Source organism: Zingiber officinale, chromosome 3A (assembly GCF_018446385.1).
Source record: "Zingiber officinale cultivar Zhangliang chromosome 3A, Zo_v1.1, whole genome shotgun sequence".
Classification (NCBI taxonomy): Eukaryota; Viridiplantae; Streptophyta; class Magnoliopsida; order Zingiberales; family Zingiberaceae; genus Zingiber; species Zingiber officinale.
Genome location: NC_055990.1, coordinates 98,666,169 through 98,738,257, shown reverse-complemented (window position 1 = coordinate 98,738,257; position 72,089 = coordinate 98,666,169). Strand labels below are relative to the sequence as shown.

The 72,089-nt window shown below is 40.6% G+C and overlaps 2 protein-coding genes and 2 long non-coding RNA genes across 4 annotated transcripts; 2 read left to right on the top strand and 2 right to left on the bottom strand.

Moving 5' to 3' along the window:
• The first annotated feature begins 24,028 nt into the window (after positions 1 to 24,028).
• LOC122053907 lies at positions 24,029 to 24,934 on the top strand. Its single transcript, XR_006132442.1, has 3 exons — positions 24,029 to 24,248; positions 24,324 to 24,423; positions 24,884 to 24,934. It is a non-coding gene; the product is annotated as an uncharacterized LOC122053907 (long non-coding RNA).
• A 4,158-nt stretch (positions 24,935 to 29,092) lies between these two features.
• LOC122050533 lies at positions 29,093 to 31,873 on the top strand (the record flags this gene model as incomplete). Its single annotated transcript, XM_042611427.1, has 2 exons — positions 29,093 to 29,128; positions 31,415 to 31,873. Coding segments are annotated over exons 1-2 (495 nt in total), but the record flags the coding sequence as incomplete, so codon positions are not given.
• Positions 31,874 to 35,799: 3,926 nt separating this feature from the next.
• On the bottom strand, positions 35,800 to 36,315 carry LOC122050532 (uncharacterized mitochondrial protein AtMg00860-like). Its single transcript, XM_042611426.1, has one exon. It carries the CDS (start codon positions 36,313 to 36,315, stop codon positions 35,800 to 35,802), a length of 516 nt encoding a protein of 171 aa, XP_042467360.1.
• A 3,063-nt stretch (positions 36,316 to 39,378) lies between these two features.
• LOC122053906 lies at positions 39,379 to 42,042 on the bottom strand. Its single transcript, XR_006132441.1, has 3 exons — positions 41,676 to 42,042; positions 41,510 to 41,593; positions 39,379 to 39,574 (listed from the first exon to the last, which is right to left on the bottom strand). It is a non-coding gene; the product is annotated as an uncharacterized LOC122053906 (long non-coding RNA).
• Between the last annotated feature and the right edge of the window lie 30,047 nt (positions 42,043 to 72,089).

The following is a 72,089-nucleotide window of genomic DNA, read 5'->3' as shown; positions in this document are numbered from 1 at the left end:
AATAATTAAATAATGTTAAACTTAAAACTTAAATTAAGTTAAAAATTAAACTTTAAACTTACAATTTAAACTTAAAAAACTTAAATTTAAAATTAAAATTAAAATTTAAGTTAAACTTAAACTAAACCCAAATTAAAATTAAAATTAAAATTAATTCTAAGCCTATGTTACTTAAATGTAATTTAATAACTTGAAATTAAAAACTTATTTAATTTACTAAATTCCTAATCTTATTTTTTTTAAAAAATTAATATATTAATTAATCTACTAATTTATTCAACTTCGAATTAATAATGACTACAAACTTAATTAATCCTACTTAAATTAATTTTAAAATAAAAAATGAAATAAATATTACAACTAAGATTATCATTAAATTAATTCAATCAATTAATTTAATATTTAAGCTATTTTAAACAAATAATTATTAAATTAGTAACAAATTATTTTAATACACTTAAATCTAAAATTAATTATCTTTTAGACTAGTTGTTTAATAAATGACTAATTATACCAAGTATATAGAGATAATTATGTAGGAAAATATTACTAACCCTAAATCCCCTAGAACACTTAGGTACCCAAACCCAGTGTTTACTTCAGGGGGAGTGTTGACTTCAGGGTGAGTGTTAACTTCAGGGGGAGTGTTGACGTCAGGGGAGGTGTTCTTGAGAATTATGTTTGTAAAATATTTTGAAAAATTATTTTTGTAAAAATATTTGAAAAATCTATAAATACGAAAATATTTTGAATAACCTTCTCACACTTTATTTGTCAAAAATTTTTTCATTTTGAAAACTATTTTACAAATTTATTTTATATATAAAAAAAACACTCTATGCTTTTCAAAAATCATTATGACTTAACATAGTTTGAAAAATTATTTTGTTACTTAGTAAACGTTTTAAAACTTAAGTTGACAAGGTCTTCTTAAAAGGTTTTGGTGCACAATCACTTTCAAATTTTTTGAAAACTCACCTTTAAACTTTATGTTCTTTTAATTTGGATCAACCCCCTTGACACATAAGAAGTTTTACTTGTGGTTAACAAGAAGTCATAAGAATGTGCCAAGTTAAGGGAGAGCCCTGATTGAAAGACTAAAAGTACTCTTTAAAAATTACTTTTGCAAATCTTTGAAACTAAGTTTGAAAATTTATTTTCGTAATCTTTTACAAAATCTCTCTTTACTTTACAATTTTTTGTGAAAACACATTGAAAAATATTTTAAAAAAAAATATATACTTAAACTTTCAAAAGTTATTAAATATGTTAAAATATACGTTGAAAGGTGTTTTTACAAACACTTCGAAAAGTTTTTTTTCTCACATTGTTGGTGCAAAACCTAATAGAAACTAACCTTAAATTCATATTCTTTTGATGTGTGCCAAAAGGGGAGAGTGATATCTTAAGTTAGAAAAATCTTAAGTTAGAAAACTTAAAACATTCCTAACCTCTCTCAAAGTTTTTCGAATTTCTCAAATCTTGAGAATTAACCCTTAAATGACCCAAGTCTAACTTAAGAAAATTGTCAAATATCAAAAAGGGGGAGATTTTTGGTGAAATCGACCTCTAGGGTTTCGATGTTTGACAATATGACCAAGGGTTGACCCAAACAGAACTTGATGTTTGGGAGAGAGAAGTATAGTCAGGACTAGATGACTAGCAAAGGTAAGTCCTAACCAAAGGTTAGGCAAAGTGGAAGTCTCGGTGAGTGAAGGCGGCCCTAGTGAGTGAAGATAGGTGGTGGAATTCCCGGTGAGTGAAGCAGGGCCCTAGTGAGTGAAGCTAGGTGGTGAAAGTCCCGATGAGTGAAGTCAGACCCTAGTGAGTGAAGCTAGGTAGAGGAAGTCTTGGTGAGTGAAGCCAGGTCCTAGTGAGTGAAGCTAGATAGAGGAAGTCATGGTGAGTGAAGCTAGGCAATAGAAGTCCAAGTGAGTGAAGCTAGGCAACCCTAGGGGGTAACCCTAGGTTATACTTGAATTCTGTTAACACTATTTTTATCTATTGTGCTAACTTACTGTTGCAAGGAAGTTCAGTTAGGTTGATGGGCTGACCAGGTAGCTGACACAAAGTCCAAACGAGTCGACGGACTGACCGGACGTTTGGCGGGTAAGTTGAGGTAAGTCACTGAAGGGGAGTGACTATGAGGGCGCATTCCCGGGAAGGGAACTTAGGCGCCGATTTAACTCAGAATCATTTCGAAACTCTAAGTTGAGATCTTGACTAGATTCCGATCTCGGTGAGACAGAATCTAATTACTACACTATTCCTTTTTATGACTATGCTGTGCTAATACTTTGTTTTGCTGGGTAGTTTGCATTTTACCTCGGACTAACATTTTTATGCAGATAGCTGGTAAAGTGGAGGTCCGGGTGCCCGGAAGGGATCCGGGTGTCACGCCCCCAAAGGAGTCTCTGCCAGACAAAAATCCGGCAACACCTACCCTGTACCGGTGACAATATGAAGCATCACTACAAACAAAATACATCAGCCACATGCGGCTGGAATATATATGTATACAACCACGCAGTTATAATCACAGCTCACTCGGCTGGAATGAAACAATCACAACCACGCAGTTATATATAAAGCAGCCCACACAGCTGCACTAGAAACACAGCAGAAAAATGAAGGAAAGCCCACACAAACCAAATAAATGCAATGCATGCCGGCACGGCTTAAACACAAATACAACACCAAAATCACAAGATAGCCACATGGCTACACATAAATACAATGCCAAAAATAATAAAAAGATATACAAAAGAAAACAAGCACGGTCTTCGGATGTGACGTAGGACCCGGTAGATAGGATACTCCGAGCGACACCAACCATCTATAAGCTACCTAAAAACATAAATGTATACATGCGGTGGTGAGTATAGGTAACTCAGGGGGTAATAGACAAGATAGTGCATGGTCCATAAATAAATATGGAGATCACAAGTATACAGTCTCAGTAGGGAATAAAGAAATATGATCATACTATCATAATCAATGCACCTAAACATAGCAGACATAAAAACCTGACATATAAACTGTACAAACCACAACTAACAAAATGACAGATACATACCCAATCTGGAATCGACACATGGTACAATGATCAGTAAACTCACCGGATCTGCAACAGATATACCTGTGACACCCGTGCAATATAAATACGACTGCATATACATGTAAAATAAATGACATGTATGCAGTATGACAACCATATGCAACAATCATATATCAAACAAGTGCAACAACGATAATCACATGCAACTAGTATCTACTAGGCATGTATGCAAATATAACCCCCAGATGCACCGCGCATCATATGCAAAAGTGCATGCATGCTCCATGGTCACCCCGCCACCTCTCTAGATACCACGACCCCTGTATGGTCGAGAGGCTTGGGTCTGTGACGACTGTACTACCCTCCAGCCCACTATATAGTGGTCGAGGCGGACAGTCCGCTAGTAGCTATCTAGCTACATAGCATCAGGGTCCCTGACTGCTCACAATGCCGGATCTCACAAAACCTCATGACCGGGTGGCACGACAGGACTAGCAGCAACTGCTCCAGCTACCACTACCCATGAGTAGCAGAGTATACGGTGCTATGTGCTATTCCCAAACCAACTGATGACTCTCTCAACCACAAGGGAGATAATGGTCATCAGATGCAATGAATGATGAACATGATTATATATATATATATATATATAATCATCATCCATGCAACAACCCCTAACCTCATAAATACCTCCAACATGAGTATAATCGTCATGATACCTCCACGTATCCCACCAAACATATATACACACTACACATGTATAATCAACGAAAGATCTCTAATAATCCCACCAGACACATGTACACAAAATATAAGTACAATCAACATGTATCCTCCAGTAAAAACACAACAGACATGTGTATATACCCCAAACATACAATCAACACAACTCCTCCAACAATACATGACCAATACGTATGTACACACCACATGTAAATGCACGGTCAACAAGATGACTCCTATAACACATACCCACCTATGTACAGTCCACATCACATACTCAATCAGCATGGGAATACCAACAACCCGACAATCCCTACAAGACATACTCTACACGTGTAATCACAACAGAGTAGATATCAAGAGTGGAGACTGTATAAGAATTAAATAGATCATCACAAGGGTCAAGCATAAGTATCATGCAGGAAAAACAGCAACCAATCATGATATAAGATAAAGCAGCCTAATTCATCCAATAATAACCATGCACTAAGTACAAGAAAATCTACATAGAGGCCAAGGAAGAAATACCCGCCTTTATCTGTCGACCGCATCAGATAAATCAATCCCACTTCGAGACACTCGTCCCGAATCCAAGTCCTGCGAATCACACGATATATATATAATGTTTAGCTAATCACATAGAAAGTAATTAACTAAGCAACTCCCCCCACTTAATTAGAGTAACTCTAATCAAATATGGTTATTGATTAATCCCCAAATAATCCTTAACCACCATATCTGATAACCCAACCAACAATCAATCCAATAATCCAAAGAATGATCACATAACAATCTATATCAACCAATCACCATATCCACAAATTCCAACCCAATACAAACCCCAATCAATCCAACACATTCCAATAACGATCATGTTTAACTCCACCTAATGATCCAAATCCAATACGATAATAACTCCATCCTTAATCCAACTCCTTCTAAAACCAAACATAATCCACAATCCTTCACTTCGATCCAAACAACCACAGATCACAAAGTCTCCAATATAATATGATACAAATCTTGATTTATCCATCCACAACACAAATGATATCAACTTACAATAACCTATCAACTAAATCATCAAACCATAATCAACCACAAACTCCAACAATCCTCAATCAACTCAATCATTTCCTAGTCTAATTCACATCCCAATTAATTCTTTAATCTAATTCATTACATAATGTAATCAATTTATAACACAACTTACCCAAATCCAAAGTGGCAGCCAGTGAAACATGACCCGATGGATTCACTGTCAAAACAAGATCGCCAGAATTATAGTTCACCGGCGAACAGTACTGACCGAAGCTACAATGACCAACCAAGCATCAACTCTCCATATTCCAATACCAAAATACAAATCAGATTGCTACAAAATCTGATATGAATCATACCTTACCCCGATTTAGTGCCAATAGATTCGATTCATGTGGAGAACCCACCTCTGACAACTAGGTAGCAACCTGTGTCACAGGTGGAATGGAAAATGTAGGCGCTCCTCCTCTTCAAATCCGCAAAGAACAATGTTCTGATGATCATCCTTCTCTCCAAGACCCCTGTCCGATCGAGTGCCCTAGATCACCCATCGATAATGATGTCGTTGAGCCGAGCATCGCACAGGACAAGATCAAGATCGTGAGGTATGGCAGGTGAGCAATATTAGGACACGAATTAAATGTGAGACAGAGAGATTGACCTCACCGCTATCGGCATCGAGCTCGGTGGTCGCCAACGTAAAATCAGAGCTAGGGCTCGGATTCTCCCGCTTCTGGCCAAAGATATGCTCGCACCAGGGCAACGATCTGGGAAGAAGAATGAGGCTAGGGCTACATCGGCGATGGGTGGCGCTCAACGGCGTCGGGCGGCGTGGCATGGTCGGGAGAGATCGGCGTCAGCGACATCGAGCAGAGACGTGAGGGAAGGAAGGAGAGACGCACGAGTAGACAAGGAGAAGAGAGACTCAACCGCCGGCGTCGACCAGTAGCCGGCGATCGCGAGCTCAGCGTCGGTGAGGCGGAAAATCGCCGGAGAAGGGGGGTTTCGGGCAGAGAAGTTGACGAGGGAGGAAAATGAATCGGGGAAAAGAAAATAAAGAGATGGGATTTAAACTTAGGTTAGACTAATTAAAGTCTAAGTCCATTTCCAAATTAACTCCCACTTAAATGGTGTTCCAAACATGCCTTCACTGTACCCCGAATCCATCCTCTCTAAACAAGTCATACGGACTCCATTTAAATCTCAAAAAATTTCTAAAAATTCTTGAAAAATCCAATAAGATTTTTCGTCCAATAACATTTATTATTTAATTTTGCGGTATCTTACATTCTCCCCCACTAATAAAAAATTTGGTCCCCAAATTTACTGGTCAACTCAGGGATCCTTATCCAAGGGTAACATCTAAATCACATACTCATATACCACTCACTCCAAGTATAATAACCAAACAGCATCCTCATGTACTACTCCACCCAAGTATCATAAACATATCTCCAAATATGACAAACCACCTCCAAGTGAATAGCGACGACTCTGTGAGCTATGAACTCACCCTACTCCCGCTACTCCCACTCTACAATCTACCCAACTACGAAAAAATCAACTACCTCTGAAAACCAAAATCCACTACCAACAGATCAGCCAACATCAGTATAGGGCACTCAAACTATCCATCAGTCAAAGGGTGAACACCTATACTAAAGTAAATCTCCTAATCCAAAATCTGCTGTAACCGCAATCAAAACCATGAGGTGGAATCACTGATCTCCATCCAATACAACACTCAGAGATATACCATAAGGTCCGGTAATCTCTCTACAGTATAATCCTGCTACTCAATCCAAAAGAATATGTCCTACAAATCCATAGAAAAAGAAAAGTCGTCAACCAATACAATGATTACCCAAACCAAAATATCCTCTCCAAGTCCTGGATAATCCCATAACAAAATTCATCATAACATGCTCCCAACTCCACTCCAAAATACGAGTCTACTGAAACAATCCTAGACACACTAGACATCAAGCTACAAAATTCGCGATGTCTTTCTTAATGTCATTCCACCAATAGGAATGCTTCAAATCTCTATACAATATATATCATCCGAATGTATCATAAATCCAACTCGAGGTGTTTCCTGCAGTAACTTCTCCCGGATAAGAAGTGACGCGAAAACATACATAATCTTCCATAGAAATCAAAGAATCTCATTCCCATTCCATGCTCATTCGGTATACTGGCATGAGACTGCTCCGCCCATGCTACATCGGAACTGCACCAAACCTCGGGTGTGATACATCTGTGTAGAGTACAAATCCGTCTACACCAGAAAGCATAACTAAGACAGTGCAGTTAACAACTTTTCGTCCAACTCCCTAAAACTGATCTCATAAGCATCCATCCAGGAAAGTTTTATTCCCTTCCTAGACAGTCCAGTCAACAGCATAATGCTGAATAAAACCCTCAACTAATCTCCGATAATATCCAACCAAACCAAAGGAAACTGAGAGTCTCGTGTATAGACTTTGACTACTCCGAACTGGAATAACCTCCAACTCCTGCGGGTCCACTAATATCCCTCTACTAAAGACAACGCATCCCAGATATCTCATAAAAGACAATCACAATACGCACGACTGAACTTTGCATATAGATGTCCCCGTCGAAACATCTCTAGAATTATGCAAAGCTAGTGTACGTGATCCACTTCGGATAGAAAATAGATCACAACATCGTCAATGGAGACAATGAAAACTGATCTAAACACCCTAATAATACCAAATACATCGAGTCCATGAAAACATAACGTCTAGGGTACTGTAAGCCTAAACGATAAAACCATAGACTGATAATATCCGTACAACAGGCACACCCAACCATAAGATCGCTGACAAATCTGTGATCTGATCATGCACTACAAATCAACAAAACCATGCATATCACTGACAGACCACACTCCATGTCACTATCAACGTCAAACACCAAATAATAGATCATCAAATCAAATATCCACTAATAGATCGTCAAAAGACAACCTATCACCACACCTGATCTCCCAATATCCACCAATCTCCAATCATCCTCAACATCAATCAATCATACCAGACAGTCTCATAAACAAAGATAGAGTCAAAGGAAAACATCCAACCCTCAACACCTACTGCCAACAAACTAAATGTATCCAGAAAGTCTGCCAAATCTCATCATCTCATCCTTTCTGATAATCGAATATCCACAGTAAAGAGATGTCAATCCAAAGTCAAAGGGTCACATAATCTCCTGACTAAGAGTCTACCTATCAAGAGAGTATCTCCACCACTCTCATAATCATCCTATAAATATCCCTCGACAAATATTGATAAAAGGTCAAACCCTCTAATCTGAGACATAGCCTACAAGATATGGTAAAATGATCATGTGCTCAAGGTCTTGAGTTACTTAATAGAGACAATGTTAGCTGAGTTGTCTACTCATTGTCTTGTACCCCATTTTACTATGATCACTCCATCTGAGGTTCAGTAACCTCCAGTATCGAGCAATGCACACAAGGTAGAGGAATGCTACAACTAAATAGCTGATCAAACTATCTGTCAATCAACGCTCTACTCCTCGAAGATCATCATCTGAAATTATACCTAGTTACGGTCGGACTTCCTAGGTATTACTCAACTAACACCACTTCCTCCGCACCATTGCGGGGTATAAATCACTAAGTGCATCATGGATATCTAATCATATCCAATAGTCCCATGAGTCAGGATCTCCCATGGAACAATGATAGGCGAGTCTACTAGTCATCGCCTTATAAACCACCATGCTACCGAAAGAGGTAAAGAACTACTCTCTCTCCAAAATACCTCAAGGAAATCACTAAGTGATGACCTGATCTCCAAAAACATTCTCTGCTTCTTCCTTCACGTGGTACCGGGTCACGTAAAGGTTAAGTAGCTAATTTCAATCTCTCACGTCAGTACAAATCATGTATCTGAATGTACTCTCTAAGTTATACCCTAGTAACGGTTGTATCTCAAAGTGTTAAGCAAATAACTTTACACTTTTCCACACCGTGCGGTATCCTATCTGAATGTACCTTCTAAGTCCTCCAACCAAGTATAGACAACCCAGGGTCAAAATCTCCCTAAAATAGGATACATCAATCCTCTATAGACTGACTAAGACGACAATGGTATACAGCTAAATCAGTCCTTTCCATGACAGTACAAGTCATGTACTCAATTATGTCTCCTAAAATATCTAATCAAGCATGAGTAGCCCAAGGATCAGAATCTCTAAAATAGAGTATGACGGTACCCCAAATGATCGAACTGCTAAATAAATCGGTAGTCAACTAACTGATCTAATAAGGGTAAATCAATCCTCGTCAAACGAAACTAAGGTAAAAATCGATCCACCACTAACCAAGTCAACGAGGGTAATCTACTAACCTAACAAACAGGAGTAAATCAATACTCTACTAATCAAAACAATCAAAGTACAAAACCAACTATGATATATCAAACCCCCCTGCCCAAGTCAAACAGGTAAATCAATCCCAAAACTAAACAAACCAATAAGAGTACACCAATACTCTACTAACTATGTCATTATGAGTATACAGATACCCTCCACTACCCAGCTAATAATAACAGACAATGATATGTGACTCTAAATCTCAACCAACTAGTAGTAGCAATAACTAAAACAACTGGTAGTATGATATGAAGAATCCCTTGAGACTGTAATCCTTGATCTCCATTAGGTCAACCGTGATCAGTGATTGACCCAACACATGCAATGCATGCTACAAACAAATAGGCATGTACTAACCAGAGAGTACTAACACATGTCATAACTAACTATCATGGGCAACAATACATACACCAACAGAAATGTATGATAACAATATGCAAACATGCCTCCTATAGCCTGGAGATGTCCTGCTGCTACCTGGTCCCAAAACCCGAAAAGTCACATCAAGAAAATCGAATCACAAAATCCAAAACACGAATAACAGGCATCGTACCTGCTCTGATACGACTAAATTGTCACGCCCCCAAAGGAGTCTCTGCCAGACAAAAATCCGGCAGCAACTCCCCCCACTAAGTTGAGATCTTGACTAGATTCCGGTCTCGGTGAGACGGAATCTAATTACTATAGCTACACTATTCCTTTTTATGACTATGCTGTACTAATACTTTGTTTTGCTGGGTAGTTTGCATTTTACCTCGGACTAACACTGTTATGCAGATAGCTGGTAAAGTGGAGGTCCGGGTGCCCGGAAGGGATCCGGGTGCCCGAAACGGGTCCGGGCGCCCGGAATGTAAAACTTATCCCCAATGAGCTTCGCCACATGGAGCACCCTGGTTGGCTAGGCTACGTCACATTCAAGGCGCCTCGAAGGGATTCGGGCACCCCGAACCTCCTATATAAGGAGGGTGAAGGTGTTAGAGTGTAAACTAAAAGCCTAGCATTTTTGTAAACTTTTATTTTGAAATAAAGAATCACATTGGTCAAATGTCTACATTTATATGCTAAGTGTAGTTGTTCAATTAATTTATATTGTAGATAACATGGTGTGTGATGTCACACATAGAAGATCATGTTATCAGTTCCTTATAAATTATAAATAGTAGCTCACGACTAAGATGAATAGGAACAAATCATTGGAATAGTCATAGTGTAATTTGGTATTAGTTTATCTTGACTATAAAATTACACTAGTACACTCTGAGTGTATTCAGCAGGACTATTTAAGGTAAGTTCTTTTTATACTGACTGCATAAAAGAACAAGACCTTTGTTATTATGGAAGTATGTGCTCTTAATCATGATATAATAACAAGCACACATGCTCAATATTCATTTCTCTAATTTATCAAAGGGTGTGATTTAGTTTGATAAATCAATAGACCCGATAAGTTGGGAAATGATATTATTTATATTGTGTGTTGTTGATTATAGAATGAAACTATGTCTTAGTAATCTAGGTTGATAATGTCCCCAAGTGGAGCTCATAAGGATTGTCATGTAAACCCTGCAGGTGGACTTAGTCCGACATGATAATAAGGTTGAGTGGTACTACTCTTGGAGCTAGATATTAATTAAGTGAGTTGTCAGTAACTCATTTAATTAGTGGCCATTCGATACCTTAAACACAAGGAGTCTAACACACTCATGATAAGAAGGAGCCCATATAGTAATATGGGATTAGTGCGGTAGTTTAATAATAATTCTTTAGTGGTATGAGTTATTATTGATGAACTCGAGTTGGGTGTTCAGGGCGAACACGGGAAGCTCAAGTTCATCGGAAGACCAAAACCAATTCCTCCTCTCGGTCCCTATTGTAGCCTCTTAGTTATAAAGTCTTATACCCACCTAAACCCACCTTCTTACCCATCCCAAGGTGGCCTGCCAAGCCAAGCTTGGAGCCCAAGCAAGGGCTGGCCAAGATAAGGCTTGGATGGGTTGAAGTGTGGTCGACCTAGCTTGAACCCAAGCTTAGGTGGCCGACCACAATAAAATTAAAAGGATTGTATTTTTTAAAATCTTTCCTTATTTAGAAGCCATGATTTAAAAGAGAGTTTAAAAATTAAATCTTTCCTTTTATAGTTTTTACAAAAGATTAAGAGAAAGGTTTGATATCTTTCTTTATTTGTAGATTGAAAGGAAGATTTTAATTTTGGAGAAAACTTTCCTTATTGTAATCATCCACATGTTTTAATAGAGAAATTTTAATTTATAAATGTTTCCTTTTATAACCAACCATGAAGGAAATTTTTAAAGAGAAATTTTAATTTTAAAAATTTCCGGAAACAAATTAGGAAGTTTTAATTTTGTGTTTAAAACTTTCCTTGTTTGGAGGAGTTGTAGGGGTCGACCACATTAATAAATAAAAGGAATTTTTAATTAAATTTTCCTTTCATTGGTAAGGAAATTAAGGAAGTTTTAATTAAAACTTTCCTTATTTGCCAAGACCAAGGAATATAAAAAAGAGGGTAGAGGTGCCTTACCTCACAACAATATATCTTCTATTATTCCTCTCTTCCTTGGTGGTGGTCGGCCCTCTCTTCCTCTTCCTCTCCTATTCTTCTTCCTTATATGGCCGGCGGCATCTTCATCTCAAGGAGCTTGGTGGTGGCCGAATCTTGTTAGAGGAAGAAGGAGAGATAGGAGGCTTTGTTTCTTAGCATCCCTTGGAGCTTGGTTGGTGGTCGAAAGTTCTTCATCTCTTGAAGATTGGTGGTGGCCGAAACTTGCTTGGAGAAGAAGGAAGCTTGGGTGGATTCTCATCTCGGTAGATCGTCGCCCACACGACGTCCGAGATAAGAAAAGGAATACGATAAAAGATCGCGAGGTCTATAAGCTATAAAAGGTATAACTAGTTATTAGTTTCCGCATCATAACTAGTTCATCTTTTTGTTTAGATCTTGAAATACCAAACACAAGAGGCTAACATTTCTAGATTTCATATTTATGATTCGAATATGTGTTTATTTTGTTTTTTCGATCTTGTGATTCAATTGTTCTTATTGGTTAAACCTAGGGTTACTATAAGGAAATTAAATATTGAATTTCGTTGAAAGGCTTTGTCTAGGAAGTGGTGGATGATCCCATAACCAAGAAGGCCTAGTGCCTCGCCATGTTTAATCTGGAAGCCGATCTCTGAAATAAATATTTAATCAAATTTGTAACATAGGTGAATTTGGATTAATAATGTTAAGCATCGTTTGCGATCAAGTCTAAACTTCTAAGAACAGATAAATTGAATTTGGAATCAATAATGTTAAGTTCTGTTTGCGATTCCAAATTTAATTTCTAAAGAACACAATAGGTTATTAGGAAAGATTCAGGACTTGTACAAAATTTTTGTACAGGGGAACCGGTATGATATTCCGAGTAGCAACCAACACAAGGCTGGAGCAAATTAACTAACAACGACAAGATCTCTCATCACGTGCTCTGTTGTGCTCCTGTGACTCCATGATCGACAAAGTGTTGTTTTCCGTTTCCTTCTTTTCATTGTCGGTATTTGTTTTTCTATTAGCATTCTTGTAATTCAATTTTGTAATCAATATTTCGAATTACTAGTGGATTGTCCAATGAAAGCAGTCGACGAGTGCGGGCCTTGGAGTAGGAGTCGTCGAAGGCTCCGAACCAAGTAAAAAAAACTTGTGTTAACATTGCTATTTTTTTATTCCGCTGTGTACTAAAGTTTTTAATCGATATTCACCCCCCCCCCCTCCTCTATTGAATTCATGATCCAACACCTTGTAGTCTTTGGTGACGCTGAACCATTGGTCAAAGTCGTTCTCCAGGTATACCTCCATCTACTTCTTCCAGTACAGGAAGTCGTCACCGTTGAAGAGAGGAGGACAGATAGTGTTGTATCTCTCATTTTTGGTCATGAATCTTGCACACAAATAGAAAAAGAGAAGACCATCCCAACAGTGGGTCTTGGATTAGTAGTGCGGGAGAAAAATTAAAATATTAAGACTGAACTGGTGCTGCACCAATTCAGAGCAGTTTGTAACGAAAAAAAATTATCTAAAGAGGAAATTGTACCAATTTGGATTATATCGAAAAAGCTCAAAACAAACAAAAAAATAGAAAAGAAAAAGAAGAAAAAAAATATCACCTCCTTTTGCATGATTGGTGGTTGCACCAATTCAGAGCGGTACCGGCTTTTATACCACTTGTAAAAGAACGCTTGGGGGGGATAGCGATCGCGAAAATCGATAGCAAATTAATTGAAGTACGCAGCGGAAGAAAAATGAACCAATGCTAACCAACCGAGTTTTACTTAGTTTGGAGCATTCGACGACTCCTACTCCAAGGCTCGCACTCATCGAATGCTTCCGTTGGCCAATCCACTAATAGTTCGCAAAAGATTACAGGAGTTAAGTACAAGAACTGAAAAAGTTACCAACAACAATAATAAAATTTAAAAGTCTTGGTTGCCAGCTGTTGGTGGAGTGTAGCAGTGTTGCAGGAGCCTTTTCGGAGCATCGAGCAAGAAGAAAACTTGTCACAGCTGTTGTATCAAAGCTTCGAGTCGAAGGTCTTTATATAGGTCCATTCTGGACACCTGGAAACCCTCCGGGTGCCTGGACCACGTGGCTCGGCCAATCGATGCGCTCCATGTCAGCTTGTGGATGAAGTTTTGGGTCCAGACGCCTGAACCGACTCCGAGCGCCCGGACTACCTTGGCGCCTGTGACCAGCCTGGGCGAGCATGGTCCAGGAGCTCGGACCGGCTCTAGGCGCCTGGACTCCGGGCGCCCAGACCCCTTTTTTCAGCAACTTTCCCCTGTAATCACTCGACTTGTCTCTGACTCACCAAGTCTTCCCACCAGTTGTCAGGTCCGCTGACCCAACTGGACTTCGGCTAGTTGTCAGGTACCGCGGACCCAACTGGACTTCCCGCTAGATATCGGGCACCGCAGACTTATCTGGACTTCACACTAGCTATCGGACCCTGCAGATCTATCTGGATTTCAGCCTGGTGTCAGGTTCTTCAGACCAATCAACTCATGCACATTTGGTAGAAACGTTAGACAAAAAATTCATCTAACTTTAATGTATTTATCATACATCAAAATCAGACTGTTAGTGCAACCTGCATTAACACTATATCCCTCTTGAAATGCCAGCTTGATGCTTCGGTTGATGGTGAGTTCTTTTGAGGTGATCCGGACTTTGATATCACTTGTTGAAATCTTTGTGTCTGGCTAGGAGGGGGGGGGGGGTGAATAACTTTTCATCCTACAACTTTGTCAGCAGAAACATAAACAATGGAAAAGTTAGAATGAAAAAAAGGAAATGTAATGCTAACTTCTTTATTTACTTGGTGTCCACCTCCTAGAGATGAATAATCGAAAGATCCATACCGATGAGCACACTTCCATATGAACTTCTCTTTCTCTAGTCAAACACGAAAGTGGAGAAATCTTTATAAGATGATCTCTTCCTCTTATAAGATGAAGGATGAACTTAGAAGGAAGAGATTGAGAGTGTGGAAACTTTGAGATTACTTAAAGAGTTTTTTTTTTTCCGAAGGAACAAAAAGAAAAATCATACTAGAAGGGGGGCTAAACCTGCCCTTCAAATATAGCTTATTTACAAAGACTCCAACTTCTTTACAATAATCTCTAAAGTAATGCAAACCAACTTTGTAGTCTTTACAAACCCAAAATTAACAAATCTTGCTCACCCAACAGATTTGAAATACTCACAAAACAAGAGGCAATATCAGTGTAAACACAAATGAAATCCCATATGAATTCTGCAAACCAAAATGGCCCATGTCCCAACAAGCATCAGCTCTAAAATTAAGAGAACTCATCCCATACAGCGCATTACACTAAGTTACTGAGTCCATTAGCCAGCACCCAAACTTATTCAATGAGATCAAAAGCTTCTGATAAGAAACATCAATAGCACAACAATACAATCCAGCAACCACTAAGAATTCCACAGCTTCATAAACTTTGAAAACAACTTTTTTGCAGCCTAAAACAACCTGTGTTATCACAGACCTTCTACCAAAATCCCAGAACTAAAAAACAGCAGCCAAACTTTTCCAACACTCCCTGCACTGCCGGATCCAAGCAACCACAAAAGCATATCACCATCATCATACATACAGAAATTCGAACACCACAGACGCTTGTATACATCAAAGGAAATTCTCTTGCAATCTCAAAGAAACCCATATAAACCTGTAAGCATTCCAGCTTTACAAGCACTAAAAAAACACCTACTCCATTTCCAACATCTATCCGTATTTAACTTAAAGGTTCCACACCTCGATTTTTTCCAACTCACCACCGAAATTGTATTCACCAATTTTGGCCTCACCAAAATCCCTAAATTGCAAGCCATAGCACTATAACCTTTCCAATGCCTTCGTTTAATAAATCCCGCAGCCATTCCAGTAATGAGATAATGGGTAACATTCCAAATAATCTTCTTTGCAATTGGCTTTAAACCACGATGCTTTGCATCATTTCTTGCACATCATAAAAATCATATAATCAAGAATGGAATAGCTTTCTTAACATGACCCCCATGAGACCACACCCGGCCAACCCTCCATCTTTCAAAAACAAGGAATCTATCAACTCCAAACAATTGAGCAAAATAACCCCACACTTATAATGCAATAGCTCCATGATAGAACAAATGATCCCAAGACTCCATAAATCACAGCAATAGCATTTAGAAGCTAAGTAAACTCCTCTCCTCTACAACACTTCATCCACAAGTAATCATTTCCTTAAAAAACACCAAACAAAACCAAAATATTTGGAAAAATAAGCTTACTCCAGATTGCACTCCATACATCAACCTTCTGCCCAAGACCATCATGTTGTTGACCATTCCAAACACACTGCCAAGCCGACTTCATAGAAAACCTACCATCCAAAGATGGCTTCCATACAATACAATCCACCACATTTTCTGCCTAGTCAGAAGACCCCTCCACAACAAGCAAAGAACCAACAATTTCACCAAAAATATGATCCGGTAAAAACTTTTGTAACTTATTCACATTCCATCCCACATTACAAATAAAATCTGCAACTCTAACATCCGGATTTCCAAAAATTGCAAAAGAAAGATAAAGAGGATCACAGTTCAACCAATTATCGTATCAAAAACTAATTTCACCATTTCCAAGAATCCAGCCTATATTACTTTCACCATAACTCTGTATCTTCAAAAGACGACACCAACATGAGGAAGCATTACTTTTTAGAGAAACTACACTTGGAGAGACACCATCACAATCTAGTGTAGCCATATAAACTGCCCAAAATGACTTTTGCTCCCTGAACCGAAACCAAAATTTCAAAGTAAATGCCATTGCAACATCTGAAAGTCTTCATATCCTCAATCCACCTTCCATTCTTGGTTTACAAACATCAACCCAACTAATCCAATGTAGTTTCTTATTAGTACTCAAGCAACCCCAAAAAAAGTTAGCAAAAATCATCTTTAATTGATGAAGGATAGATAAAGAAGGGAGTAAAACCTGCATTAAATAAAGAGGCATAGAACTTAGAACACTTTGAATAAGCATAAGTCGACCTCCATGAGAAAGCCTAGAAAGATTCCACCCAATCATCCTTGCCCTCACTTTCTCTAACAGAGGCTAAAAAATAAATTGACTTTTGTACCAGAAAATATTGGCACACCCAAATACATGATCGAAGTCGCCCCTTCCCAAAAACCTGTAATACTCATAATTTGACCCCTTCTAATAGTAGAAATTGTTTTTGTAGGATAGAAAGAACTTTTAGCAACATTTATAGCTTGCTCTGAAGAAACCATGTATAAATCCAAAAAATTTCAAATCCTTTTAACACAATTAATCGAAGCATTCATCAAAATCATAACATCATCCGCATAATCTAAATGAGAAATTCTCATAGCACATCCAGATTCAAAAAAAAACATTTAAGGATATTTAAAAAATAATCCATCCAGCCCTCTTGATAGAAATTCTGCAGCTATAATAAAAAATAGAGGAGATATAGGATCACCTTGCCTTAAACCCCTTTTTGAGTGGAAAACCCCAGATAACTGTCCATTAATTCTCACTAAAAACTAGCAATCACTAATACATCGTCTTATGATATCAATAACCTTTTCAGAAAAATCAAAAGCAGCCATAACTTTAAACAAAAAAACTCCATTGAATTCTATCATATGCCTTAGCCATATCCAATTTCTAAATTAAGTTCCCTCCTCTAGTGTGATAGTTCAACTTATGAATGAATTCTTGTGTTAACAAAATATTATCAAAAATTGATCTTCCTGCTAAAATCCACTCTGTGACTGAGATCAACTGTTTGCCAATAGTTTAGATACAATTTTATTAGAAACATTACATAAACTGATTGGCTTAAACTCCTTCCAACCCTGCACATTATCAACTTTAGAAATTAGCACAATTGTAGTCACTGCCATACCTTTAGGGAGAGAACCCCTTGAAAAAAAAAATTCTAAAATGGCATGATACAAATCCTTCTTAATAATATCCCAGCATGCCACATAAAAAGCTACAGAAAAATCATCTGGACCAGCTGCACTATCTTCACACATCTCCCATACCACTTGTAACTCCTCAATAGATGGTGAAGCTGACAAAGACTGATAATCCTCCAAAGTCACTAAATATGGTATGCTATCTATACTTACAGAATTACACTCAAAGTCCTCCCCTGTCAATAGATCTTTAAAAGACTGAGCTCTAGAAGCCTGAATAAGGTTATTACCCTCCAAGCTAACCCCTTCATCCCAAATTCTAAATATCCAGCTTGCCATCCTCCTTTTCCATACCACATTATGGAAAAATTTAGTATTCCTTTCACATTCCCCAATCCATTTCGCAGCCACTTTTTGTTTCTAAAACATTTCTTCCATATCCAACGTACGAAATAAAGAATCTTGACATTTAGCCACATAAATTTTATTCTCCAACATAGGAGAATGATCAAAAGCCTTTTCTGCCAACTCAAAAACCTCTTTAGCCTTCTTAACAGTCTCAAAAATATTACCAAAAACCTCTGCATTCCACCATTTCAAATGTGCCTTTATCCTATTAAGTTTAAATTGAAATTTCTGAAGTCTAAAACAAGAACACGACAACATCCAATTCAATCATACTATAAGAGAAAAATTATGATGTTTAATCCATATTTTCTAGAATCTAAATGAAGCCCTTGGCATAATAAAGCTAGGGAAAGAAATATGCAAAGGACAATGATCCGATGCCACCCTACTCAAATGTTCCACCCGTACCATATAATTTTGATCTCCCCAAGATGAAGATACCAGAATCCTATCCAAACGCTTCCATACTTTTCCATTTGTTCATGTGAATTTATCTCCTACAAAGCCAGCATCTAGAAGTCCAACCAATATTATAAAATTATTAAATTCATATGTGGCACCAGGCTTAGCAAAAGACCCTGCCGAATGCTCAATTATACCAGAAATTACATTAAATTCTCCTACTAACAAAAAATCATCCATATCCTATTTAACAACCAATAAATCTTCCCATAATATCATTCTTTCAATTCTATCACATTTCGCATATACCACAATTACCAAAATAGAAATAAGAAACATAGGAGAACAAATTTTAAGATGCAAGAATTGAGTATGATCCACTAACACATTACAAACTATAGTATAATCTTACAAGAACCAAATCTTACCCAAACAATTGGAAATGGCACCATCATAACCCAACCTCCTAGTAATAAAATTAACATCAAGAGGAATGAAAGGCTCCAAGATCCCCAAAAATTAATATGATGCAATTTCTTCAAATAAAGTAATCTCTTAAGAGAAGCATTATTCCCTATGGCCTTTATATTCGATATTAAGCTTGATATTTATGTCACGCCCCCGGGGAAGTCCCTCTCGAAAAATTTCGGCAGCACCTCCACTGTACCGGTGACAATCTGAACCTCACATACATGCAAAATACATCAGCCACATGCGGCTGGGATATATATACATGAAAATAACCACAACCACGCAGTTGAATATGTAGCCCACACGGCTATATCAAAAGCACAGCGAAAAAATGAATATGAAACCCACAAATGCGAAAGTCCACAAAACACACCACAAGTATAAGTCCATAATACACGTATCAAGACATAGCATATCTAACAACATCAAATCCACGAAACATGAAATACTACTAGTAAGAAACTAACAACCGATAAGAATCTTCGGATGTAACATGGGAAGAGGGGCCGGCTGGCAGCATACTCCAAGTAACTCCATGTCACCTACCTACTACCTGAAAACATAGCAGAATAGACAGGGTGGTGAGTACAAAGAACTCAGCGGGTAAGAATAGAATAAAGCATGGTAGGTACAACAACATAAGAATCAAGGAGTACAGTCTCCATAATAAGAATAGAATCATGCTATCGAAATATAACACATCTAGCCACAAATTGATACAACAACTATACATAAACATACCTGACGCAATAGATGCACATGCTCGACTAAAATCAAGACCGTGATACCAAAGTCAGGAAACTCACCAGAATAGCAACAAATCTACTCAAGACACCTGTGCAAATATAAATGCAACCGCATATACATGTAAAATAGATGACATGTATGCAGTATGACACCCAAATGCAACATACAAGGCACAAACAAATGCAACAGCACACAATCACATGCAACTAATATCTACTAAGCATGTATGCAAAAATATCTCCCCAGATGCACTGCGCATCATATGCAAAAGTGCATGCATGCTCCATGGTCACCCCAGCCGTCTCTCTAGACACCACGACCCCTGTATGGCCGAGAGGTTTGGGTTCGTAACAAACCGTACTAGCCTCCAGTACAAGCACCGCTATAGGGGGCCGAAGCGGACGGTCAGCTAAGTAGTTATATAACTACATAGCTAAGGGTCCCTGACCACTCACAACTCAAGCCCTCTGACTACTGTACCATCAAGACCCACTACTCCAGAGTGGTCGAGGCTGACAGAGTATAATCACCGAACGGCTGAGCAAGCGCGACAGGACTGGCTCCACTCCTAGCTACCACTCTCCAAAAGTGGCCGAATGGGCAGCTATAAACAATTGACGACCCTTTCACCACAAGGGAGACAATAGTCGTCAGTATGCAATGAATGATGACATGATGTGAATAGTCACAATATAAATACCATCATCTATCATGTACCCCAACACCCCCAATAACCACCACAAACGTATATACATACTCCAACCTACAACAGGATCAACCCCCTATGCAACTCCAATAACACATACTCGTCACGTGTACACTCAAAATCAATATGCATGATAAACACGCTAAACGTACAAACCAGACAACTCTATGATACAAACTCTACATATGCACAGAGTTCCGATATCAACGGAGAGACTGTATTGAGGTAAACAAGATCATATCAAAGCTCAAATAGAAAGTGACAAGCAGGAATAAAATAAATATACAGATTTAAGGTAATGCAACCTAAGCATTCGAACATAACCATGCTTTATAGTTCAAAGAACTACATAGAAGATAAGAAAGAAATACCCACCTCGATATATCCCGTATCAACAGAACCACCCCACGTCACGCTGCTCGTATAGATCAAGGTCTTGTGTCACACATACAATTCATGTAATATGTATATATATATATATATATATATATATATATATATATATATATATATATATATATATATATATATATATATATATATATATTACACATAAATGAATCACCTACCAATAATTAATTAACTCCAAAAGAACCGCTAACCATAGGTACAACTCCCTTCTTTTAACAAAACCATATTAAATTTTCATTCTAACCCAAACCATCCGATGTCTAAATTCCCATTAGATACTCAATGTTACAATCTTCCATTACCCAATCCCATAAAACTTTCAGAAATTAACCAGAACACTGTCTGCCATTTGCTGTTAAATTCTAGATCAAGCTAATTCACAGAAATTCTAGTGCAACAACACACCAAAACTTCTAACACCTAAAACAACTCAATTCTTATTGCTTCTGTCATTGATCCGAATTCAATCAATACCCAGGACTCATTGGATAACAGCTACTACAGCTAATAATCGGCCAAAAGAAAAGAACAAGAACTACACAGTGCACCAATTCCAACGGGATCAAGAAGGGAAATAGCAAGAACTAGAAGATCTATTCCCCACTACAAACTAATATATAAAAAATTACTCTCATTACCTCTTCACCTTTCAATCGCCGGAGACGATCACAGATACGAGGAAAAGATCGATCCAACATAGCTATGGTGGCCAGAATCAAGACACCGATCTCTGCTTCCAGAGAAACCATCCGGATCAACACTATAAAGAGAAATCAAAAGCTCGAAGTCACGACCAAAATCAACCGCTTACCTCCAAGACCCCCGGCTAGGGTACGATCTGTTCTTGCCGACGAACAGGGGAAGGAGATCGGGGAGGGATAACGATCGTGACCTCACACAATCGGTCGACGCTGGCCAGATCCAACGCCGGCTCCCTCAATTCCCTTCCGACAGCAAGCGAAACCGCAAGCTCGGAGACCCACCGCTACTGTTCGCCGAAACCAGGAAGGAGAGAAATATCGGGGAGAAGGAGAGTTCGTCGGTAGCTAACCCCTTCTTCACCACCCTCCGGGATCTGCTCCTCACCGGCGACACCGAGAACACAAAGGGGAGAATCGTCGATCGTCGAGGCAGGCATTGGAGTCGGGGATTTCACGCGAGAGAGAAAGAGGAAGAGAGAGTCGGGTCGGGTTTTAGGGTTCGGGTGAGGAATTAAACCTATTAATAAGTAACTTAGGGTTAGGGTTAGGGGAAATAAACCTTAAGGACCTCCTCAATTAAACTCTCACACGCATATTTCTAAACAGACCCCCACTCCAATCCCCGCAAAACTAGTCATACGACCTCCGTAAAAATCCAGAAAAATTTCTAAAATTTCCTAAATTTTCATAAGGTTATTTCACAATAACCCTAAAAATAAATTCGCATATCTTACATTCTCCCCCACTAATAAAAATTTGATCCCCAAATTTACCACTACCAACTAAAAGCAAGAAGTAGTAGATAAACTTATTCTAATTACTGAAATAAACTTTACTCACCTTCAGTAAACAGGTGCGGGTAACTAGCTCGCATCTTATCTTCCAACTCCCAAGTGGCTTCTTCATTGAATGGTGTCGCCATCCGACCTTGACCAGCCGAGTTGTCTTGTTCCGCAACTGGCGCTCCTTGCGGTCCAAAATCTGAACTGGAATCTCCTCATAAGATATATCTGGCTGTAGCACAATTGATACACCTGTGAGAATATGCGAAGGGTGCGATACGTATTTCCTCAGCATAGATACATGGAAAACATCATGCACCCCGGAAAGTGATGGTGGTATTGCTAGCCGATATGCTACCGCACCTATCCTCTCGAGAATCTGGAAGGGTCCAATATAGCGAGGTGCCAACTTACCCTCCAATCCAAACCTTTTTACTCCTTTCATAGGGGATACCCGTAAGAATACATGATCACCAACATCAAACTCTAACGGTCTCCGTCTACGATCCGTATAACTCTTCTGCCGATCCTGAGCCTCTGACAACCTGCGCCTGATAGTACGAATCATCTCTGCATCATGCTAAAGGGTCTGTGGCCCCAAAATCTAGGATTCGCCAATTTCTACCCATAAGGTGAGAGATCTACAGGTTCTGCCATACAAAGCCTCATAAGGTGCCATCTGTATCTCTGAATGATAACTATTGTTGTAGGCGAACTCGACTAGGTGTAAATGATCCTCCCAACTACCTCCAAAGTCTATGATACAAGAGCTCAGTAGGTCCTCCAACGTCTGTATGGTGCGCTCTGACTGACCATCCGACTGGGGGTGGAAAGCGGTACTGAAACGTAACTCTGTACCCATAGCCTGCTGTAAACTCTGCCAGAATCGTGAAGTAAACCGCGGATCTCTATCCAAAATAATACTGAGAGGTACACCGTGAAGCCTGATAATCTCTCTACAATACAACTTCGCTAGTCGATCCAATGACTCCATCCTACGTATCGGTAGAAAATGAGCATATTTGGTTAACCGATCAACGATTACCCAAATCGTATCATGTGCTCACCGGGTCCTGGGCAGTCCCACGACTATAAAATACCGAAAATAGGAGAATATGAATAAGAGAATTTTTCGGAATTTTTAGGAATTTTTCGGGAATTTTTCGGAGCTCGTATGGACGAGTTAACGGAGATAAAAATGGGACCTGGAAAAGCCTGTTTAGGCTACCCCATTTAAGCGAGGAAAAGATTATATTTATATATCCTTTTCCTTTTATTTTCTTTATTTATTTTTGTTTTCTTTTGTCGCCGTTTCTTCCCTTGCCGAGCCATCCCGACGCCGCCTTCCTTCTTCCTCCTTGCCCTAACCGCCGGCGGCGGTTACTTCTCCTCAAGCGTACAACCCCTCGGCTACTTCCTCTTCTTGTGTTCTCCTACCCGAGCCGAAGCCCTCCTCTGCCCTAGCCTTGCCGTGGAGTTCCCAGCGTCGTCGCCTGTGACTTAACATCGCCGGGTGTTGCTCCTCAGCCCTCGCGTCGGCCTTCCCTCCCCTTTCCGAGGCAGCGCTGGCCACGGGAAACCTAGTGCCGGCTAAAGCTTTCCCTGCCTTGTGTCTTTGATCATCAACTACACTCCTCCAGTGGATCCTTCTCAGCCGAGCCTTACTCTCGATTAGTTGGAATTGGCCGAGCAGTGCTTTACACAGGGTCTCCTTGCTGCCACATTTGAGAGATCAGCGGCTCTATTGTGGATCCAAGCATCACTGGTTGGGGATGATCCCCAGCTTCGGCACCAAGTTCCAACAACAAGATCTATGGTTGTGAGTTGGCAGGAAGATATTTAGATTTAGGTAAGTTGTGGTTTGATTCATATGTATCAATTTAATTCAGATTTGGTTGGTGACATGGTTGGTTTGGATACTTAGGTTGTAAGGGGAATTGCTGATTAGGGTACTTGTGTGGAGGATTGCGGCTCTACCTAGCTCCGACCAACATTTCCAGCGTCAACAGTGGCTTGGTAGTGAGGTAAGGAGTAGAGAATTTGTATCTTAGCTGTAGATTCTATGTTGTTTGAACTATTGTGATGATAGATTTGATTTGGGTATGAGGTAATTAATTTGTACTTGTGTATTTCCTGACTAACGATCCATACTCTAGGTTAACTAGAGGTATTTGGTTTGGAACGACAGCAGGTGTCTTCGGCAGTGACTCAACAGCCGAATATACATATTTGGGTGGATCTAGGTTTTTATGTGGACAAGTTAATTGATGATCAATTAAGGTTAATCGATAATTAGGGTTTCCTAATTGAATTAAGAGTCTGATTTAGTTATTTGATACAGGTTGAGTAACTAAATTATTTGTGTTTAATTAGGTAGGTTAATGATTATGACTTAGGGTTTTGTCCTAAGTTGTGTTGGGAATTTTATTTAGCAATTCATTTGAATTTTTAGCTAAATAAAATATCTGTGTATTGGTATTTCAGGACTTTGACGCGAGACGAGCATCTCGACGTCGTATTCGGACCAGATTGGACCTTTCTATTTTTTGGAGGCGGGTACTTTTGACTTATGTCATTTGATATGCTTAGTAATTAAATTAACATGTTGCATTAATTGTGTTTCTTATCTGTTTCGGTTAATCACTACCCAAATCTTACATGCTTGATTGATTGATTGGTTTTGCATCTCGGGTATATTTTACCTGTTTATACATGCTTATAGGGGTAGTGATATGCCATGCTTGACCATGTTCAGGACCTAGGTTTTATACCTTCTGTATACCTTTGGATTGTTTTGGATTCGTTGACCTATGATGCATTTTTATATATATGTGGATTAGGTCAGGATATTCTTGTGGTTAGTGCCATGCACCATTTGCATGATTGCATGCTGAGCGATAGTCCGCTCCATTATTGTTGAGCACATCGCCAGTTACATGGATCTGCACACACCACCACTCATGGGTTAGTGGTCGATTCAGGCTGAGTGTGTTGCAAGGCACCGTTGGTCCGCTCATGGGTAGTGTGACACAACGTGTTATCCGGCAGGGATTCCTCCCCGTCTTTGAGTACCGGGAGTTGAGAGCATTGCGCTCCCCCATCTATGATTTGGGGTAGGAGGATAGGTGTACTCCGACAGCATCCCGTCCACTCGGTCACTCATCAGGAGTAGTGACGACAGAGTGCACGGTTGTCACAACCCTACCCACTCGGCCTCACTTTTGTATGAGATGATCATGGCGTCGGGGTGACCAGGACGCATCATTGGCATCATATGCATGATGCATTTATTGCTTGTGTTTGTGTATGCTGCATATTGTTTGGATACCTATGTTTGACATGCATACAGGATTTCCTTATCCCTCGGACTGTTTGACCTTATACTCAGGACCTGGTTAGTACAGTATTCTCCTGTTTATTTCAGATGCATTCTTATCTTTCTTATCAGGAGACTGTACGCATGATTAGTGCTAGGTGTTGTTTCTTTACTTTGCATATCAACTGTACCTGCTGAGTGTTGGACTCACCCCGCCTCCATTGTTGATATTTTCAGGTTGATGCTGTCAGGAGGGAGTTCGAGTCGCTAGTCCTCACTGCACGTAGTGCTAGTCCTGCAGACCTCCAGGATATGTTTGGTTTTCTTTGGTTTCTTTCTGTTCTAGACTGTTTGAACTCGTTACGTTCTGAATTTATTTGCTTATGGACATGATATAGATTTTATTATATCGATGGATTTGGATTTGGTTTTTATTCTACTACATGCCTGCCTGGTTGGCAGAAGAGGTGAGTTCGTCGGTTTTGAGCTTTACGAGTGTAGTTGAGTAGGGTGGTTTTTGAGTCAGAGTATTATTACTGCGTGGTTGTGTCAGCCAGAGGCTGAATATATATATAAACTGCGTGGTGATTGATTTTTATTATTGTTATGATTCCAGCCGCCTGTGGCTGAGTATTTAGTGCTTGTAGAAAATTTTGATTGTCCGCCGTACAGGGGAGATGCTGCCGAAATTTTCTCGGACAGGGACTCCTCTGGGGCGTGACAATTTAGTGGTATCAGAGCACAGTTTTACGATCTTTTGTTTCGTATTTTGGATTTTCGGGATTTATCTGATACCAATTTATTTGGTATCAGAGCGGGTTATGATACCTGCTTTTGGTGTTCTGGAGATTTATCGGATACCGGTTGTTGGTATTCAGGATATTTGGGTTAGCCAGGTTTGCGAGTCAAACTGGGCATTTTCGGATTTCGATATGGTTATGTTTCGGATTTCCGTTTCGGATTTATTTGGATTTTCGGCGATGTTTCTCGTTCGGAATTTTGAGGTCAAATTGGGGACTGGACAGCGACGGAACATCTCCAGACGGCAAATAGGTATGTTGTTATTTTATGTTGGTTATATTGGTATTGATATCTGTAATTTAATTTAACAGATATGAGACGATCTACTCGTATTGCTGCGAGACGTGGTGCTGGACGACCACGTGCGAGGACCACGGGATCTCTGGATATGCCAGAGATGCCCACTGTTAGTGAGTCTGTCAGTCAGGGACAGACTCAGGATGCAGCGGGAGCATCGGACTCTCAAATCCCGATAGCTCCTGTAGAGATACATACTTTGGCCACACCGACGGTATCCACGCCTACCCTGTTTACAGTACCATCAGGGGTACCATTGGTGTACCCGACAGCTGCTCCAGCGCAGCCTACGGCGTATTCAGTGCCACCACCACTTGGATCTACAGTGTATCCTATACCAGTGCACAGTACCCCAGCTGCACCAGCAGCAGCTGCTCCACATCCGGTACCTTTTCCTACCGTACCTCCAGTTGCCACCACTTTTGTTTCGCAGACAGTACCACCGACGGCTTATGCTCCGGTATATACAGCAGCACCGGGAGTTCCTCCTTCGATTTATTCCGCGGTACCACCTGTAGTATCAGCTCCAGTGTTTCCGCCAGTTCCTGCAGCCGTCCCGACACAGCTCACTGATATTGTCGCTGCACGAGCTAGGATTCCAGCACTGGCTGAGTCGATGAAGACTCGTTTCACTCTTTTCCGCGGAGATCTCGATCCGAGTATGGCTCTGTCATGGATAGAGACTATGGAGCAGACTTTCTTCTATATGGCTTGCTCTGAGTGGGAGAAAGCAGAGCTAGCTGCTTACCATTTACGGGATGAAGCTAATGTCTGGTGGGTTACTCAGCGTTCTATTATTGGTGAGCGCAACGTCACATGGACCAGGTTCAGAGAGGCTTTTGAGAGCCGTTTCTTTCCACTGTCCTATCAGATGTCTCGCCGACAGGATTTTATGAGTCTGAGGCAGAATAATCGCTCAGTGACCGAGTATAATACTGAATTCCTCCGGTTGGCTCAGTTTTGTCCAGAGTTAGTTGCGGAGGACAGAACTCGCATGATGCAGTTTATACAGGGATTGGATGGTTATCTGCATGTACAGCTTGCCGAATTAGGGATTACATCTTACTCTGATGCATTGAATCGAGCTTTGATGATAGAGTTAGCTCGGCAGACAACATATCCGGACAAGAAAAGGAAGCATACGGGTCAGACATCAGGGCAGGTCCAGCAGACTCAGGCGACAGGACAGCCTCAGAGTAGTCACAAACAGTCAGGTCAGAGTTCTTCTGGGGTGTCTCGTAGGCCTCAGAAATCAGGGCGGTCTTCTTCAGGACGTTCCCGGTTTTCTCAGCAGAACCGGCAACCACCTTCCGGTGATAGTCATTGTTTCAGATGTGGATCCAGAGATCACCTCACCCCAGCTTGCTCTCTGGGACAGTCAGTTTGCTTTTATTGCAAACTGCCGAGGCACCAGAGCCGAGATTGTCTCAAGGCTCAGCCTGCATTCGGAGGTGGTCAAGGGGACAGTCTAGTCGATCGGGGGCATATCGAGGAGGCGAGCCCAATCTTCACACGTCGGCGAGGCGGCCCCTCGCAAGACATTTGGCATGCTTGGCAGAGTACTCCATGCTCAGAGCACCCCAGTTTTGCTCAGGACCTTATTATCCGACTCGAGCGATGTCGGACTCGGTCCAGCCCGGTACCTGTGCTCAGTCACCATCCTCTCGCCTTATCGCACATAGTCCAGGCGCCCTCGATGGCGAGCCCGCCTGGCAGTAGCCGGCAGCATTACCACCTCCTCCTCCGCCAGAGACTGGTCGTGTTCATGCTATTACCAGAGAGGATGCTCAGCGAGCCGACGGATCCGTTTTCCGCGGTACGATTTCCATTTATGCATTTACTGCTGATATTTTGATTGATACTGGTAGTTCGTACTCTTTTATATCTCGTACTTTTATGCGGGAGATTGGTAGATTACCTACTGTTAGGTTGCGGCGATTGACTGTCTCCCTACCGTCCGGTGATACTTTAGACGTCACCCAGGAGATCAGAGGTTGCCCATTAGACTTTGGCAACATGATACTTACGGTAGATCTTCTAGTATTGGAGATGGTCGAGTTTGATGTCATTCTTGGCATGGATTGGCTGTCAGTATATCATGCTACCGTTGATTGCCAGACGAGGGTGGTCACCTTCCAGCCTCCGAACCAACCCTCGTGGAGTTTCACTGGCATCAGAGACGACGGCATCTCGATTATTTCGGCGATTCGGCAGGTCATCTCACGGTGTCATGGTTTCTGTTGTCGTTGATCGATCACGAGGATGAGTAGTTCGCAGCCATGACTCTCAAGCGTTCTGTTGTCAGAATACCGGATGTATTTCGGAGGAGCTGCCAGTTTACCTCCCGGAAGGCGGTGGAGTTGCTATTGAGTGATTCCGGAACCGCGCCGGCATCGAAAGCTCCGTATCGTATGGCACTAAAAGAGTTGAACGAGCTGAAGGTTCAACTCCAGGAGCTTTTAGACAGGGGATTTATTTGCCCTAGTGTTTCACCATGGGGTTCTCCAGTTCTGTTTGTCAAGAAAAAGGATAGTACTATGAGGTTATGTATTGACTACAGGCAGCTGAATGCAGTGACCGTCAGAAATAAATATCCATTACCACGGATTGAGGATTTGTTTGATCAGCTCAGAGGTACATCAGTGTATTCTAAGATTGATCTGCGATCCGGATATCATCAGCTGAGAGTCAGAGACTCAGATATTCAGAAGACAGCTTTCCGTACCAGATACGGTCATTATGAGTTTTTGGTAATGCCATTTGGGCTTACCAATGCTCCAGCGGTGTTTATGGACTTGATGAACCGCATCTTTCTGGAGTATCTGGATCAGTTTGTTATCGTTTTCATTGATGACATATTGGTCTACTCTCGTTCCGAGGAGGAGCATGCACAGCATCTTCGCACAGTCTTGGAGATTCTTCGACGACATCAGCTGTACGCGAAGTTCAGCAAGTGTGCATTCTGGTTATCCTCGGTTGGTTTTCCGGGACACGTGGTTTCTAGCGGTATTTGATTGATCCTCGGAAGATTGATCACCGGTTGGGGCGGTACCAAGTCGAGAGATCCAGATTTTTGGGATTGGCGGATATTACCGACGCGTTTTGTCGAGGGCTTCTCGCGTATTGCTATGCCATGACACGTAGGAAAGGCGTGAAGTTCATATGGTCCGAGGATTGTGAGAGCTGGAGCGGAGATTAGTGTCGGCTCCAGTTTGGTTTTACCTTCAGAGAGGATGGATTTGTACTTTACACCGACGCGTCTCTACGAGGTTTGGGCGCACGGCAGAGTAGTCTCTTATGCTTCTCGTCGGTGAAGGAGCATGAGAAGAATTACCATCCATGACACAGGAGTTAGCTGCCATCATCTTTGCTCTGAAGCTATGGCGACATCATTTATTCGGTATCACATTTGAGATTCTCACCGATCATAAGAGTCTCAAATATATTTTCACTCGGAAGGAGCTTAATCTCCGACGGAGGAGATGGATGGAGTTCTGAAGGACTACGATTGTACCATTAGCTACCACCGGGAAAGCTAATGTGGTTGCGATGCACTCAGGGAAGTCCAGAGGGACTTTAGCTTGCCACCGGACTTGATCCGAGACTTGATTCGAGTTTCTGAGTTAGATCTTGAGGCGGGACCCGTGAGGCGGGTATTCAAGTTACCATGGTTGCTCGATCGTCGATCGGAGACGAGGATCCGAGAGGCCAGTGGTGATCGGCATTTGCGGTTTATTAGCGATCGAGATAGCTTAAGCGGTGACCGAGGTTTACGAGACGAGGAGGTTATTATATTCTTCCGAGGCGGATTATGCGTACCTCGGTCTCATCCGGTCTTACGGGAGCTACTTCAGAGGCACACCGTTCTCGATTTGCGATTCATCCAGGTGGAACCCGTATGTATCGAGACTTGAGAGCGTTCCTATTGGTGGAGCGGTATGAAGAAAGACATCGCGGTTCGTAGCTAGATGTCTTGTTTGTCGGCAGGTGAAGGCTGAACACGAGAGACCTGCAGCGGATTCCTATTCACGAGTGGAAGTGGGATCACATTACCATGGACTTTGTGGTAGGGTTGCGAGGACACGGCGAGGCCATGACGCGATTTGGGTAATCGTTGATCGATTAACCAAATCGGCGCACTTCTTAGCGATTCGGAGGACCGATTCCCTGGATCGATTGGCGGATCTGTATTAGAGATTATCAGACTACATGGTGTTCCATTGAGTATCATTTGGATAGAGATCCACGGTTCACGTCTCGTTTACGTAGTCTGCGCAGCCTTGGGCACACTCCATTTCGATCTGACTTTCCATCCACGGATAGATGGGCGATCAGAGCGGACCATTCAGACTTTAGAGAACTGCTGAGGTCATGTGTTATGGATTTGGAGGCGGTTGGGAGGACCATCTCGTTAGTAGAGTTTGCCTACAACAACGACTTCCATTCGGCTATCCGGATGGCACCGTTTGAGGCGTTGTATGGTAGACCTTCGGACACCCATCCTTTGGGATGAGGTTGGAGACTCGATTGTTGGGACCTCATAGAGTTCAGCGGGATGCGAGTTGGTCCGTACTATCGGACGGAGGATGTCAGAGGCGCAGGATCGCCAGAAGAGTTATGCTGATCGGAGACGCAAACCACTAGAGTTCTCTGTTGGCGACCATGTATTTCTACGAGTTTCACCCACAAAAGGGGTGAAGAGATTTGGCCTCAGAGGTAAGCTAGCTCCGCGGTACATTGGTCCCTTCGAGATCTTGGAGAGGATCGGAGCAGTAGCTTACCGACTGGCACTACCACCGTCCCTGTCAGGCGTGCATGATGTATTTCATGTATCCATGCTGAGGAGATATGTACCCGATCCGACGCATGTGCTGGCAAATATCCCAGTTCCAGTTCAGCCTGACATTACCTATGAGGAGGTTCCGGTACGGATTCTCGACCGGAAGGAGCGTCAGTTGCGGAACAAGACCATCCGGCTGGTTAAAGTCAGATGGCAGCATCATTCGGACGAGGAGGCTACTTGGGAGCTCGAGGACACTATCCGAGCTCGATATCCCCATCTTTTCACTTGAGGTATGTGATTTATTTACCGTTCAGCATTTATACTCTATATCTGTTGTTAGTATGTGCTGATGGTAGATAACGAAATTTGGGGACCAAATTTTTATTAGTGGGGGAGAATGTAAAATACCGAAAATAGGCGAATATGAATAAGGGAATTTTTTGGAATTTTTAGGAATTTTTCGGGAATTTTTCGGAGCTCGTATGGACGAGTTAACGGGGATAAAAATGGGACCTGGAAAAGCCTGTTTAGGCTACCCCATTTAAGCGAGGAAAAGATTATATTTATATATCCTTTTCCTTTTATTTTCTTTATTTATTTTCGTTTTCTTTTGTCGCCGTTTCTTCCCTTGCCGAGCCATCCCGACGCCGCCTTCCTTCTTCCTCCTTGCCCTAACCGCCGGCGGCGGTTACTTCTCCTCAAGCGTACAACCCCTCAGCTACTTCCTCTTCTTGTGTTCTCCTACCCGAGCCGAAGCCCTCCTCTGCCCTAGCCTTGCCGTGGAGTTCCCAGCGCCGTCGCCTGTGACTTAACATCGCCGGGTGTTGCTCCTCAGCCCTCGCGTCGGCCTTCCCTCTCCTTTTCGAGGCAGCGCCGGCCACGGGAAACCTAGTGCCGGCTAAAGCTTTCCCTGCCTTGTGTCTTTGATCATCAACTACACTCCTCCAGTGGATCCTTCTCAGCCGAGCCTTACTCTCGATTAGTTGGAATTGGCCGAGCAGTGCTTTACACAGGGTCTCCTTGCTGCCACATTTGAGAGATCAGCGGCTCTATTGTGGATCCAAGCATCACTGGTTGGGGATGATCCCCAGCTTCGGCACCAAGTTCCAACAACAAGATCTATGGTTGTGAGTTGGCAGGAAGATATTTAGATTTAGGTAAGTTGTGGTTTGATTCATATGTATCAATTTAATTCAGATTTGGTTGGTGACATCGTTGGTTTGGATACTTAGGTTGTAAGGGGAATTGCTGATTAGGGTACTTGTGTGGAGGATTGCGGCTCTACCTAGCTCCGACCAACATTTCCAGCGTCAACAGTGGCTTGGTAGTGAGGTAAGGAGTAGAGAATTTGTATCTTTGCTGTAGATTCTATGTTGTTTGAACTATTGTGATGATAGATTTGATTTGGGTATGAGGTAATTAATTTGTACTTGTGTATTTCCTGACTAACGATCCATACTCTAGGTTAACTAGAGGTATTTGGTTTGGAACGACAGCAGGTGTCTTCGGCAGTGACTCAACAGCCGAATATACATATTTGGGTGGATCTAGGTTTTTATGTGGACAAGTTAATTGATGATCAATTAAGGTTAATCGATAATTAGGGTTTCCTAATTGAATTAAGAGTCTGATTTAGTTATTTGATACAGGTTGAGTAACTAAATTATTTGTGTTTAATTAGGTAGGTTAATGATTATGACTTAGGGTTTTGTCCTAAGTTGTGTTGGGAATTTTATTTAGCAATTCATTTGAATTTTTAGCTAAATAAAATATCTGTGTATTGGTATTTCAGGACTTTGACGCGAGACGAGTATCTCGACGTCGTGGACCAGACCTTTCTATTTTTGGAGGCGGGTACTTTTGACTTATGTCATTTGATATGCTTAGTAATTAAATTAACATGTTGCATTAATTGTGTTTCTTATCTGTTTCGGTTAATCACTACCCAAATCTTACATGCTTGATTGATTGATTGGTTTTGCATCTCAGGTATATTTTACCTGTTTGTACATGCTTATAGGGGTAGTGATATGCCATGCTTGACTATGTTCAGGACCTAGGTTTTATATCTTCTGTATACCTTTGGATTGTTTTGGATTCGTTGACCTATGATGCATTTTTATATATATGTGGATTAGGTCAGGATATTCTTGTGGTTAGTGCCATGCACCATTTGCATGATTGCATGCTGTGCGATAGTCCGCTCCATTATTGTTGAGCACATCGCCAGTTACATGGATCTGCACACACCACCACTCATGGGTTAGTGGTCGATTCAGGCAGAGTGTGTTGCAGCAGGGACTCTGTTAGGCACCGTTGGTCCGCTCATGGGTAGTGTGACACAACGTGTTATCCAGCAGGGATTCCTCCCCGTCTTTGAGTACCGGGAGTTGAGAGCATTGCGCTCCCCCATCTATGATTTGGGGTAGGAGGATAGGTGTACTCCGACAGCATCCCGTCCACTCGGTCACTCATCAGGAGTAGTGACGACAGAGTGCACGGTTGTCATAGCCCTACCCACTCGGCCTCACTATGGTGTGAGATGATCGACTGGCGTCAGGGGTGACCAGGACGCATCATTGGCATCATATGCATGATGCATTTATTGCTTGTGTTTGTGTTTGCTGCATTTATATGCTGCATATTGTTTGGATACCTATGTTTGACATGCATACAGGATTTCCTTATCCCTCGGACTGTTTGACCTTATACTCAGGACTGGTTAGTATATTCTCCTGTTTATTTCAGATGCATTCTTATCTTTCTTATCGAGACCGTACGCATGATTAGTGCTAGGTGTTGTTTCTTTACTTTGCATATCAACTGCACTGCTGAGTGTTGGACTCACCCGCCCATTGTTGATATTTTCGTTGATCTTTGTCGGAGAGGAGTTCCGTCGCTAGTCCTCATCTTGACGTAGTCTGGTCCTGCACCTCGGGGATATGTTTGGTTTTCTTTGGTTTCTTTCTGTTCTAGACTGTTTGAACTCGTTACGTTCTGGATTTATTTGCTTATGGACATGATATAGATTTTATTATATCGATGGATTTGGATTTGGTTTTTATTCTACTACATGCCTGCCTGGTTGGCAGAAGAGGTGAGTTCGTCGGTTTTGAGCTTTACGAGTGTAGTTGAGTAGGGTGGTTTTTGAGTCAGAGTATTATTACTGCGTGGTTGTGTCAGCCAGAGGCTGAATATATATATAAACTGCGTGGTGATTGATTTTTATTATTGTTATGATTCCAGCCGCCTGTGGCTGAGTATTTAGTGCTTGTAGAAAATTTTTGATTGTCCGCCGTACAGGGGAGATGCTGCCGAAATTTTCTCGGACAGGGACTCTTCTGGGGGCGTGACAACGACGAAATCCATCGTGACGTGCTCCCATTTCCATTCTGGTATCTGAATCTTTTGAAGCAAACCAGCGGGTCTCTGATGTTCAGCCTTTACTTGCTGACATACAAGGCATCGTGCAACGAAATCCGCAATATCCTTCTTCATGTCAGTCCACCAATATGAATGTCTCAGATCTCTATACATGCGTGTACTACCAAGATGTATCGCAAATCTGGACCGGTGTGCCTCCTGGAGTAGGCATTCCTTCAAAGGAGGTGATTCAGGAACACACAACCTTCCCCGGAAGTATAGAATTCCATTTTCATCGCAAGAAAACCCTGTCTGTTATTCTGGGATGATTTTACTACACAAAAACTGCAAGTGCTGATCTGTAGCCTGAGCTTCTTTAATCCTCTCTACAATGGGTGACTGGGCAACCATAGATAACAGAACACCTTGCTCAGTCTGACCCTGCTCTACTAATCCCAACTCAGAAAATTTCTGTACCAATTCAGTAACCATCACACGGTGACAAGCTAGAACTCCTTGGGATTTTCTACTCAACGCGTCAGCTACCATGTTGGCTTTCCCTGGGTGGTAGTTGATCGTACAGTCATAGTCCTTTAAGAATTCCATTCATCTTCTCTGTCTTAAGTTCAATTCTTTCTGAGTAGTTAGATACTTAAGACTCTTATGATCCGTGAATATCTCGAAGGTAACTCCATATAGATGGTGTCTCCAGATTTTCAGCGCATATATAATAGCTGCTAATTCCAGGTCATGCACTGGATAATTCTTCTCATACTCTTTCAACTGACGTGAGGCATAAGAAACCACCCGTCCATGCTACATGAGTACTGTGCCTAACCCCTATAATGATGCATCTGTATAAAGTACGAAGCCATCATCTCCAGAAGGAAGTACTAGTATAGGTGCAGAAATGAGTCTTCGCTTAAGTTCCTGAAAACTCGTCTCGCAAGACTCTGTCCAGCAAAACTTCACCCCTTTCCTGGTCAACTGAGTTAACGGCAGAGCTATGCTAGAGAAGCCCTCAACAAATCTGCGGTAATACCCGGTCAGACCAAGAAAGCTACGAATCTCCTGTACAGACTTTGGCTGCTCCCAACTGGTAACAACCTCTATCTTTTGTGGGTCCACGGATATACCACTGTTAGAAACAATATGTCCCATAAAACTCACAGAAGATAACCAGAATGCACATTTGCTGAATTTTCCATAGAGACGTTCTCGCCGGAGCATCTCCAATACTATACGAAGATGTCGCCCATGCTCTTCTTCGGATCGAGAATATATCAAAATGTCATCGATGAACACAATCACGAACTGATCCAAGAACTTAAGAAATACCCTATTCATCAGATCCATGAAAACTGCTGGAGCATTGGTAAGCCCAAATGGCATTACCAAGAACTCATAGTGTCCATATCGAGTACGGAAGGTTGTTTTCTGTATATCTGAATCTCTCACACTAAGCTGATGATAGTCGGAGTGCAGATCAATCTTACAATACACACAAGTATTCTTGAGCTAATCAAACAGATCCTCCATACGTGGTAGTGGATATTTGTTCTTAATAGTCACTGCATTCAGCTGCTGATAGTCGATGCATAATCTCATCGATCCGTCCTTTTTCTTCACAAAGAGTACCGGAGCTCCCCATGGAGACACACTAGGACGGATAAACCCTCTATCCAGCAGCTCCTGTAACTGTACTTTTAGCTCCTCCAACTCCTTAGGTGCCATGCGATACGGGGCCTTGGACACCGGTGTTGTCCCCAGGATCAACTCAATCGTGAACTCCACTTGCCTTTTCGGGGGCAAGCCGGGTAATTCTTCTGGAAATAGGTCGGGGTACTCCTGAACTATAGGAATGTCAGAAAACTGTGTGGTAGGATCCTGATCAATCTTAATCATAGATAACAAATACCCTTGACTTCCGTGAGATAATAATCTCTGAGCTTGCATTGCTGAGATGACAGAAATCCCCTCATCCTTAGTACCCATGAATACCTAGGATGGTAGACCCGGAGGTCTAAATGTAACCACTCTAGCGCTGCAGTCGACGGTAGCATAATACCTGGCCAACCAGTCCATACCTAAAATGATGTCAAATTCTAGCATATCCAGAACCTGTAAGTCCACCATAAGGGTTTGACTCTTGAAATCCAATGGACATTCTTTAATCTCTTGACTGATATCTAGGATCTCTCCCGAGGGTAAAGATACCGCCAATGAGTGAGTCCGACGAACAGGTAATCTACAAATCTTACTCAGAAATACCCGAGAAATGAAAGAATGGAAACTACCAGTATCAATCAACAATTCAGCCGGAAATGAATAAACAGAAATCATACCCCGAAAGACCGATCCCTCGGCCCGCTATGCCTCCTCGCGAGTAACAACATACACTCGTCCTACTTCCGGGCACGATGGCGATACTCCAGTAGTGGTCTGAAATGGTGCTGGTGGAGTAGTAGTGAACTATTGAGGCTGGTGAGTGGTAGCATACTGTTGAGGCTGGTGAGTGGTAGCATACTACTGAGGTTGTATCACTGGACAGGAGCTAGGTGGTGTCATAAGGTTCTGCGGTGCCGGATATGTCTGATGCGAAGAAACCGTAGAGGCATACTGTATAGCAACTGGTACCGCTGAGTGCTCATGGCCCTGGATGTGATATACCTGTGCCTGAGAAGGTGGCATACGCTGCTGATATGGAGCACTCTGTGTCCTCTGTGAACTCTTCGACTGTCGCGTCTAAGTAGTACGACTCCCCTGTGGAGTACTCTTAGCCGCCTCCATCTGTGCCTTCAGTGTGCAGTCTCGACTCACATGACCCGGAAGCTTACAGTAGTAGCATACGTCCTGGCCCATTGGACAATTAGGTTTAATATGCCCCTCAGTACCACACCTGTAACATCTATACTCACTGGAAGAATCCTTCTGAGAAGATTTAGATGAACCAGCTGATGATCGTCCTGTCTTCGCTGATCGATAAGACTCCCCCGAAGCAGTCTAGGATCCCTGCCATTTCTTCCGCTTTTTCTGATCCTTGTTCTGTTGTTTCTGATTTGGAGCTGTACCCTGCGCCTTCTGTTTATCCTTTCCCCGCTCCTGAGAAACTTGCTGCTGTGTCATCTCAATCATAAATGCTCTATCCAATGCCTCTCGGTAAGTGCTGGGAGTAAAACCCGACATCCTGATACGAATATACGCCGCAAGGCCCTGGGTAAACTGGTCTAACTGATCGTTGTCCTTAGCAACAAGCTGCGGGCAGTACTCAGCTAATCGATTAAACTCTGCCTCATACTCCATCACCGATCTATCCCCCTGCTTAAGACTTAAGAATTCCTGTCGACAGACCATACGGTAAGGAGCTGGAAAATACTGTCTCTCAAAGGCATCTCGGAATAAAGTCCAGGTATTACTCTGATCCCCAAAGAGTGACTTCTGCATCTTCCACCAAGTAACAGCCTAATCTCGGAGGTGATATGCAGCTAATTCGGCTTTTTCTTCCTCGGTACGCGACAAATACTCGAACGTATCCTCCACATTTCCCAACCAGGAACGAGTAACACTGGGGTCGGGAACTCCATAGAATAAGGTAAAACGATCCTTTACCGATCGGGTCAGTAACGGAATCCGAGCTCTGTCCTTCGTCCAAGAAGTAGCAACAGGAGTGGGGGCTATGGGTGGTAATGTAGGAGGGACCCACTGAAGCTGAAAACCCGGATCTTTCATAGAAACCTGAGGAGTCTGTCTACTACTATCAATCTCAACCTCTGTAGGATCTCGTGCTCCTCTGGCTCAGCCTCTACTGACTCGATAGGCTGCTTCCGTGGTCGCCCCGGACCACAACGCGGGCGAGGGGTCGTATCTCCGCGCTTCATTCCTGATATGAACAACAAGGTAAGATTACAACAATATAATACAACAATAATTTAACTTACATCCTATAGCTTGGAGATATCCTGCCGCTGCCTGGTCCCAATATCCGAACAGTCACATCGGAAAAATACGAATCCCGAGTGTAAAACCTCGTAAACTTCGTAGTCCTTCGTAAAACTCGTAAATCTCGCAATCCTCGAAAATCCAAGACCCAAGAAATAGACGTCATAACCTCAAAATCCAAAACGCAAAATAACATAAACCTCCAAAAATCCAAAACACGAAAAGAAATAGGCCTCGCAAACCCGCTCTGATACCAGTAAATTGTCACGTCCCCGGGGAAGTCCCTCTCGAAAAATTTCGGCAGCACCTCCACTGTACCGGTGACAATCTGAACCTCACATACATGCAAAATACATCAGCCACATGCGGCTGGGATATATATACATGAAAATAACCACAACCACGCAGTTGAATATGTAGCCCACACGGCTATATCAAAAGCACAGCGAAAAAATGAATATGAAACCCACAACTGCGAAAGTCCACAAAACACACCACAGGTATAAGTCCACAATACACGTATCAAGACATAGCACTATCTAACAACATCAAATCCATGAAACATGAAATACTACTAGTAAGAAACTAACAACCGATAAGAATCCTCGGATGTAACATGGGAAGAGGGACCGGCTGGCAGCATACTCCAAGCAACTCCATGTCACCTACCTACTACCTGAAAACATAGCAGAATAGACAGGGTGGTGAGTACAAAGAACTCAGCGGGTAAGAACAGAATAAAGCATGGTAGGTACAACAACATAAGAACCAAGGAGTACAGTCTTCATAATAAGAATAGAATCATGCTATCGAAATATAACACATCTAGCCACAAACTGATACAACAACTATACATAAACATACCTGACGCAATAGATGCACATGCTCGACTAAAATCAAGACCGTGATACCAAAGTCAGGAAACTCACCAGAATAGCAACAGATCTACTCAAGACACCTGTGCAAATATAAATGCAACCGCATATACATGTAAAATAGATGACATGTATGCAGTATGACACCCAAATGCAACATACAAGGTGCAAACAAATGCAACAGCACACAATCACATGCAACTAATATCTACTAAGCATGTATACAAAAATATCTCCCCAGATGCACTGCGCATCATATGTAAAAGTGCATGCATGATCCATGGTCACCCCGCCACCTCTCTAGACACCACGACCCCTGTATGACCGAGAGGTTTGGATCCATGACAAACCGTACTGGCCTCCAGTACAAGCATCGCTATAGGCGGCCGAAACGGACGGTCAGCAAAGTAGTTATATAACTACATAGCTAAGGGTCCCTGACCACTCACAACTCAAGCCCTCTGACTATTGTACCCTCAAGACCCACTACTCCAGAGTGGTCGAGGCTGACAGAGTATAATCGCCGAACGGCTGAGCAAGCGCAACAGGACTAGCTCCACTCCTAGCTACCACTCTCCAAAAGTGGCCGAATAGGCAGCTATAAACAACTGACGACCCTCTCACCACAAGGGAGACAATAGTCGTCAGTATGCAATGAATGATGACATGATGTGAATAGTCACAATATAAATATCATCATCCATCATGTACCCCCAACACCCCCAATAACCACCACAAACGTATATACATACTCCGACCTACAACACGATCAACCCACTATGCAACTCCAATAACACATACCCGTCACGTGTACACTCATCATCAACATGCATGATAAACACGCTAACCGTACAAACCAGACAACTCTATGATACAAACTCTACATATGCATATGCACAAAGTTCCGATATCAAGGGAGAGACTGTATTGAGGTAAACAAGATTATATCAAAGCTCAAATAGAAAGTGACAAGCAGGAACAAAATAAATATACAGATTTAAGTTAATGCAACCTAAGCATTCAAACATAACCATGCTTTATAGTTTAAAGAACTACATAGAAGATAAGAAAGAAATACCCGCCTCGATATATCCCGTATCAACAGAACCACCCCACATCACGTTGCTCGTATAGATCAAGGTCATGTGTCACACATACAATTCATGTAATATGCATATATATATATATATATATATATATATATATATATATATATATATATATATCACACATAAATGAATCACCTACCAATAATTAATTAACTCCAAAAGAGCCGCTAACCATAGGTATGACTCCCTTCTTTTAACAAAACCATATTAAATTTTCATTCTAACCCAAACCATCCGATGTATAAATTCCCATTAGATCCTCAATGTTACAGAATTCCATTACGCGATCCCACAAAACTTTCAGAAATTAACCAGAACACTGTCTGCCATTTGCTGTTAAATTCTAGATCAAGCTAATTCACAGAAATTCTAGTGCAACAACACACCAAAACTTCTAACACCTAAAACAACTCAATTCTTATTGCTTCTGTCATTGATCTGAATTCAATCAATACCCAGGACTCATTGGATAACAGCTACTACAGCTAATGATCGGCCAAAAGAAAAGAACAAGAACTACACAGTACACCAATTCCAACGGGATCAAGAAGGGAAATAGCAAGAACTAGAAGATCTATTCCCCACTACAAACTAATATATAAAAAATTACTCTCATTACATCTTCACCTTTCAATCGCCGGAGACGATCACAGATACGAGGAAAAGATTGATCCAATAGACCTGTGGTGGCCAGAATCAAGACACGGATCTCTGCTTCCCAGAGAAACCATTCGGATCAACACTATAAAGAGAAATCAAAAGCTCAAAGTCACGACCAAAATCAACCGCTTACCTCCAAGACCCCCGGCTAGGGTACGATCTGTTCTTACCGATGAATAGGGGAAGGAGATCGGGGAGGGATAACGATCGTGACCTCACACAATCGGTCGACGCTGGCCAGATCAAACGCCGACTCCCTCAATTCCCTTCCGATAGCAAGCAAAACCGCAAGCTCGGAGATCCATCGCTACTGTTCGCCAAAACCAGGAAGGAGAGAAATGTCGGGGAGAAGGAGAGTTCGTTGGTAGCTAACCCCTTCTTCACCACCCTCCGGGATCTGCTCCTCACCGGCGACACCGAGAACGCAAAGGGGAGAATCGTCGATCGTCGAGGCAGGCGTCGGAGTCGGGGATTTCACGCGCGAGAGAAAGAGGAATAGAGAGTCGGGTCGGGTTTTAGGGTTCGGGTGAGGAATGAAACCTATTAATAAGTAACTTAGGGTTAGGGTTAGGGGAAATAAACCCTAAGTACCTACTCAATTAAACTCTCGCACACATATTTCTAAACAGACCCCCACTCCTATCCCCGCACAACTAGTCATACGACCTCCGTAAAAATCCAGAAAAATTTCTAAAATTTCCTAAATTTTTATAAGGTTATTTCACGATAACCCTAAAAATAAATTCGCATATCTTACAATTTAAGAATTAGAGGAAGAAGGTATAGGGTTGAAAGCGCTAGAGGGGGGGGGGGTGAATAGCACTCGTGGCTAATTCGTTCATTTAGAGTAAAACACGGAGCGGAAAAACAAAATAATACACGAACACCAAGAGTTTTACTTGGTTTGGAGCCTATGGCGACTCCTACTCCAAGGTCAACACTCGTTGAGTGTCTACTTTGGGCAATCACTATCATTTCAAAAATATTACAAATTTAAGTACAGTTAATTAAATGTAGTAGAATATACCAATGACTAAAATCAGTAAACTTGAAGTTTCTGGTCGTCAGAGTCGAGTTACAACTTTGTTAGATCGTTCTTTGAGAAGCACACGGAAGAAGGATCATGATTTCAAGTGTTGTGTAAGTTGCTGCTCGAACCAGGCTTAAATATCCTGTTGAGGGCACCTCCAACTGCATGGAGGGTGCCTTCAACCCTGACAAAATTGCAGCGTTGATAAGCTCCTCCATCTTTGCTGCTTATTCGCTTGAGGGAGCCCTCCATCCAGCATCTAGGGTGCCTCCAAGCTCCATGGAGAGCACCCTCGCGCCTTGCTACGGGGCTGTCAATTAAGTCACCTGAGGCGCCTCTAAGCTCAATGTAGGGTGCCTCGGGACTGTTCATCTAAGGCTTTTCTTGTGTAATTTCTGTCATGCAAGGTATGTTAGTTTACAAATACAGTATACTCTGTAAAACAAGGTTAGTACAATAAAATAAGATAAATAGAAACTTATTTTGACAGTCTCCGGGCTGTCCGGTTTGACTTCGGATTTCATTTCCGGAAACCCTAGGTCGAATCGATGCCTACTGTTCCCTCACCGGGGAACGCATCCTCACCTACTCCACTCAGGAGAGTTTACATATTTGCCAGATTGATATTCCAGATCAACTGGACTTTCTGCCTAGGGTTACCATCCCCTAGGACTTAGGGTTACCACCCTCTAGGGTTTTCCTCAGCCTAGGGTTACTGCCCCCTAGGACCTAGGCTTACGACCTCCTAGGGTTTTGCACACCCTAGGGTTACCATCCCCTAGGACCTAAGGTTACCTTCCCTTAGGTTTTCACCACCTAGGGTTACCACCCCATAGGACCTAAGGTTACCGCCCCTTAGGGTTTCTACCACCTAGGACCTATGGTTATCACCCCTTAGGGTTTCCATCATCTAGGGTTACCACCCCCTAGGGCCTAGGGTTACCACCTCCTAAGGTTTTCCACCTGCCTAACCGCAGCTAGGACTTTTGCCTAAGACAACTTAGGACTTTCCTGTAAACTTAATAAACCTTGTTAGATAATAAGACAACTTAACTTTGAACCCTTTGACGTAATCAAAACACAGATTCGATCATCGGATGCTTCCCGCACTAACAATCTCCCCCTTTTTGATTATGGTAATATGGTTCAAAGTTAAGTAAAACATAACAAGATAATTAAGGTATTTAAGCATGAGCATAACTAAAATAATTCATAAAAATTTCCTTATGCTCTCCCTTTCATAAAAATTATGCTTAAATTCTTAACTTTGACTTTACTCTTCCCCTTTGACATAAATAAAAAATAATACTAAGTAGAGAGAAGGTTGTAAAGATAGATAAATTTTTAAATCTTTAGCTCCCCCTGAAAAGCAGCACTTAGCTTTGAAAATAATTTCTGTGAAAATACTTAGTTTTTTCAACAAAAACTTAGATAAACTAAAACCTTGAAAATTACTTAGCTGAATATAGTTTTGAAAACACTTAGTTTTTTCAACAAAAACTTAGCTTTAAAAATATTTTGATAAACAGTTAGGTTTGAAAAAGATGTTGATAAAAGCTTAACTCTAATACTTAGTTTTATGAAGGTTTTGAAAAAGTCTTAGTTAAAAGTACTCATCTTAAAAAAAAAATAATTAAAGCTTAGTTTAAAAAAAAATTTGATAAAAACTAAGTTAAGTACTTAGCTTTGAAAATACTTAATTTTCACAACAAAGACTTAGCTAAATTTTGAAAATAATTGTTTTATTAAGTACTTGGCTTTTATAACAAAATTTGATAAAAACTTAGTTAAGTAAATAGCTTAAAAAGCTTTTGATAAAGACACTTTAGCTAAAAATATTGTGAAAAAAAACTTAGCTTAAAAAAATGTTTTTAGATAAAAAAACATAATACAAACTTAAAATTTTTCAAAAATTTTGAACTTGCTTTTTCAAATAAGGTTTTGTTTTTTAAAAAAATTAAATACTGAACTTCTTTTAAAAAATTTGAAATAATAAAACTAAAAATTAATGACTTAACCTTCCTTTCACTCCCCCTTAATTAATGCCCAAAATGAGTGTTTTAAGTTTTATGGTATTCTAGAGTCCAAGCATGAGTAAATCAAAAGCATAAAAGTTATTTTTTCTTATTTTTCATCTCACTCATTTTAGGTTATCAAACATGTTTAACTTATGAGTATGTGTAAGACGGAGTTAAGTTTATTTTTAATGTTATCAATATTTAAAAATATTGAAATTAAGATTTAAAATATAAGTTTGACTTAAACATTTGACAATAACTAAAATTTTGAAGATTTTGAAAATATATTGAAAATTAATTAAGTTTGAAATTATAAATTTACATATTAATTATGATTTAAAAATTAATTATCTTTTTGAAATTAATTATGATTTGGAAATAATTATAATTTAATTATGATTTGAAAGTAATTAACATGATTAATAATCAAATAATTAAGATTTTTTTAAAATTTATTAAACTTTTATAATTAATTATATTTTGAAATTATGATTTTGTAAATAATATTTTAAAGTTTATTAAACTTTTATAATTAATTAGATTTTGAAATTATGATTTTGTAAATAATATTTTGAAATTTATTGAACTTTTATAATTAATTAGATTTATAAATTATGATTTTGTAAATAATATTTTGAAATTTATTAAATTTTTGTAATTAATTAGATTTAGATTTGGTTAACTACTTTAAACCTAGGTCCATCTTACCATTTTCTAGATTTTCAATTAGGGAACCTTAATAGTTTTGTGATATGGTTAATTTAATCTTCGATTTAAATTCCTCAACCTACCAAGACTTTCCACCTAGGGTTACCTCCCCCTAGGACCTAGGGTTACCACCCCCTAGGTTTTCTCACCTGCCTAATCATAGCTAGGACTTTTCATCATCTAGGGTTACCACCCCCTAGGATTTTCCAGCTGCCTAGAATCTACTAGGACTTCTGCCTAAGAACACTTAGAAATTTTCCTACAAGCTCAATCAACCTTGTTAGATCACAAGATAACTTAACTTTGGACCCTTTAACATAATCAAAACATAGGTTTAATCGTCTGGTGCTTCCCGCACCAACATTGATTACTTTGATATGTATTCTCCCGTATCGAGAATAATTTTCATTAGAGTATTGTTGGTTATAGCCGCTCTATAAAATCTCGAAATACATCAGATGGATGTAAAGACAGCCTTTCTAGGGGGATTTAGAAGAGGAAATTTATATGGAGCGACCTGAGAGATTTTTTGTGACAGGATAGAAAAACAAGATTTGTAGACTGGTGAAGTCATTATATAGCTTGAAACAAGTACCAAAGTAGTGGCATGAGAAATTTGATAATGCCATGAAAGAATGTGGATTTAAGATTAATGAATGTGATAAATGTATCAACATGAAAGTCATAGAGAATGACTACGTCATCTTATGCATATATGTAGATGGCATACTTATTATTAGGAGTAATGATAGGATAATCAAATCCACTAAAGATATGTTGAACTTATGATTTGACATGAAAGACATGGGTTGAGCTAATGTGATTCTAGGGATTAAAATTCTTAGAACAACAGAAGGATTTGTTCTTAGTCAGTCTCATTACGTGGATAAGATTCTTGAGAAATTCACCAAGCGTGATACTCTAGCACGAACGCCGATAGATATGAGTCAACATTTATCAAAAATTGAGATGAAAGTATCTCTCAGATAGAAAACTCTCGAGTGATTAGAAGTCTTGTAAAATACCGAAAAAAATGACAAATAATAATAAGGGAATTTTCCAAAATTTTTAGAAATTTTTCGGGATTTTTTTGGAGCTCGTATGGACGAGTTAACGGGGATAAAAACAGGGCACGGGAAAGCCTATTTAGGCTACCCATTTGAGAGAGGAAATGTTTATTTTCTTAATTCTTTTCCTATTTCATTTTCTTTTAATTTTTTTTTCTTTTTTCCTCTGTTTCTCCTCCCCCGCATGTCGTTTCCCACTTGCCCGCGCCTTCTCCTCGCGTGCCCTAACCGGCGCCGCGACAATTTCTTCCCTTCACTTTGCGATTTAAGCCATGCCCGACTCCCTCCTTCCCTTTCCTCACCGAGCCTTTTTCCCCCCTCGAACTCATTGTCTCCTCCGCCCTAAACCAGGCCGCCTGACCTCGCGCGCACGCCCTCACCCCTCTGCCGCCGGCGACGAGAGCCCTGATTTCTCTCATCTGGCCGACGCGATGTCAACCCTCGATCCGCCGGCATCCGAGCCCTAGAGTCACTGCATCGCCACAGATTTGCCACCGCAGTGCCCTAGCCTGAAGCCGACGGCCACGGTCCCATCTCTCTCCGATGGTCACAGCTTTGCATTCCTCGCGCCAAGCAGCATCGACCCGAGCCCTAGATCTTCCTCCTCTCTTTTGCCCGATGACGAGCGTCGGTCACCAATCGCCTGTGCCCTAGCGCCGCAGCCGCATGGGACAACGCCGACCTTCTCCACGCCGAGCCCTAGTTTCCCGACGCCCATTTCTTCCTCTCTGCCGAGGATTTCGTCGCTGCTGTCCACTGTAGACTCACACCTGATCACGGCCGATTCCATACCGCCGCTGATCGCTACCTGTTCCCTTCATCCTATCCAGCCCTAGTTTCTTCATTTGTGCCCTAGATCCGATCTGCCCATCTCCGGCTACTTAGGTCAGTGACTTCACCTGGGTTTTATTTTCAGCAACTTCATGGGTTGTGAGGCTACAAAATGAATGTTCGGATATGGTATTGATGTGGGTTTGATTTGTCTACTCAGTTTAGGTGATACTGTTCGCCATCTATTCGGAGCATCAGTTGTTATCACCGGTTGTACACCATCTCCGATTGTAGGACACTAGCGATCGCCTTGAAGGTTAGTGAGTATTGGCTTAAATTGTGTTGAATCTATGATGGATTATGTTATAGTAAATCCTAATTAGAAGGTGGAACGATTAGGGTTAATGAAGTTAATCCTAATTGATCAATCGATTTGGATTTAGTTTAGTTAATGGATGCATGATAGAATTAACTAAACTAAATATTGTGACACAGGACTTTGACGCGAGACGAATATCTCGACGTCGTATTTAGACCAGATTGGACTTTACGATTGGAGGCGGGTACTTTTGACTTTATGTCTTTGATATGCATAGTAGTGAATTTAACAAGTAGCCATAATTATGTTCTCTTATTTGTTTCGGTTAATCACTACCCGATACCTGTTACATGATTGGTTGATTGCTTGTTTTGCATCTCATGTATTCCTTACCTATTATGTCACGCCCCCAAAGGAGTCCCTGCCAGACAAAAATTCGACAGCATCTCCCCTGTACTGGTGACAATATGAAGCATCACTACAAACAAAATACATCAGCCACATGCGGCTGGAATATTTATATACACAACCACGCAGTTATAATAGCATCACACTCGGCTGTAATGAAACCATCAAAACCACGCAGTTATATATAAAACAGCCCACACGGCTGTACTAAAACACAGCGGAAAAACGAAAGAAAGCCCACACAACACAAATAAATACAATGCATGCCGGCACGGCTTAAACACAAATACAACACCAAGAAAATAAGATAGCCACATGGCTAAACACAAATACAATGCCAAAAATAAGAAAAGAATATACAAAAGAAAACAAACACGATCTTCGGATGTGACGTAGGACCCAGCAGACAGGATACTCCAAGCGACACCAACCATCTACAAGCTACCTAAAAACATAAATGTATACATGCGGTGGTGAGTATAGGTAACTCAGCGGGTAATAGACAAGATAGTGCACGGTCTACAAATAAAACATGGAGATCAAAAGTATACAGTCTCAGTAGGGAATAAAGAACATGATCATACTATCATAATCAATGCACCTAAACATCTCTGACATAATAACCTGACATATAAACTGTACAAACCACAACTAACATAATGAAAGATACATACCCAATCTGGAATCGACACATGGTACAATGATCAGTAAACTCACTAGATCAGCAACAGATATACCAGTGACACCTGTGCAATATAAATACGACTGCATATACATGTAAAATAAATGACATGTATGCAGTATGACAACCAAATGCAACAATCATATCCCAAACAAATGCAATAACGACAATCACATGCAACTAGTATCTACTAGGCATGTATGCAAATATAACCCCCAGATGCACCGCGCATCATATGCAAAAGTGCATGTATGTTCCATGGTCACCCCCGCCACCTCTCCAGATACCACGACCCCTGTATGGCCGAGAGGCTTGGGTCTGTGACGACTATACTTCCCTCCAGCCCACTATATAGTGGTCGAGGCAGACAGTCCGCTAGTAGCTATCTAGCTACATAGCATCAGGGTCCCTGACTGCTCACAATGCCGGATCGCACAAAACCTCATGACCGGGTGGCACGACAGGACTAGCAGCAACTGCTCCAGCTACCACTACCCATGAGTGGCCGAGTGTGCGGTGCTATTCCCAAACCAACTGATGACTCTCTCAACCACAAGGGAGATAATGGTCATCAGATACAATGAATGATGAACATGATATATATATATATATATATATATATATAATCATCATTCATGCAACAACCCCAAACCTCATAAATACCTCCAATAAGAGTATAATCGTCATGATACCTCCACGTATCCCACCAAACATATATACACACTACACATGTATAATCAACCAAAAATCTCCAATAATCCCACCAGACACATGTACACAAAATATAAGTACAATCAACATGTATCCTCCAGTAAAAACACAACAGACATGTGTATATACCCCAAACATACAATCAACACAACTCCTCCAAAAGTACATGACAAATACGTATGTACACACCACATGTAAATGCACGGTCAACAAGATGACTCCTATAACACATACCCACCTATGTACAGCCCACATCATATACTCAATCAGCATGGGAATACCAACAACCCGACAATCCCTATAAGACATACTCTACACGTGTAATCACAACAGAGTAGATATCAAGAGTGGAGACTGTATAAGAATTAAACAGATCATCACAAGGGTCAAGCATAAGTATCATGTAGGGAAAACAGCAACCGATCATGATATAAGATAAAGCAGCCTAGTTCATCCAATAATAACCATGCACTAAGTACAAGAAAATCTACATAGAGGCCAAGGAAGAAATACCCACCTTAAATATGTCGATCGTGATAAAATAAATCCCACGTCGTGATGATCGTCCCAAATCCAAGTCCTGCATCAATATATATATATATATATATATATATATATATATATATTTTTTTTTTTTATTTAGCTAAATTCATATGAATTAAAATAGCTAAACAAATCCCCAACCCAATTAGGATAACTCCACTAAAATCTGATTTCTGAATAATCCTCTAAATAATCCTTAATCAAACTCCTTCTAGATCCAAACATAATCCACAGTCTATTAATCAATCCAAAACTCACTAATCAACTTATCATAATCAAATTCCAAATTATAGCCATTTAATCCATTTATCACCATCATTTAATCTATGTATCAACAACTAACATCAAGAATCAATCCTACATAATTCTAAGTAGAACAAAGCCTCACAACCCATAGAAAATCCAATTTAGCATCATACTAATAGGATACCCAAGTACAACACTAGAAAAGCACTGACCTTGAAATATGGCAGCAATTCCAGTAGCTCAGCAACCCTACAACTCATTGCCGAGAAGCTATAAAGGATACCCACTGTCCAGGAACTACAAAAACACCTACACAACCATTCTTCCAAGAATCAATCTAGAACTCAATTGTACAACAAAGAATTACTGAAATCCTAACAAACAAAACCTTTCTCACCTCAACAACCCCTTACCTTCTCACCCGTGACCCCCACAGCTTCAAGAGTTGGAGTGGCAGTGATCGGCAACAGTGCAATCCTCCAATATTTCGATCTGATGCCTTCATCCAATTCAGAATAGGAAGAACATCAAACAACAATATAACTTTTGAATCCATTAGAGTCTAAAGGAAACTTACCTAACCCAATCGCCCGATTCAATCCATCTAAGGGAAGAACACAGAGCATGCACCCGTGATCATATCCAAGAGGAGGACTGAATGAGGTCAATCGGCTAGGGGGCGACGCAATCACAATCTCGCTGTGCCCTAGCTCCGCCGGATCACTGTCGATCGCCCGCAAGAAATTGTCGAAGAAGTGATCGGCCCACTGGAGAAAACTTGACAGATTCAGCTCCTTCAAGATTCCGGTGACGATCCTCAAGCGGCATGAGGAGGCCGAGACCATCAGAAAGAGTTGTCCTCCGTCGGCGTCGAGTCCTCCACGAGAGAGAGCAATGGGAGAGAGGAAACTGAGAGGTGAGGAAGAAGAATCAGCCACTTATTTTCCCCTCAAAGCTCCGGTGGTTGCCTGCGCCGGCGACGTCGAGAGGGGAAGAGTAATATCGCCGATCGTTGGTGTGAGAGGAGGAGATGCAAAGAACCGAGAAGGGAGAAGAATCGGGAATAGGGGAGAGGAAATCGGGAATTTAGGGGTTAGGTTTTTTTTAATTAAATACTTAGGTTAGATTTAATTAAGCCCTAAGTTAGTTTCTCAATCAACTCCCTACTTTATTGGGTACCCAAAACAGGCTTCCTCTGTACCCCGAATCCATCCCCTCAAAACGGGTCATACGGACTCCGTTTAAATCCCGAAAAATTTCTAAAAATTCCGGAAAAATCCAATAAGATTTTTCATCCAATATATTTATTATTTAATTTTTTTGGTATCTTACATTCTCCCCCACTAATAAAAATTTGGTCCCCAAATTTACTGGTCAACTTAGGGATCCTCATCCAAGGGTAACATCCAAATCACATACTCATATACCACTCACTCCAAGTATAATATGAACATATCTCCAACCCTGAAGGATGACTCTGTGGGTTATGAGCTCACCCTGCTTCCATTGCGCTCACATTGCTGTAAAGCCAACTGTGAGTAAATCAGCTACCTCTAAAATCCAAAATCCACTATCAACAGATCATCCAACATCAGTATAGGGCACCCAAACTATCCATCAATCTGAGAGTGAAAATCTATACTAAAATAAAGCTCCTAACCCAAAATCTGCTGTAACCACAATCAAAACCATGAGGTGGAATCGCTGATCTCCATCCAATACAACCCCCAGAGATATACCATAAAGTCCGGTAATCTCTCTCTACAGTATAACTCTGCAAATCCAAAGAATCTGTCCTACAAATCGATAGCTAGAAGCAAGTCATCACCCAACCATGATTACCCAAACCATCATATCCTCTCCGAGTCCTGGGTAATCCCACCACAAAATTCGTCATAACATGCTCCTAACTCTACTCTAGTATCCAAATCAATGGAGACAATCCTACTAATCTCTGATGTTCAGCCTTCACTTGTTGACATGCTAGACATCAAGCTACAAAATCCGTCATGTCCTTCCTCATGTCGTTCCACCAATAAAAATGCTTTCAGTCTCCCTACATCAGGTGTCAACCGAATGTATCATAAATCCAGATCAATGTGTTTCTTGCAGTAACTCCTCCCGAATAAGAAGTGACGTGAAAACACACATGATCTCCCACAAAAATAAAGAATATCATTCTCATTACACGAGAATTCTCACTACTAGCACGAGACTACTCCGCTCATGCTATATCGGAACTGCATCGACTCCCAGATACGATACATCTGTGTAGAGTACAAATCCGTCTACACTAGAAGGTACAACTAAGATAGTGCAGTTAACAACTTTTCGTCCAACTCCTGAAACTGATCTCGTAATCGTCTATCCAGGAAAATTTCATACCATCCTAGACAGTCCAGTTAACAGCATAACAATACTGGAGAAACCCTCAACCAATCTCCGATAATATCTAGCCAGATCAAGGAAGCTGCGAGTCTCCTGTATAGACTACGACCACTCCCAACTGGTAACCGCCTAACTCCTGTGAATCCACTAATATCCTCTACTAAACATGTGTCCCAAAACTCGTAAAAGACAATCACAATATGTACTACTAACTTCACATATAGATGTTCCCGTCGAAACATCTCTAGAACTATGCAAAGATAGTGTACGTATTCAATCTCGGCTCGAAAAAAGATCACAACATCATCAATGAAGACAATGAAAACTGATCCAATCACCCTAGGAATACCAAATATATATCAAGTCCATGAAAACATAATATCTAGGGTACTGTAAGCCTAAACGATAAAACCATAGACTCATAATATCCGTACAACAGGCACACCCAACCGTAAGATCCCCGACAAATCTGTGATCTGATCACCAACTACAAATCACCAAATCCATAATTATCACACAAGTGCTACTCCTCATGTCGCTATCAATATCAAATATCAAATAATAGATCATTAAATCATATATCCACTAATAAATCATCAAAAGACAACATATCACCACACCTAATCTCCCAATATTCACCAATCAAAATCATCCTCAATATCAATCAATCATACCAGATAGTCTCCTAAACAAAGATAGAGTCAAAGGAAAACATCCAACCTTCAACCCCCACTACCAACAAACTAAATGTATCCCAAAAAGTCTGCCAAATCTCATCATCTCATCCTTTCTGATAATCAAATATCCATAGTAAAGGAATGTCAATCCAAAGTCAAAGGGTTACACAACCTTCTGACTAAGAGTCTACCCATCTAGAAAGTATCTCCACAACTCTCATAATCATCCCATATATGTCCCTTGACAAATATCGATAAAAGGTCAAACCTTCTAATATGAGATATAGACTACAATATCTGGTAAAATGATCACGTGGTCAAGGTCCTGAGCCACCTGATAGAGACAACGTTAGCTGAGTCGTCTAACCATTGTCTTGTACCCCATCATACTGTGATTGCTCCACCCTGAGGTTCAACAACCTCCAGTATCGAGCAATGAACATAAGAATAGAGGAACGCTACAACTAAATAGCTTATCAAAATATCCGTAAATCGACGCTCTACCCCTCAAAGATCATCATATCCGAATGTACTCTCCAAGTTATACCCTTGTAACGGTTGTATCTCAAAGTGTTAAGTACGTAGCTTTACACTTTTCCACACCGTGCGGTATCCTATCTGAATGTACCTTCTAAGCCCCCCAACCAGGTACAGACAATCCATAGTCAAAGTCCCCATGGAATAGGATACATCGATCCTCTATAGAATGACTAAGCCGATAATGGTATACGGCCAATTCAGTCCTTTCTACACTGGTACAAGTCAAAATATCTAACCAAGTACGAAACATCCCAAAGATAGGAATCTCTAAAGATAGAGTAAGTCAGTCCCCTACGGGTCGGACCAAAAAAATAAATCGATCAACACTATCTGATCCAACAAGAGTAAATCAATCATCCACTGATGAAACTAACTAAGGTAAATCGATACCCAACCACCAAAGTCAACCTGGGTAAATCAATCCTCTACAGATAGAACTGAAAGAATCCAAATTAGTGCTCTACTGATTGAACTAACAGGAACACAGAACCAACTAAAATAAGTCAAACCTCGACTATACCAGTCAACCAGGTAAAACAATCCTCAACTAATCGAGCCAACAAGAGTAAACTGATACTCTACTAACTGAATCAACATAAGTACATAGATACCCTCCACTATCTAGCTAATAATAACAAGGAATGGTATCTGACTCTAAATCTCAACCAACTAGTAGTAGCAGTAACTAACACAAATGGTAGTATGATATAACAAATCCCTTGAGACTGTAATCCTTGATCTCCATTAGGTCAACCGTGATCAGTGATTAACCCAACACATGAAATGCATGATACAATCAACTAGGCAAGTACTAACAAGAGAACACTAACACATGTCATAACAAACTATCAAGGACAACAATACATATACCAACAGAAATGTATGATAACAATATGCAAACATACCTCCTATAGCCTGGAGATGTCCTGTTGCCTGGTCCCAAAGCCCGAAAAGTCACATCAAGAAAACCGAATCACGAAATCCAAAACACGAATAACAGGCATCGTACCTGCTCTGATACCACTAAATTGGTATCAGATAAATCTCAAAAATCCAGAACACAAAACAAAACAGGTATCGTACCGGCTCTGATACCACTAAATTGGTATCAGATAAATCTCGAAAATCCAAAACACATAGCAAGTATCATAAACCTGGCTCTGATACCAAAAATTGTCACGCCCCCAAAGGAGTCCCTGCCAGACAAAAATTCGACAGCATCTCCCCTGTACCGGTGACAATATGAAGCATCACTACAAACAAAATACATCAGCCATATGCGGCAAGAATATTTATATACACAACCACGCAGTTATAATAACAACCCACTCGGCTGGAATGAAACCATCACAACCACGCAGTTATATATAAAACAACCCACACGGCTGTACTAAAACACAGCGGAAAAACTAAAGAAAGCCCACACAACACAAATAAATACAATGCATGCCAGCACGGCTTAAACACAAATACAACACCAAGAGAATAAGATAGCCACATGGCTAAACACAAATACAATGCCAAAAATAAGAAAAGAATATACAAAAGAAAACAAACATGATCTTCAGATGTGACGTAGGACCCGACAGACAGGATACTCCGAGCGACACCAACCATCTACAAGCTACCTGAAAACATAAATGTATACATGTGGTGGTGAGTATAGGTAATTCAGCGGGTAATAGACAAGATAGTGCACGGTCTACAAATAAAACATGGAGATCAAAAGTATACAGTCTCAGTAGGGAATAAAGAACATGATCATACTATCATAATCAATGCACCTAAACATATCTGACATAATAACCTGACATATAAACTGTACAAACCACAACTAACATAATGAAAGATACATACCCAATCTGGAATCGACACATGGTACAATGATCAGTAAACTCACCGGATCTACAACAGATATACCCGTGACACCTGTGCAATATAAATACGACTACATATACATGTAAAATAAATGACATGTATGCAGTATGACAACCAAATGCAACAATCATATCCCAAACAAGTGCAACAACGACAATCACATGCAACTAGTATCTACTAGTCATGTATGCAAATATAACCCCTAGATGCACTGCGCATCATATGCAAAAGTGCATGCATGCTCCATGGTCACCCCCGCCACCTCTCCAGATACCACGAACCCTGTATGGCCGAGAGGCTTGGGTCTGTGACGACTGTACTACCCTCCAGCCTACTATATAGTGGTCGAGGCGGATAGTCCGCTATTAGCTATCTAGCTACATAGCATCAGGGTCCCTGACTGCTCACAACGCTGGATCTCACAAAACCTCATGACCGGGTGGCACGATAGGACAAGCAGCAACTGCTCCAGCTACCACTACCCATGAGTGGCCGAGTGTGCGGTGCTATTCCCAAACCAACTGATGACTCTCTCAATCACAAGGGAGATAATGGTCATCAGATGCAATGAATGATGAACATGATATATATATATATAATCATCATCCATGCAACAACCCCAAACCTCATAAATACCTCCAATAAGAGTATAATCGTCATGATACCTCCACGTATCCCACCAAACATATATACACACTACACATGTATAATCAACCAAAAATCTTCAATAATCCCACCAGACACATGTACACAAAATATAAGTACAATCAACATGTATCCTCCAGTAAAAACACAACAGACATGTGTATGTACCCCAAACATACAATCAACACAACTCCTCCAAAAGTACATGACAAATACGTATATACACACCACATGTAAATGCACGGTCAACAAGATGACTCCTATAACACATACCCACCTATGTACAGTCCACATCATATACTCAATCAGCATGGGAATATCAACAACCCGACAATCCCTTTAAGACATACTCTACACGTGTAATCACAACAGAGTAGATATCAAGAGTGGAGACTGTATAAGAATTAAATAGATCATCACAAGGGTCAAGCATAAGTATCATACAGGAAAAACAGCAACCGATCATGATATAAGATAAAGCAGCCTAATTCATCCAATAATAACCATGCACTAAGTACAAGAAAATCTACATAGAGGCCAAGGAAGAAATACCCGCCTTAAATCTGTCAATCGTGATAAAATAAATCCCACGTCGTGATGATCGTCCCAAATCCAAGTCCTGCATCAATCAATATATATATTTTTTTTATTTAGCTAAACTCATATAAATCAAAATAGCTAAATAAATCCCCAACCTAATTAGGATAACTCCACTAAAATATGATTTCTGAATAATCCTTTAAATAATCCTTAATCAAACTCCTTCTAGATCCAAACATAATCCACAGTCTATTAATCCATCCAAAACTCACTAATCAACTTATCATAATCAAATTCCAAATTATAGCCATTTAATCCATTTATCACCATCATTTAATCTATGTATCAACAACTAACATCAAGAATCAATCCTACATAATTCTAAGCAGAACAAAGCCTCACAACCCATAGAAAATCCAATTTAGCATCATACTAATAGGATACCCAAGTACAACACTAGAAAAGCACTGACATTGAAATATGGCAGCAATTCCAGTAGCTCAGCAACCCTACAACTCACTATCGAGAAGCTATAAAGGATACCCACTGTCCAGGAACTACAAAAACACCTACACAACCATTCTTCCAAGAATCAATCTAGAACTCAATTGTACAACAAAGAATTACTGAAATCCTAACAAACAAAACCTTGTTGGATCGAGATCACGCTAGAGGGGGGGGAAGAATAGCGTGCGTGGCTATTTCTTTCGATTCGTAAAACAAACGAGTAAAAACGTAGCGGAATAAAGAAATAATAAACACAGAGAGACAAGGAGATTTACTTCGTTCGGAGCCTAAGGCGACTACTACTCGAAGGCCCGTGATCCTTGATCGCTTTCCGTGGGCAACAACTATAAGCACGATAAAGATATTACAGACTAAGTACAATTCAAAGTAGTAAACAGATTATACCAATAACAAAAGACTAAATCTAAAGCTCCGGGTTATCGGGGTGTCGTTGCAGCACTTTCTGGATCGAGTCGTTAGCAGCTTGTCGCAGGGAGATTGCTTAGAAGATTGTTGTATTCGTTTTCCTTTAGCTGCTCCCTCGACCCTCTTTATATATGATATTCCGGGCGCCTGGATCCCTTCCGGGCGCCTGGAGTGTGACGTGGCCAACCAACCAGGATGCTCCACGTGGCGAAGTCGCGGCAGGGATAAAGTTTGGTCCCGGGCGCCCGGACCTCCGGGCGCCCGGACCTCCGGGCGCCCGGACCACCTTTTTCCAGGAGCTCCTTCTCCTGCAAAACAAGGTTAGTCCGAGCAATTGCATACCCTGCAAGACAACGTTAGAAACTGATATTCCATACTAAAAAAAGAGCTGACAGTCTTCGAACTGTCCGAGTCTGACTTCGGATTTCCAACCGGAAACCCTAGGTCGACCCGACGCCTACTGTTCCCTCTACGGGGAACGCGTCCTCACCTACTCCACTCAGGAGATTTACCTATTGCCAGTCGATCCTCCAGATTGACTGGACTTTTGCTCAGCACTCGACGCTTCCGGACTTCCTGCTGGACATCCGCTTCCCGGCTAGTCCAGTCTTTCACCTGGTTCGCGACACCAGGACTTTCCACCTAGGGTTACTATCCCCTAGGACTTTTGCCTGAAGCCATCGACCTGCCAAGACTTTCCGCATAGGGTTACCACCCCCTATGACCTAGGGTTACCGTCCCCTAGGGTTTTCCCTTGCCTAACCGCAGCTAGGACTTTCCTGAAACACTCAGCAAAAGCTGTCAGATCACAAAGCACCTTAACTTTGAATCCTTTGTCATTATCAAAACTCGGGTTCGATCGTCGGATGCTTCCCGCACCAACAATCTCCCCTTTTTTGATTATGGCAACACGTAATTCAAAGTTAAGTTAAAATTATGCAGCACAAGAAGCAAGATAAGCATGATAGCAAAAATAGGCATAAACATAGCTCCCCCTTAATACAAGCTCCCTTTAAGAATACGCATAAACAAGCTCCCTTTAAAATATTTTCTTTGAATTTATTTCTTTCTTTGAATTTCTCTACTCTCCCCCTTTGCCATACATCAAAAATGAGCCAGTTTTGAAAAACCTAATTTTCAACTTCAGAAATTTGTTAACAGAGTTTTCAACTTCAAAAATTTGTAAAAACAATTTTTTAACTTCAGAAATTTGTAAACAATGTTTTTAAGAAAAAAATTTTAACTTCAGAAATTTTAAAACTTTTCAATGTCAAAAGTTTGCTAACAAGATTTTCAACTTCAGAAATTTTAAAAAATTTTAACTTCAGAAATTTTCTAATAAAATTTTCAACTTTAAAGATTTTCAAGCAGAATTTTCAATTTAAAAAAAAATTATTGAAAGAAGATATTCAGGTTTTTAAGCTCAAATTTCCAAATTTCGAAATTTCCAAATTTCGAAGAGGTTTCAGCTTAAATAAGGTATCAGAGCCCTACAGTCCAAGCATGAGTAAAGATTTGTTTTGATCAGGTATCAGATTCCTTAAGTACAGACATGCTTAAACTTATTATTTCCTCCATCAACTGTCTAACCATTTAGCTACTTGCTGATTGCCTAGAGGGCAACAGTGTTTACTTGGTTAGTCAAGTCATGTCAATTGATCCAGTTAGATTGTACTTAGGCTGGAAGACTTGATTTGATTACTGTTAATCATGTATTTAACGCCCAGACTCATATTGATGCACAGAAATAAGCATTCTTGAGTCCAGGCTGTACCCTATGCATCTCACACCGTTCTATGTTTTACAAACACAATCAAGGTAAATCTAGGTGTTTGTGAGATGCTCTGGCTGAGTCCTGGGGGAACATGATTTCTAGGGGGAAATCCTAGACTAAATCCAACTTGCGAAAGTCTAGTAAAGTGGGGATTTTGGAAAATCAGTTTTGCCTAGAAGTTAAAAAAAATAAGAATATAAGGTTATAGTATCTATTCTACCCAACACATACCTATTTGTCTTCTTAGTGAGCTGAACTCAAGTTCAGGTAAGGGTTTTGTGAAAATGTCAGCTAGGTTTGATTTTGACTCAACATAGTTGAGTATAATATCACCCTTAGCTATATGATCCCTTACAAAATGATGCTTCACCTCTATATGTTTAGTCCTTGAGTGATGAATTGGGTTTTTTGTTAGATTTATTGAACTTATATTATCAATTGAAATTTTTGTTTTATTATATTCTAGTTGATAGTCTTTAAGAGTGTGCATCATCCATAGCAATTGAGATGCGCATTCACCTAAGGCTATATATTCAGCTTCAGTGGTAGATAAAGCAACACAATGTTGCTTTCTACTTGACCAACTTACAAGACATTGCCCTAGAAATTGACAACTGCCACTTGTGCTTTTTCTATCTAACTTGCATCCAGCGTAATCTGAGTCAGAATAGCCAAGAAGGTCAAGGGTGCAAGTTCTAGGGTACCAGAGTCCTATATTTAGAGTACCTTTATTGTACCTAAGTATTCTTTTAACATGGGTTAAGTGTGACTCTTTTGCACAGGATTGGTATCTTGCGCACATACCTACAGCAAACAATATATCAGGTCGGCTTGCAGTTAGGTACAGTAAACTACCTATTACACTTCTATAATATTTTGGGTCTACTGGTTTTCCTACTGGGTCAGAGTCAATGTTGATGTTGGTTGCCATTGGAGTATTTATTATTTTTGAATTTTCCATGCAGAATTTTTTAATTAATTCCTTAGCATATTTAGTTTGATAAATGTAAATTCCATCTTTAGTTTGTTTTATTTGTAAGCCTAAGAAAAAATTAAGTTCACCAACCATACTCATTTCAAATTCATTTTCCATTAATCTAACAAATTCTTTTAGAAATTTAGAGTTAGTGGATCCAAAAATTATATCATCAACATATATTTGGGCTATGAAGATGTCTTTTTCTACAGTTTTTACAAATAGAGTTGGATCTATTTGACCTTGGTTGAAGCCTTTGGATATTAAGTGATTGGATAACCGTTCATACCATGCCCTAGGGGCTTGTTTAAGTCCATACAAGGCCTTTTTTAACTTAAATACATGATTAGGATTGTTTAAGTCTTCACATAGACCTCTTCTTTGATGAAACCATTTAAAAAGGCTGACTTAACATCCATTTGGTATAATTTAAACCCTTTATTTGCTGCATAAGCTAATAACATTCGAATGGAGTCGAGTCTAGCTACCGGTGCATAGGTTTCATCATAATCTAATCCTTCAACTTAACTAAACCCTTTGGCTACTAGTCTGGCTTTGTTTCTTATGATATCACCCTGATCATCCAACTTATTTCTAAAAACCCATTTGGTGTCTATTATTGATTTATCTATGGGTTTAGGTACAAGGTCCCAGACTTGGTTTCTCTCAAATTGGGCTAATTCCTCCTGCATCGCTATGATCCAGTCCGGGTCAGGTAGTGCTTCTTCTATTGTTTTAGGTTCGATTCTAGAAATTAGGGCAATCTGACTATGAATTCTATAGGAAGATCTAGTTCTGACTCCTAGGTTTGGATCACCCAAAATTTGGTCAGGTGGGTGAGAAGTACTGGCCCTAGTTGGTCTTATAATCGGGTCAGGGGCTGGTTCCTCTAGTTTATTAAGATTTGGTTGAATTTCATCATCTTCTATATTTCTTGGATCAAGATTCTCATTTATATTTGGTAGATTATTTTCTTCATCAAATATTATATTAGTTGTTTTTTCAACTTTTAGAGTGTTTTGATTGTAGACTCTATAGGCTCTACTATTTGAGGAGTATCCTAAAAATATTCCTGGGTTAGATTTGGGTGTGAATTTTCCTAAATAATCTTTAGTATTTAAAATGTGAACTTTACACCTAAATATTTTTAAATAATTTAAGTTAGGAATTTTATGATAATATAGTTCATAAGGGGTTTTCTTGTGAAATTTGTTGATTAAAATTCTGTTTTGAATATGATTTGTAGTATTTATTGCTTCAGCCCAAAATTGGTGATTTAAATTATATTCATTTAACATAGTTCTAGCGGATTCTTGTAGTGTTCTATTTTTACATTCCACTAGACTATTTTGCTGAGGGGTTCTAGGACATGAAAATTCATGTAGGTATCCATTTATTTTACAAAATTGAGTAAATCTATGATTTTCAAATTCTCCCCCGTGATCACTTCTTATTCTTTTAATTTTAGTATCTTTTTCATTTTCTATTAATTTGCAAAAATTACTAAATATTTCATAGGTTTCATCTTTTGTTTTTAGGAATCTTACCCATGTAAACCTAGAGTAGTCATCAATTATTACTAAGCAATACTGGTTCTTGCTTAGTGACTTGGCTCCATGTGAATCAAATAGGTCAAGGTGAAGGAGCTCAAGTAACGAGTTGGTTCTTTCTAGATTTGTTGATTTGTGTGTTGACTTAGTTTGTTTTCCTTGTTGACAAGCATTATAGATTGAGTTTTCAATGAATTTTAGTTTGGGCAAACCTCTAACTGGACCATTATGACTCATTTTTGAAATGAGTCTAGTGTGAGTGTGACCCAGTCTTCTGTGCCACAAGTCAGTTTCCTCTTCCTGTGTTATAAAACACTTTATTAAGGATGTGGGTAGATTAATTGAGTACATATTGTTTTTCCTAAGTCCCTTAAGTGTGATTTCAGGATTTTCAATATTTTTGACTAAACACCTAGCTTTGTCAAAAGTGACTAAGTATCCGCTATCACACAATTGGCTTATACTTAGTAAGTTGAAATTGAAATTTTCAACTAACAAAACTTTTCTAATAATAAAATCGGAGTTGAGTTCGATATTACCTCTTCCGATTACCTTAAGTTGACCATTGTTGCCGAATGCAACTGATCCTAAATTTTTTAGTTTGAGCTTTGAAAACTTCAATTTATCTCTAGTCATATGTCTGGAACATCCACTATCCAACATCCATTGATCCAACTCCTACACATAAAGTGAATGAATTGGTTTCTTGTTAATGGATAGAAAGATAGTTTGACTGAAGTAGACTCCTTAGAATTTTATCTTACCCAGGCTAAGTTAACAATAATTAGTCATATTATTATAATTGTTTTGAAAAGTGTTTTAAAGTTTAATTTAAAAGATTTTTGAAAGATGAGTTTTAAAATAATTTTGAAATTGAGTTTAAAATAATTTTGAAATTGGGTTTAAAATAATTTTGAAATTGGGTTTAAAATTTTGAAATTGGGTTTAAAATAATTTTGAAATAATTTTGTTGAATTAACTTGATTTAAGTCAAATTTAATTTAGTCATCTCACCCGATCTAAATTTTCAATCAGGGAACCCTATAATTGTTGTGAGATGAATTGAGGTTCAGTTTAAGGAATTGGTTTAACTTTGTGTTAGATTCAGGTTTAGCTTTGGGTTTAACAAGTAAGCATTCTTTGGATAAACTTCTGGGCTATGGTGAGTCACAAGGAACTCATTAAAGTAACCATGCCTTCGAGGTTTTCCAAATAGTCCTACCCATTGAGCTTAATACTAAACCTTGGTCTAACTAGTTAGGATCCATTTAAGGGTAGCTTCGGTCAGTTCCACTTGGCTAAATGCACCAGGTCGAAGCCATATCTTCCTAGACATGCGATGCCCAAGCTTCCCTAACGTACTATCATCCAAAAACTTCACCAGTACCGTGGGTCAAGTTAAACCTAGCCCATTTTATCTAACCTTAAGTACCCTGCCGGGTAGTCTACTCTTGGTTACCCTTATCGGGTTGATTAAGTTTGGAGGTGCCAGATAATCTGGAGCCTTCCTTTGGATTTTTATTTGATTTAATTAAATTCAAATTTAATTTCGATATTTTAATTTCGAATTTTGAATTTCATTTTTGAATTTATAATTTAATTTCGAATTTTGAATTTATAATTTAATTTTGAATTTAATTTTTGAATTTATAATTTAATTTCGAATTTTGAATTTGAATTTATAATTTAATTTCGAATTTTGAATTTAATTTTTGAATTTATAATTTAATTTCAAATTTTGAATTTAATTTTTGAATTTATAAGTTAATTTCGAATTTTGAATTTCTAGGTTGATTTTGAATTTTGAATTTATATTTTTAATATCGTTTTTCTTTTTGCTCCCCCTGGATCACGGCCTCGATATGGTCTATTGAGGTAGTGTATTTGATCCTTCGGAACCCAGTATTGACTAAGTCCAACTTGATTGATCAATTTGGACTTGGGGACCCATGCTTGGACTGAGTTACTACTTTGTTTGTATATTAAGGATAAGTAAGATTTATATTTACTTTTATATCCCAGCCCAGTTCTATTGTAAATGGCTCTTTGTGCCCCAAGAATTAAGTCCAAGTTCTTGGAGCCCAAAGAAAACCGTTCTAAGGTAGTTTTTAAATCTTTAACCTGATTTTTTAGACTTGAATTTTCTTCCTTAAGTTTTTGAACTTGAGTTGGAAATTCAGTCTGACTCTGGTCAGGTAAGGGTTTAGTGTCAGCCACTTCTTTAAGGACAGTTATTTCCTTTAGAAGTGACTTAACTTTCAGGTTTGACTTAGCTAATTTGCGCAATAAATAACTAACTAAAATGTTTAACCAGGAGATAATTACAGCGGGGTCTGGTCCTTCGGAAACGGATACGGATCCGTGGCTTTGCTCGGACTCCGCCTCAGACTCGCTCTCGCTTCCGGATTCGACGATTTGGTCCCGGGCCATTAATGCGAGTAGACTCGTCTGTTCGAGCTCGTCGTCGTCGTCCTCCGATGAAGATTCGTCCCATGTTGCCTTAAGGACCTTTTTCTTTCTTTGCTTTTTGACCTCCTTCAGGTTAGGGTAGTTGGATTTGATGTGCCCTTTTTGATTGCACCCGTAGCATGTAACTTCAAACTTCATCTTTGAGTTCTGTGACCCTTCGTTTTCACTGCCTTCTTTAGATCTCTTTTGTTGAAGCCCTTCGTCTTGTAGAGCTTCTTTACGAGGTTTATCAACTCGGTTGTAATTTCAATGTCTTCATCGTCTGAGTCTGGTTCATCTTCCGACTCTGGTTCCATTCTTCGTCGTGATCTCGGTTCCCGTGTTCGACTTGTACCTGCAACCAATGCAATACCTTTCTCGGTTGGCTGTGCATTAGTCTGCTCATGAAGTTCAAACTCACAAAATAATTCGTCTAATTTTATTGAAGACAAGTCCTTGGAAACTTTGTAGGCATCTACCATTGATGCCCACAATGTGTTCCTTGGAAACGAGTTTAAAACATACCTTATGACGTCCCGATTCTCTATCTTCTGTCTGATTCCGTGAAGAGAATTGAGGATGTCTTGGATTCTCGCATGTAGAGAACTCGCCGTCTCGCCTTCCTACATCTTTAGATTATATAATTTATTAAGTAAAAGATCTCTTTTACTTACCTTGGTGTCGTTAGTGCCTTCGTGGAGTTCGACTAGCTTTTCCCAGAGCTCCTTTGTGGAAGAGAACGGGCCGACCCTGTTGAGTTCTTCTTTGGTAAGGCCGCACTGGAGGGTGCAGGTAGCTTTGGCGTCGGCTTCCACCTTTTTTATTAGAGAGGCGTCCCACTTCTCGCAGGGGGTTGGTTTGCCGTCGTCATCGGAAGGTAGCTGAAGTCCCGTCTTAATGATCATCCATGTTTCGAACTGGATCTTCAGATACGTCTCCATTCTTCCCTTCCAGTAACCGAAATTATCTCCGGAGAATAGTGGAGGATGAACAGTACTGAACCCCTCTAGTTGAGCCATTTGTAATATGCAACAAAAACAACAAAAATATATGTTCCAAGACTAAGTCTTGGATTAGTAGTGCGGGAATAAAGAATAGTAATAATTACGAGCTCGAGTGGTGTTGCACCAACTTCGGGCAAAAGCCGATTCGATAAAAGAATTAGAATAAAGCTATAAGGCTAGATTCTAATTGACTCCGAAAAATATAAAATTGAAAGAAAATTTTGTTTTGAAAGGTGGTTGCACCAATTCAAAACAACCCCGCTCTGATACCAATTGTTGGATCGAGATCACGCTAGAGGGGGGAGAATAGCGTGCGTGGCTATTTCTTTCGATTCGTAAAACAAACGAGTAAAAATGTAGTGGAATAAAGAAATAATAAACACAGAGAGACAAGGAGATTTACTTTGTTCGGAGCCTAAGGCGACTCCTACTCGAAGGCCCGCGATCCTTGATCGCTTTCCGTGGGCAACAACTATAAGCACGATAAAGATATTACAGACTAAGTACAATTCAAAGTAGTAAACAGATTATACCGACAACAAAAGACTAAATCTAAAGCTCCGGGTTGTCGGGGTGTCGTTGCAGCACTTTCTGGATCGAGTCGTTAGCAGCTTGTCGCAGGGAGATTGCTTAGAAGATTGTTGTATTCGTTTTCCTTTAGCTGCTCCCTCGACCCTCTTTATATATGATATTCCGGGCGCCTGGCCTGGAGTGTGACGTGGCCAACCAACCAGGGATGCTCCACGTGGCAAAGTCGCGGCAGGAATAAAGTTTGGTCCCGGGCGCCCGGACCACCTTTCCAGAGCTCCTTCTCCTACAAAACAAGGTTAGTCCGAGCAATTGCATACCCCCAAGACAACGTTAGAAACTGATATTCCATACTAAAAAGAGCTGACAGTCTTCGAACTTCGAATTTCCAACCGGAAACCCTAGGTCGACCCGACGCCTCCTGTTCCCTCTGGGAACGTCCTCACCTACTCCACTCGGAAGATTTACCCTCCAGATTGACTGGACTTTTGCTCAGCACTCGATGCTTCCGGACTTCCTGCTGGACATCCGCTTCCCAGCTAGTCCAGTCTTTTACCTGGTTCGCGACACCAGGACTTTCCACCTAGGGTTACCACCCCCTAGGACTTTTGCCTGAAGCCATCGACCTGCCAAGACTTTCCGCATAGGGTTACCACCCCCTATGACCTAGGGTTACCGCCCCCTAGGGTTTTCCCTTGCCTAACCGCAGCTAAGACTTTCCTGAAACACTCAGCAAAAGCTGTCAGATCACAAACACCTTAACTTTGAATCCTTTGTCATTATCAAAACTCGGGTTCGATCGTCGAATGCTTCCCGCACCAACAAACCTTTCTCACCTCAACAACCCCTTACCTTCTCACCCATGACCCCCACAGCTTCAATAGTTGGAGTGGCAGTGATCAACAATAGTGCAATCCTCCAATATTTCGATCTGATGCCTTCATCCAATTCAGAACAGGAAGAACATCACACAACAATATAACTTTTGAATCCATTAGAGTCCAAAGGAAACTTACCTAACTCGATCGCCCGATTCAATCCATCTAAGGGAAGAACACAGAGCATGCACCCGTGATCAGATCCAAGAGGAGGACTGAACAAGGTCAGTCGGCTAGGGGGCGACGCAATCACAATCTCGCTGTGCCCTAGCTCCGCCGGATCACCGTCGATCGCCCGCAAGAAATTGTCGAAGAAGTGATCGGCCCACTGGAGAAAACTTGGACAGATTCAGCTCCTTCAAGAATCTGGTGATGATCCTCAAGCGGCATGAGGAGGCCGAGAGCATCGGAAAGAGTTGTCCTCCGTCGACATCGAGTCCTCCGCGAGAGAGAGCAATGGGAGAGAGGAAACCGAGAGGTGAGGAAGAAGAATCGACCACTTATTTTCCCCTCAAAGCTCCGGTGGTTGCCTGCGCCAGCGACGTCGAGAGGGGAAGAGTAATATCGCCGATCGCTAGTGTGAGAGGAGGAGATGCAAAGAACCGAGAAGGGAGAAGAATCGGGAATAGGGGAGAGGAAATCGGGAATTTAGGGGTTAGGTTTTTTTTTTAATTAAATACTTAGGTTAGATTTAATTAAGCCCTAATTTAGTTTCTCAATCAACTCCCTACTTTATTGGGTACCCAAAACAGGCTTCCTCTGTACCCCGAATCCATCCCCTCAAAACGGGTCATACGGACTCCGTTTAAATCCAAAAAAATTTCTAAAAATTCTGAAAAAATCCAATAAGATTTTTCATCCAATATATTTATTATTTAATTTTTTTTGGTATCTTACATGTTGATACATGATTATAGGGGTAGTGATATACCATGCTTCACCATATTCAGGACCTAGGTTTTATACCTTCAGTGTACCTCTAATTTGATTCGTTGACCTATGATGCACTTTTATATATATATGGATTAGCTCAGGATATTTTGTGGTTAGTGTCATGCACCATTTGCATGATTGCATGTTGTGCGATAGTCTGCTCCATTATTGTTGAGCACATCACCAGTTACATGGATCTGCACACACCACCACTCATGGGTTAGTTGTCGATTCAGGCAGTGTGTGTTGCAGCAGGGACTTTGTTTGGCTCCGTTGGTCCGCTCATGGGTAGCGTGATGCAACGTGTTAGCCGGCAGGGATTCCTCCCCGTCATCGTGTACCGGGAGTTGAGAGCATTGCGCTCCCCCATTTATGATTTGGGGTAGGAGTATGTGTGTACTCTGACAGCATCCCGTCCACTCGGTCACTCATCAGGGGCAGTGATGTCAGAGTGCACGGTTGTCACAGCCCTACCCACTCGGACTCACCATTGTGTGTGAGATGGCTGACTGGCGTCAGGGGTGACCATGTCATTAGCATCATATGCATGATGCATTTATTGCTTGTGTTTGCTGCATTTATTTGCTGCTTTTATATGGATGCATATGATTGACGTGCATACAGGATTTATGACACCCTCGGTCTGACGACCTGTTATCCTTATACCTTGGTCCTGGTTAGTACAGTTTTCTCCTGTTTTGTTTTAGTTGCATTTATCCTTCTTGTCTCAGGAGACTGTACGCATGATTAGTGCTGCCTGTTATCTTCTTAATTATGCATATCAGTTGTACCAGTTGAGTGTTGGACTCACACCCTCCTCCGTTGTTATTTTCAGGTTGATGCTGTCAGGAGAGAGTTCCAGTCGCTAGTCTCCTGCAGACCATGAGGGCATTATTGATCTTTTGGTTTTCTTCTTTATTGGACCATGTTTAGACTTGTTTTGTTTTGATACTTGGAGCTGGTATGGATTGTACTTGTCGATGGATTTTTATTCGATATGTTTTTACTATATACCTGCCTAGACAGCAGAAGAGGTAAGTTGATCTTATCGTCGGATTTGAGCTTTATGAGTGTAGTGGAGTAGGAATATGTTTTGATCTTTATGGGTGTAGTTGAGTAGGGTTGTTTTTGAGTCTGCTTATCACTGTTTAGTTTGTTTACTATTTAACTGTGTGGTTGTGTCAGCCAGAGGCTGAAATTGATATAAACTGCGTGGATGTCTGTGTTATTGTTTTGTTTATTATTGTTATTATTCCAGCCGCATGTGGCTGAGGTATATGGTGGTGTAGAAAGTTTCAAATTGTCCGCCGTATAGGGGAGATGCTGCCGAAATTTCTTCGGATAAGGACTCCTCCGAGGCATGACAAGTCTGATGTACCTGATGAGTTGTACACGACCAGACTTGGCCTACGCAGTCAGTAAACTGAGTAGATATACGAGTAATCTCGGTGTTGAGCACTGGAAAGAAATAACAAGAGTACTAAGGTACTTGAGGTATACTCGTGAATATAGACTACACTATACGAGATATTCTGCTATAATCGAAGGATACAACGATGCGAGTTGGATATCTGACATAAAAGACTCGAAGTCTACGAGTGGATATATATTCGCTTTATGAGGTGCAGTCATTTCTTGGAAATCTTCTAAGCAAATGGTAATAACTAGATCCACGATGGAATCTGAGTTTGTGGATCTTGACAAATGTGGTGAATAGGATGAATAGCTACAATAATTTTTAGAAGATATTCCGAGATGATCGAAACCTGTACCGGAAATTTGCATACATTGCGATAGTCAATCAACAATCGGTCAAGTACAGAGCCATCTATATAATGGTAAGTATATACATATACGTCATAGACATAATACCATTAGACAACTACTCTCAACTGGAATTATCGTTGTTAACTATGTGAAGTTAAAGGATAACCTAGCAGATCCATTAACCAAGAGGTTAAACAGAGAGTTAGTTACAAGTTCATCGCGAGAGATGGGCTTGTTGTTGATGAGAAATATTGATGCAAAGGAAACCCAACCTATGTAGACTGAAGATCCCAAGAACTAGATTCAAAGGGACAACTTAATTGTACCGACAAAGTTGCTCACTATAGGGGAATGACCCAATGAATCAATGAAGGATGGAGGTTAAGCACATGATTTTTAATGATCCAAGAAGAGTAATGTGGAATACTCTTAAGAGATCACTTATGTGAGAAAGAAGTAGGGTCGCTTCCAAGAGAATTGGAGGCACGGTTTTTAGAACTTCTCACAGAACTAGGCATGTTCGTGGCCAAGAACTAACACACTTATGAGAACTGAGTTGTATCAAGGAGAGTCTTGAGTGAGATATGTCAATGCTTACACAGACGGTAGAACAATTCAAGGATATTGCGTCTACTGTCAGTTAATAAGCAAACAGATATTTACAAGGGAAGGTTCAAAGGATAAACCCTACAAGTTCTATACTGGACTCAACTGCTGAATGCTATCACATATCCTATTTTCATTCATGTGGGAGATTGTTGGATATATATGAATGGAGAAGAGGTGGAAGAGGCATGAAACTCCATTGTGAATAGAGTCCCACATTGGAGTTTCAAGGTATATTAGTTGGTTTATATTGATTCACTTGCATTGATAATGTGAACAAATACATGAGAAGATGCTCTCTCATGCATAGGTGCGCAGGGGGGGTTCAAATCCAGGGCTCGGATTGCACTGATTTAAGTTGACTCGTGTGCGAGCATAACCTACGCGTGCCAAATACCAGATCGGTCAGGACAAAATTTGGCCAAGTGGAACAACCAACATTTTACCATAAAAATTTTTTGCTACTTATTTAAGGGTGTAACGGATGCATTAAATTAAAGATTAATGCAGTTGACTGAAACGTTGGCATTTCATAGCTGACGAATAATGATCATTAAACGATCATTTGTTGGATCGAGACGCACTAGAGGGGGGGTGAATAGCCCTCGCGGCTATTTTGTTTTTCGAATCGCAAAATTATCGGAGTAATTAAAACGCAGCGGAATAAAATAAAGAAACACAAACAGAAGGACACAGAGAATTTTACTTCGTTCGGAGCCTTGATCGACTCCTACTCGAAGGCCCGCGATCCTTGATCGCTTTGCGTGGGCAACAACTATAAGCTCGATAAAAGGATTACAAGATGAAGTACAAGTAAATGCAAAAACTAATTATACCGACGACAAGAATAGAATCTCTGAGCTTCGGGTCGTCATAAACTTGTAACAGCACTTTCGGGCGTCTTTCAGAGCAGCACGTTGGAGACAGAAGACTTAAAAATCGTTGATTTGAGCTGCTGGTCGAGATCCCTTATAAATGGTGTTCAAGGCGCCTTCTACTGTTCACCAAGGCGCCTTGAATGAGCCGAGTCAGCCGTTGAGATAAGTGCTAAACTGGTTGAATCTTATCAGGTTCAAGGCGCCTCCAACCTCTCCAAGGCGCCTTCATCAAGCTGTCCAAGGCGCCTTGGCTTCCTTCAGGGCGCCTCCAAGCTTGCTTCGCAGCCAGCTCAGGTTTTGCACCCGAGGCGCCTCCAAGCTCCATGGAGGTGCCTCGGACACTGTTCATCCGAGGTTAAATTTTGCACTTTGGTCCCTGCAAGATACATTAGTCACAAATATACCCTGCAGCACAAAGTTAGCACATAAAACATAATAGCTATTATAATGACAGTCTTCGGACTATCCGAGTCTAACTTCGGATTTCTGACCGGAAACTCTAAGTCGACCCGACGCCTACTGTTCCCTCTACGGGGAACGCGTCCTCACCTACTCCACTCAGGAGATTTACCTGTTGCCAGTGCGATCCTCCAGATCGACTGGACTTTTGCTCAGCACTCGACGCTTCTGGACTTTCTACTGGACATCCGCTTCCCGGCTAGTCCAGTCTTTCACCTGGTTCACGACACCAGGACTTTCCACCTATGGTTACCACCCCCTAGGACTTTTGCCTGAAGCCATCGACCTGCCAAGACTTTCCGCATAGGGTTACCACCCCCTATGACCTAGGGTTACCACCCCTAGGGTTTTTGCCTTTGCCTAACCGCAGTTAGGACTTTCTTGAAATACTCAAGCAGACTTGTTAGATCACAAGGTACCTTAACTTTGAATCCTTTGCCATTATCAAAACACGAGTTCGATCGTCGGATGCTTCCCGCATTAACAATCTCCCCCTTTTTGATTATGGCAACTCGAATTCAAAGTTAAGTAAACAGATATCAAACAACAAATATTTAAAGCAAGCTTAACCAATTATTTTGCTAAGGTAAACTTTATGACTTTAAAGTATAGGCTCCCCCTTAACTGTTGCTCCTCCTTTAA

Excerpts from the sequence above, each read along its gene's own strand:
- LOC122050532 (XM_042611426.1), bottom strand. The coding sequence starts at position 36,315 with ATGGATCTGATGAATAGGGTATTTCTTAAGTTCTTGGATCAGTTCGTG.